The sequence below is a fragment of the Microtus pennsylvanicus genome, chromosome 11 (assembly GCF_037038515.1).
Source record: "Microtus pennsylvanicus isolate mMicPen1 chromosome 11, mMicPen1.hap1, whole genome shotgun sequence".
Lineage (NCBI taxonomy): Eukaryota > Metazoa > Chordata > Mammalia > Rodentia > Cricetidae > Microtus > Microtus pennsylvanicus.
In genome coordinates, this window is record NC_134589.1 from 22,302,698 (window position 1) to 22,372,379 (window position 69,682).

General features: G+C 45.3%; 5 protein-coding genes across 5 annotated transcripts; all 5 read left to right on the plus strand.

Moving 5' to 3' along the window:
• Positions 1 to 1,944: 1,944 nt before the first annotated feature.
• Positions 1,945 to 5,572, plus strand: LOC142831797 (keratin, type I cuticular Ha1). The gene is made up of 7 exons (XM_075942198.1): positions 1,945 to 2,292; positions 2,572 to 2,654; positions 2,983 to 3,139; positions 3,960 to 4,121; positions 4,213 to 4,338; positions 4,514 to 4,734; positions 5,419 to 5,572. The coding sequence occupies exons 1-7, from the start codon at positions 1,945 to 1,947 to the stop codon at positions 5,570 to 5,572; spliced, it is 1,251 nt and encodes a 416-aa protein (XP_075798313.1).
• A 4,625-nt stretch (positions 5,573 to 10,197) lies between these two features.
• Positions 10,198 to 13,872, plus strand: LOC142831798 (keratin, type I cuticular Ha4). The gene is made up of 7 exons (XM_075942199.1): positions 10,198 to 10,545; positions 10,649 to 10,731; positions 11,545 to 11,701; positions 12,539 to 12,700; positions 12,792 to 12,917; positions 13,079 to 13,299; positions 13,788 to 13,872. The coding sequence occupies exons 1-7, from the start codon at positions 10,198 to 10,200 to the stop codon at positions 13,870 to 13,872; spliced, it is 1,182 nt and encodes a 393-aa protein (XP_075798314.1).
• A 9,342-nt stretch (positions 13,873 to 23,214) lies between these two features.
• Positions 23,215 to 30,065, plus strand: LOC142831799 (keratin, type I cuticular Ha3-II). Its single transcript, XM_075942200.1, has 7 exons — positions 23,215 to 23,562; positions 26,455 to 26,537; positions 27,370 to 27,526; positions 28,450 to 28,611; positions 28,703 to 28,828; positions 29,012 to 29,232; positions 29,948 to 30,065. Exons 1-7 carry the CDS (start codon positions 23,215 to 23,217, stop codon positions 30,063 to 30,065), a joined length of 1,215 nt encoding a protein of 404 aa, XP_075798315.1.
• A 9,972-nt stretch (positions 30,066 to 40,037) lies between these two features.
• LOC142831800 (keratin, type I cuticular Ha3-I) lies at positions 40,038 to 44,690 on the plus strand. Its single transcript, XM_075942201.1, has 7 exons — positions 40,038 to 40,385; positions 41,352 to 41,434; positions 41,963 to 42,119; positions 43,600 to 43,761; positions 43,853 to 43,978; positions 44,165 to 44,385; positions 44,573 to 44,690. Exons 1-7 carry the CDS (start codon positions 40,038 to 40,040, stop codon positions 44,688 to 44,690), a joined length of 1,215 nt encoding a protein of 404 aa, XP_075798316.1.
• Positions 44,691 to 64,689: 19,999 nt separating this feature from the next.
• Krtap17-1 (keratin associated protein 17-1) lies at positions 64,690 to 65,046 on the plus strand. The gene has a single exon (XM_075942308.1). It carries the CDS (start codon positions 64,690 to 64,692, stop codon positions 65,044 to 65,046), a length of 357 nt encoding a protein of 118 aa, XP_075798423.1.
• Positions 65,047 to 69,682: the final 4,636 nt, after the last annotated feature.

Consider the following 69,682-nt stretch of genomic DNA (forward strand, 5'->3'; position numbering starts at 1 on the left):
GCTGCAGGCATTCCATCTGTGCTCAGGGCAAGGTTTCCCCGGATGGGGAAGAAGGCAGGTTGAGAAAGTAGCTCTTTTCTGGAAAGCCAATGCTTTGGAGCAGGCGGACAAGCATTGGGACATCAGAGGCTTCTTCTGGTCTTTATCCATTGGTCCTCATCTTTGTATGTAGTCACCTCGCCAGTCTTCCCAAACCCAGACGGAAGGTGACAGAAGCTCCCTGCCGACTGCCAGTGCTGGCCTGGTGTCTTTCTGATGGCAAGTCTGGGTGGTACCTGTCTCCAGACCCGCCTATTTCTCCCACTTCATAGTCTTTGGAAAAAACAAAGGAAATTAGATTTTATTACAAGTCCGAGGCTGCTTTGTAGTGGTCTGGGTCTTTAAAAACATGAACACTTTTTATAATAAGTGGGGGTAATGGTCCTGGAGAGTCCAGACGTTGGACCTTTGGTCGGAGACTCCAGCCACATGAAGAGGACTCCAATAAGGTGTCAGCAAAGCAGAAGCTCTGGCTGCTGGCCAAAGCCACAGGCACTTGAGATGATGCTCTGGAGATGCAGGCAGTATGTGGCAGTGCCTATAATTACATAACTTTTATACTCCCAGTTTGGACCATCTCATCCTCACATCTCTGGTCCCATCCACTGCCACCCATTTTTTGGCTCGTCTCCATCCCTCTCTGCCCCTGCCCTGGCCAAATGTTTCTTGCTAGCATCTAAGCCCTTGGATTCAATGATATAACATAGCTTTCCTTTCGTACTTTTGAACTCTTAGTCCTTAGAACATCTGTATGCAGTAGGACTGGAGCTGGGATGCCCAGGGCAGAATGTTGCATATGCATCCACTGAGTGCAGAGAATGGGCAGAATGTTTGAAAGTTTAACTGGAAATTTAAAAGTGGTTTTTAATGCTAAGTCTGACACGGATATGTTACGTACTATAGAATCAATTTGTTCAAGTTTAAGATAAAGTGATTTCTTGCCTGGGAAGACCCCTTTTGGACTACCTTTTTGCCTTGCTGAGGTTTGAACCCAGGATATTGCATAGAGTAGGCAAGTGCACTATGTACTACTGACCTCTGACCTGTATTCCTAATCACTTTGGATTATCTCTTGACTTTCTTAAATGAGCCATTCCTTCTGTTTTGACTCATGCCCCATATTTGATGAACACATCCATTTTCTTTTCCTAGACAGTTTAAATGAATCTACTGACCCATCAGCTAATATTTTTTCGGACCACTTTCAAAACTGTCTCTTCTTCCAGAAACTTCTCTGTTGTCAAGGTGATTATTAAAGTCCCTACCATTCTCTTAAGTGGTCCTGTAAACCACAAACATCTCTCCAGCCTTCAGAGCTAAGGTTCAGGTCAGCCCAAATCACCACAACTGTCACACATCTTTGGCCTGGAATATGGCACCATGCAGAGAGTTGTCTCTCACCACAAGGAAGAAGAGTTGATGGTTGTAATTGAATGTAGTGTCTTCCTTCAAGCAATCCGTCTGTCTCTCTCTCTCTGGAAACGGCAGGTTAGCTAGGACATGAGGTTGACTATGGACCTTCAGGATCTTGTAACACAAAAGAATGCCACTGGCTGGACCAACCCCCGAGTGACCAGGGCTGGACCATGTGGCTCCTTTGAAGCTCTACCGCAGAACTCTGATTTCATGGGTGTAATGGCTGAAGAAGAGTCCTGACTTAGCAGGAAGCTCAAGTAAAGAATTTTTATGGGATCAGGGACTCCTCTGAGGGAGGCAAATCACAGACTGATGGAGAGGGCGTCTGAAAACCAGCGAAGAAGTACAAAGAAAAAAGATTTTACATACTGTGTCCACACCCTCTGGAGAAGGGTTATAAATTCTCACCAGAGGAAGGGCACCCAGAGCTCTGAAGCTTGGAGAATTCACTCTGTGTCTTCAGCCAGGCACCTCACTCCCTCCAGCACCATGCCGTACAACTGCTGCCTGCCCACCATGAGCTGCCGCACCAGCTGCTCCTCCCGGCCCTGTATACCCAACAGCTGCCATAGCTGCACCCTGCCCGGGGCCTGCAACATCCCCGCCAATATCGGCAACTGCAATTGGTTCTGTGAGGGCTCCTTCAACGGCAACGAGAAGGAGACCATGCAGTTCCTGAATGACCGCCTGGCCAGCTACCTGGAGAAGGTGCGGCAGCTGGAGAGAGAGAATGCAGAGCTGGAATGTCGGATCCAGGAGAGGAACCAGCAGCAGGACCCTCTGGTGTGCCCCGCCTACCAGGCCTACTTCAGGACCATTGAGGAGCTGCAGCAGAAGGTGAGGGGCCATGCTGCCGTGTCTAAATGATGGTACCTTGCTATGGTTCTCAATCTGAGGTAGAGAAGTGTTTCTCATTTCAGACCCATAATGATCTGTCAGGGTCCATAAAGAAATGCTGTAAATGACAGCTGATGTTCATAAGGTCGATTCATCAGCTAGACTGCTGCCACAATGATCCTCGCTTTCCCATTTTCCTTGCTAGTCATTTTAAAACAAGCTGATGGTTTTGTATTTATTTTTCATGCTCACTGATTCATGTGGTCTCTCCTTCCTTAGATCCTGTGTAGCAAGTCTGAGAACGCCAGGTTGGTGGTGCAGATCGATAACGCCAAGCTGGCTGCCGATGACTTCAGGACTAAGTGAGTTGTTTGGCATACACGCTAGTATCCTTTTCTTTGACTTAACCTCCAGTTAAAGAAGGGGATTTCCATAGTTTTTCCGAACAGTAGACAATCTGTTAGTTGTGAATGGTTCTGCAAAAAGATGTTGGGAGCAGAACCAAGAAAAGGAATCACAAAAAAATGAGAAAAGGACGAGGTTGGGTTTTGGTCGAGCATCCGGAACTCTCTGTCCCCTGGGTCTATGCATTGCAGGAAGTAGGAAAGCAACACAAATGGTGTCTAGCAAGAATTATTGTTCTGGATCTTGAGTTTCACCAGTTGCTGCTCTGACCCTGTCCTTTTTCAGGTATGAGACCGAGCTGTCCCTGAGGCAGCTGGTGGAGTCGGACATCAATGGCCTGCGCAGGATCCTGGACGAGCTGACCCTCTGCAAGTCTGACCTGGAGGCTCAGGTGGAGTCCCTGAAGGAGGAGCTGCTGTGCCTCAAGAGGAACCACGAGGAGGTGAGACCAGATGAAGGACCTAACTCAGCCTCAGGCTTTGGGGTCGGGAGAAGCAGAACAAAGGGTACAAAAACGAATCTCAGAATGTTTTTTATGAATTCCTTTCAAAACCATTAAGACCCAATGAGAAAAAACTATAGACGAACTTATCCATATTCTCAGATAGAATATACCTCATGTTAAAAACCCATGTATGATTTTCCAGACATCTCCACTTGCTGGCAATTTGCCACTGAGCTATAGAGTTCCAGACTTGCTATGTTGGTGATCTGATTATTCTTTTGCTAAGATAAATAAGATAAGGTAGGGAAATGTTGCCTCCACTCTTGTGGAACAACGAGTGGCTTCTGCTGGGACATGGCATGACAGGATTCTGTTTCTTTTTTTGGGTACTGGGAATCGAACTCAGATCCTCTGGAAGAGCAGCCAGTGCTCTTAACCGTTAAGCCATCTCTCCAGCGTCTCTGTTTCTTTTTTTGGTAGCAAGAATTATTTAATGTACAACTTGAATCTGTCTAGCCATCTTTTTGCATTCGAGGGTCTCAGTTTCCAATCTGGGAAACTTGTTGGTTAGCATGTTCTTCAACAGCAGCTCAGCAAACCCTTGGGATTTCTTTTTGAAGACAAGTGTCGTGTCAGGGTAATGGTGAGGAGGGAGTTGACCCTATGGAGGTTATTTGCATTGCACTGATATAATAAACTGCTCCACTCCAAGGTTCTTTTTTTTTTTTTTTACAAGGAAATAGACTTAGGGCTTCAACAGGCAGGGTTATCTCTGAGACTCACTGAGAATAGTAACTGGGAATTTACTCATCTGTAGGAAGTCAACACCCTGCGCTGCCAGCTTGGAGACCGCCTCAACGTGGAGGTGGACGCTGCTCCCACTGTGGACCTGAACCGTGTGCTCAATGAGACCAGGTGTCAGTACGAGGCCCTGGTGGAAACCAACCGCAGAGAAGTGGAGGAATGGTTCACCACACAGGTGGGCATCTGAGCTCATGGTCACCCAGGAACTGAGTCCCCCAGGACTCTAACACAGGGTCTGAGCCTGTCTCTGCCTTTGCCTCTCGCAGACCGAGGAGCTGAACAAGCAAGTGGTGTCCAGCTCAGAGCAGCTGCAGTCCTGCCAGGCAGAGATCATCGAGCTGAGACGCACAGTCAACGCCCTGGAGATCGAGCTGCAGGCCCAGCACAACCTGGTGTGTAGTGTCCAGACCTGCTGCTGAGCAGTGTGGAGTTGGGAGGCAGAGGCACTGGGATGCCCTGGGGCCACTCTCTCTTCCTAGCTCTTGAAGGCTGTGACTCCCTTGGAGGGCCATGCAGGGATCTTTAGAGGGGACAGCTGTGTGATAGTCTCTGTCTTCTCCCCCACAGAGAAACTCTCTGGAAAACACCCTGACAGAGAGCGAGGCTCGCTACAGCTCCCAGCTGTCCCAGGTGCAGTGCCTGATCACCAACGTGGAGTCCCAGCTTGGTGAGATCCGGGCTGACCTGGAGCGTCAGAACCAGGAGTACCAGGTGCTGCTGGACATCCGGGCCAGGCTGGAGTGTGAGATCAACACATACAGGGGCCTGCTGGAGAGCGAGGACTGCAAGTGAGTGCACAGATGGACGGGTTTGAGGGGTGCTCAGCGGGGAGTATTGGACTCGGTTGGAACTGTCACAGATTGTCTACCTCGGGAAAGAAAATCATGCCTTCCCACTTGACATGCTCAGACAGAACTCCCGAAACACCACAGCCATCATTAAAAACACCAGGCGTCTTGTTAGCACAGTTGGTGGTGTACAAACTGAAATGGCCCAGTTATCTTTGTATTCTACTGTGATAACATGCAGAATCATGTGAGCTGTCTTCTTACAATACTCCATTGTATAGACAGCCTAAGATAGAATCTATCTTATCTGCTTGTGTAATCACCCTTGGGTAGGCGGGTACAGTATTCTTCCAGGTTTCTATGTAAGGACATCAGGGCTTGGAGAAGGCGGTAACCCACTCAAGGTCAACAGCTAGGAGTGTATAGATTTGGGGTGTCTGTGTAGTACTTGTGATTTCTCTATAGGAGGGGGAATTTTAGTGAGTTAAAGGTTTTGCAGTAGAGGGGAGCTGGGTCTTCTCTGTTCTAGGCTAGGACAAATCCGGACAGGACTTCTTCTCTTGCCAACTCTCTGATATGTGGTCATATATAGATAGGGTTATATGTGGTTACTCTTTGGGACTCTCTGATATGTGGTTATGCATGTGGCTCACCTCACCTTTCTCTTGTGTTCTTCCTCTCTAGGCTACCCTGCAATCCCTGTGCCACAACCAATGCATGCGGCAAGCCCATCGGGCCCTGTGTCTCCAATCCCTGCACTCCGTGCCCACCCCCTGCCCCTTGCACACCTTGTGTCCCACGTCCCCGCTGTGGGCCATGCAACTCCTTTGTACGCTAGAACCTGGGAGATGCCAAAGGGGCAAGGGTACAGAGCTTAGCACTCCAGAGCTCTGACCTGGTTCTGGTTCATTTCACAAAACAGGCATAAAACCACAGAATAGCCAGTGCAACCCTGGAACGACAGACCCAGAAACTGTGCCTTCAGCCACTGTATCCTCTCTAGACCATTGCCTGCCTGCTTTTTCCTTCAGAGGGACCTTACTCTCCCTTGGCTCATCTGGAGGACTCTGAAGTGCCAGCGGCTCTCCCTTGTAATCTCACAATAAATGTTTTCCTGCCAAAAGCAGATGCCTTTCTTATTGCTCTTCGTTTGTCGCCATCTGCTCCCCACCTTAGGACTCTATAAAAAGCCACTTGAAAGTCAAGCTTTATAATGGGCTTGCGTCTTGATGGGCAGATGGCTGGCCTGACACCCCGCACCCATGGGTGAAGTAGAGCAGCCACCAGGAGGGAGTGCATGCTGCTGTCTCCCTTTTATTATTCTATATTTCTCTCAGGGCATAGATTCTCCCAGAGCTGTTGCTATCCAAGCCTGAACTTGAAGGCATGAACTAGGGATGGTAAATCTGGAAAACTCATTTTTTTTCCTCAGCAAGATCCTTGAATCTAGTATTCTATGATTCTGGGTTATTGTAGTTCAGGAAACCTCAGGGGTACACTGTGAAGGAGCCCCCCCGTCGCCCCGGTTTTTCCTGCCGTACCCAGACAGTCTTCCTTTCCTTTATGTGTGTTTTCATTATTGGCCAGGCAGGCCTTCCAGCCACTGACCTGGAGGATCCACCAGTTCTTCATGGGATATTTGTCCTCTCTCATGTCAGTCTAACGAGTTTCTGGTCAACTCCTACTCTGTAGATGCTGGGTGGTGCAGCACGGAGAGACACAAGCAGGCAGCTCCCAACCGCAAGCTACTCACAATTTGTTAAGAGCATAAAGTTAGACCCACAAGGAGTGTTATCACCCTAAGACACAGAACCTTGATTCCTGAGCACCTACTGACCATTGAAAGAGACAAGCTCTGGAGACTGAGGACAGTGGTATGTCTCAAGAAATGGCAGCTTCTTCTTTTTTTTTTTTTAGACAAAAATTTCTTTTTTTTTCTGGAGAAATTAAATTTTATTTTTTATTTATTAATTTATTAAAGATTTCTGCCTCCTCCCCGCCACCGCCTCCCATTTCCCTCCCCCTCCTCCAATCAAGTGCCCCTCCCTCGTCAGCCCGAAGAGCAATCAGGGTTCCCTGCCCCGTGGGAAGTCCAAGGACCACCCATGGCATCTTCTTTTAACTGGAAGGCAAATCCACAGAAATGATAAGTGTGGATTTCATAAAATCCCGGAGGACCCTCAGGATGTTATCAGCCTGCTTTTATGAACCACCGTCTTGTGAACTGACATGATCAAGACACCGTGTCTTCACCACTGCCTGCACCATTTAAAATGCTCTCCTTCACCAGAAGAACACAGGGTTCCAATTTTTTCGTGTGCTTGCCAACGCTTCCTATTTTCTGTTTGTTTGAAGCCACAGTCATCAGAATGGGTGTGAAGTGGTACCTTGTTGTGCTGTCCACTTGTATGAGCCCGGTGACCAAGGGCATCGAGCATCTTTTTAAATGACCATTTGCACATCTTCTTCTGAGACTTGTCAGTTAAAGTTTTTACCATTTTTAAGATTGTTTCTCTTGTTGTTTTTATGTTGTAAGAGTTCATAATAAATTCTAGACCTCATTTCCCACCATATATATGATATGTAGATATTTCCTCCCAGTTTGTGAATTCCTTGGTTTATCCACCCCCTTTCTGGGCCTTGGATCCTGACCTTAGGGCCTCACATATGTTAAGCAAGTACTGGATCACCAAGTTATATTTCCAGACCATGTTTCTTTCCTTGATGGAATTTTTTTTACTTTTTATTTTTAAATTTAATTTATTTTATGTGTGAGAGTGTTCTGCCTGCATGTATGTAAGTATATAAGTGCATCATGTGTGTGCCACGCCCATGGAGGCCGGAAGAAGGCATTAGATTCCCTGGAACTGGAATTACAGAGGGCTATGAGCTGCCATATGGATACTGGGGGCTGAATCTGGGTCCTCTTGACTGCTGAGGCATCTCTCCAGTCCCTTGGCGGAGTATCTGATGCACAGGACTTTCATTTTGGAGGAAGTCTGTTGAATTTTTCTTTTGGTTGCCTGAGATCTTGGTGGCAAATCCAGATTCACAAAGATGTTCCTTTACAGGTTTTATAATTTTAGTTCTGATATTTGAGACTTTAATCCTTTAAGAAATCTTAAAAAGAAATACATTTCTTTACATATTTTGTGCATATATGTGTGCATAAGAGAGTGGTCTTGTGCCAAGCTCGTATGTGGAACTTAGAGGATGATCTGCAGGAGTTGATTCTCCCCTTCCGCCATGTGAGTCCCTGGGACTGAGCTCACGTTGTCAGGTTTGGCAGCAAGTGCCTTTTCCACCGAGTCTTCTCGTCAGTCCCCTTTCAGGTTTTCCATGGTTGGTGTGGAGAAATGCTTCCTGATCTCTTGATCTTAGCGCAACATAAAACTTGAATTTGAGATCGGTTTTGGACTTCTAACTTAGGGGATTCTAAGGAGTGCATTTGAGTCCTTTTAAGGCCTTAACTTTGTGGGAACTCATGGCAGCAGGAACAAGAAGCCAATATAGCTCTTACCTATTGAGGGTTCTCCACGACTTAGGATGTTATCGCAAATGGATGCTTATAACAGTGCTAGAATCAAACCCACTTTACAGATGAGGACACTGAGGTTACATTTGGTTATCAGAATCCGGTTCCACCTATTGTTATAGGCAAGACTAGACCACAGAGTATGGAGAATGGAATGTTTACATCCAGGTTAATGACATTCTTCAAAGCAGCCTCCTATGTACAAGCTCCGTACACGGGTACATTCCAGACTAATTTTTTTGTCAAGCTCCTCTCAAGAGAATAATGGATCATAATTGATATAATTATACAGTTTGTTTGCTTTTAATTATCTAACTTGTCTAATTTACTCCCAACTCCTCTTTGAATAGCTTCACAAGAGTCAAGCCGATCCTCAAGGCTTGTTGTTCACAATAAACTGAGTATTGAAGACAGGAAGCCCTCCCCCCCCCCCAGAAAGCTATGTGGTTTAACTAGATATAGCATCTGCAATAGAGGGGCACTGTGGTTATGAACAAACCTTATAAGATCCACAAGTCATAATATGTTCTTCAGACACATCTTAATGTTTAAAGAAATATGCTCTACAGTTCCCCAAAACCTTTGAAATGGCTTTTAATATTCCCTTGGTGTCCCACTGTCACTAACAGACCTATGGCAAAACAGCAGTTCTCAGTGTTGGGGGTGTTTTGAAAAACCTGGGGGGCACAATTAAAAACTTTTGAGAGTGCAGTCTCCTCTTAAACAGACTGATTTAAGTGACTCAATGCCAGCCGTCAGTTTGGTCCCAGGGGTCTTGTAGAATCCAGACAGGTGAAGCATTTCCAATGGCTCCGATGAAGCCTCCTCAGGAGGACCTGGATGTTGGTCAGAGCTATCAGCTTGACATTCTTGGACATGACTTGTGACTTTCCTGAGCTTCAGTTTCCCCAGGGGTAATGAAGGGACAACAGGTTCATCTTCACCTACTTGACACACTTGTTGAGGAAAACACAGACTGTCATGTTAATGCAAACATTGTCAAATGAAAATTTTCTTTAAAGACTATTAATTTTGGTTATTATTGACCTAACACATGCCTTGACTTCTTAAGGGTAGAAAAGTATAGTGTGTGTGTGTGTCTTCCCGTCAGTGTCAGAGAACCCACCCAATGGCCCCACCTCTTAAAGGTTCCACTGTTCACCAAGAGTACAGCTCTACATTTTATACAGACTGTGGCCTACAGCTGGCCAAACCTCCTTTTAGTACAATCCCCATCCATATGACTGACTGTCTATCCCATCCATCCATCCATCCATCCATCCATCCATCCATCCATCCATCCATCATCTTTCATTTTGCATTCTCATTTTCCAAACACCATCAGACAGCTGTTTCTAGTCTGTCTATCTGGACATTTCCCAAGGTGCAGCCAGTATCCAGGCTGAGTTTCTTCTATAAGGATTGCTTCCCTAAATTCTGAAATGTGTGTAGATTTGAGAGGAGAGGCCGATGGGAAGGCTGTTCACTCACAGTGCCTTTTCCATAGCTATATCAGCAGAACCTCGCGGGAAAGGAATCTCTGACTGCCATGCAACCCCACCTCATGTCCCATGCTCTCCTTCCCTCTGAGTAATGGGGTGAGCCTTTCACGGCGGTGATGAATCTGCCTCCTTTGAAGCCATCTGACCAAACTCTGATTTCATCAACCACTTGTACCCAGCAAGAGGCTGCCGTGACACAAGCTGAATGGAATAATTTTATAGATGAGGGGGGACTCTTTGGAAGCAATCTAAGTAGCTTATTTTGAAGAAAAATTAGGTGAAGCATTAGGAAAGGAAATTACGCTATTTTCCAAGCCCCCGCCCACTTTTAAGGGTATAAAAGGACCATGAAAGAGAGAGAGACTCAAACCTCATCCACATCTACCTCCAGCAGCTCACTGCTCTCCCGTCACCTCTCCCAACACCATGTCCTGTGAATCCTGCCTGCCTGCCCTGAGCTGCCGCACCAGCTGTGCCTCCCGGCCCTGTATACCCAACAGTTGCCATGGCTGCACCCTGCCCGGAGCCTGCAACATCCCTGCCAATATCGGCAACTGCAATTGGTTCTGTGAGGGCTCCTTCAATGGCAACGAGAAGGAGACCATGCAGTTCCTGAATGACCGCCTGGCCAGCTATATGGAGAAGGTGAGGCAGCTGGAGAGAGAGAATGCAGAGCTGGAATGTCGGATCCAGGAGAGGAACCAGCAGCAGGACCCCCTGGTGTGCCCCGCCTACCAGGCCTACTTCAGGACCATTGAGGAGCTGCAGCAGAAGGTGAGAGGGTGGCCTATGTAAGAGCCCATCATCAGTTGCCTTTCTTTGACTGGGGAGGCATGCTCAAGTTCAAGTGGATCTTACATTAGAACCATTGTTTCAGATTCTGTGTGCTAAGTCTGAGAACGCCAGGCTGGCCGTGAAGATCGACAATGCCAAGCTGGCCTCTGATGACTTCAGGACCAAGTATGTTGAACCTTTTGAGTTGGGTGACTTCCAAACCCTGATGGCTCTTTCATGGCGTCTTCATGGCTCTGTGGGTTTAATGTTGCCTGGAAGGGCAGGCGGAAGGGATGAGAAAGACACTTCTTCCCCTTTCCTGCCTCCTTCTCAGTCTGGCTATAAAAGTAAGCTGTAGACAGATATTCAGACTTGAGCCCTGCAGTTGATACGAGTTGACTGCCCTTTATCAGAAGTGCTTGGGACCCGAAGTGGGTTTTGGGTTTTGGCTTTCCTTTTGAGTTGTGGGGTATTTGAACACTCATAAAGAGCTGTCTTAGGGATGGGACCTGAGTCCAAACTCATTGGTTAAGGTGTTTATATACCATAAACACAGACTGAGTCTCATTTTATACCCTGTTTTTAGTGCACCTGCATTTTGTCTGTCAATGGAGTCAGGAAGGGCAGTTTGCACTGTGGTGTTGTGTCCCTCAAAGACTTTCAGATTGTTCTGGTTTTGGATTTTTCTAGTCAGTGATATTCAACCCATATCAATGTTTCTAGTAAGTTCTTTTTATAAAACTCCCAAATCCAGAGACGGGAATGGATCCATTTTGGTGTTTTATTAACCAATAACACCAAGAACAGAGTGAGGACCCCACCTTACAGGTGTCTTCGGGCCCCTTGTGGTGTGAAGTGGGTCCAGACCTCCCGCAGCTGATCCACACATAGCAGGATAGAAACAGGAGGAAAGGCACACAACTGTATACATTCGTGGAGTTTGTGGTCCAGCCACATCCTAAGAAGATACTGGCTGATCCTCCCACTCTGTGTGTGCAGGTACCAGACTGAGCTGTCCCTGAGGCAGCTGGTGGAGTCAGACATCAACAGCCTGCGCAGGATCCTGGACGAGCTGACCCTCTGCAAGTCTGACCTGGAGGCTCAGGTGGAGTCCCTGAGGGAGGAGCTGCTGTGTCTCAAGAAGAACCACGAGGAGGTATGGAGAAGTGTTGTCAAAGCAGGTTTCAGAGCCTTAGACTGAAGTTGTTAGCATTAAGAGAGGGTCCCTGGAATCAGGTACCAGCTGTCAGGCTCCCTGGTGTGGGACCATTCCCCGAAGGACTTTAAGCTAAGATCCTAGGAGGATGGCTCTGTATCTTTATCAAGGAGTACAGTGAGCTATGGATGCCCATGCACATAGGTGAGCATGAGCAGTGAGGATGGATGTCCATCCGCTGAACTCTGACCTCTCCTGGTTACTACTGTTAGGGTCCAAGAACTGATGGTGGAAATGGAGGGTAAAAAAAGATAAAATAAGCCATGGTTCCTCTCTTTAAGAACTCTTAGTCCAATATGATGGGACAACCATGGAGCCCTAGCGATCGAATGCAAGGCCGAGTGAAATAAACACTGTGCGGTGTGTGCATAGTAGGAGGAAGCCAGTCTTATAGGGAGGAGCAGGGGAGCACTTCTAGGGGCAAGGGGAGGATGCTAAAGTGCTGCCATTTGAGGGTATAGGCTGAGCAAAGAGGCACTTAGGTAAGGCATATTTAAGAATGGCTAAGCATGTAGTACCTAATGGGGTGTGGTGGAGACAGGAGGGTTTGCGAGTGCCAAGGACTCAGTCTTAGAAGGATGAGAAGGTGCTTCTGCTTTTGTCTGAGATAGATAATCACATGGGTCCGCTGGAGCTTTGCAGTGATAATCTGCATCTTTGGAGCGATCAGGATGTTGTTTCAGCCCCCATCCCTTTGTAGGCGGGGTTGTACTCGTTTCCCTCTAGCAGGAAGAGAGCAGATCTGCTTTCATGGCTTCTTTCTCTTTCTTCCGCCAGGAAGTCAACACCCTGCGCTGCCAGCTTGGAGACCGCCTCAACGTGGAGGTGGACGCTGCTCCCACTGTGGACCTGAACCGTGTGCTCAATGAGACCAGGTGTCAGTACGAGGCCCTGGTGGAAACCAACCGCAGAGAAGTGGAGGAATGGTTCACCACACAGGTGGGCATCTGAGCTCATGGTCTTCCAGGAACTGAGTCCCCCAGGACTCTAACGCAGGATCTAATCTTGTCTCTGCCTTTGCCTCTTGCAGAGCGAGGAGCTGAACAAGCAAGTGGTGTCCAGCTCAGAGCAGCTGCAGTCCTGCCAGGCAGAGATCATCGAGCTGAGACGCACAGTCAACGCCCTGGAGATCGAGCTGCAGGCCCAGCACAACCTGGTGTGTAGTGTCCAGACCTGCTGTTGAGCAGTGTGGAGTCTGGGATGCCCTTGGAGTCATGCCCTCTTCCTAGCTCTTGAAGGCTGTGGTTCCTTTGCAAGGCCATGCAGGGACCTTTAGAGGGGACAGCTGTGTGACAGCCTTTGTCTTCTCCCCCACAGAGAAACTCTCTGGAAAACACCCTGACAGAGAGCGAGGCTCGCTACAGCTCCCAGCTGTCCCAGGTGCAGTGCCTGATCACCAACGTGGAGTCCCAGCTTGGTGAGATCCGGGCTGACCTGGAGCGTCAGAACCAGGAGTACCAGGTGCTGCTGGACATCCGGTCCCGACTGGAGTGTGAGATCAACACATACAGGAGTCTGCTGGAGAGCGAGGACTGCAAGTGAGTACAGAATGGATTTCTGGGATAGCATGTGTGGTGGACATGTTAGACAGGAGAAACACACTTGGTGGCCATGTTTCAGATGCTCACATAGTGCTTCGAAAGCCCACAGTGGACGCAGTGATTGGCATTAGTCAAGTAAATGCGTGTGAGGAAAGGTGAAGGGCATAGCTTCTGTCTTTGAAAGTTATCAATAGAGAGGAGAGAGGTGTGTCCAGATATTGCCAGTCACAGCCTTACATGTTGAGTAAGGCCAATCTCATTAAGTTCCATGAGAAGGAAGAGTGTGAGATATTTTTTAAAAGCACAAGTTTCCAGTTTGGCCCAAGGTATTGTGGGTAAGAGAAAAGGGCTTGGTCACAGCCACAATTCTAATTCCAACCACTGACAGTTCTTAGGTTGTTTCTATAAGTAAAAGATGCTGTGCGTGATTTAGGGTTCTCTGATTTATTCTTTCCAACCCTATGTTTGCTTCTGTGTCTTCCCAGCCTCCCCTGCAACCCATGCGCCACCACCAACGCTACTGGTACCTCCTGTGGACCTTGTGGCGGCTGTCAAAAGCGTTGCTGTTAACTGAACAACTTAGATCCCCTTAGAAAATGTCAATGAAGCCATTTAGTTAAAACGCAGGAACAGTCTCCAGGTGCCTACTTAGGCAGGACTTCCATCGCCATTAAGAAACATCATCGTGACATCGGTGTTTGCCAGAAACTCACAGGTTTTGCAGAACCAACAAGCAAAGACAGCCATCTTCAACTTCCGGACAAGCTCCTTCAGTTGAAGGTTGAGCCTGTTTGCTGCTGAAGGTGTCAGACCTCTGCAATCTGAGCTCTGGGGCTTACCATAGAGGGCGTTTCCTGTACATGCCTCCATATCCTGCCTTCCTTTCTTCTCTGGTATTCTCTGGAATGCAAGGAGGTAGCTTCATTTACTTCCCAATAAACTTTATTTCTCTGGCATAGTAAAGATGTTTCTCATTCATATTCATACTTTGTAAAATATTCACGACTGTCCCATAAAAATACCTCTCACCAGCAGGGTGAGTAAATGGATCAAATGATTGACCTAGGTATTATGCTCAGAGGGAAACCTTGAGGGACAAGGGAGAGGTGTTCTCTGGATGGGTGACTCTCATTAAATGCTTGCCATACAGAAAGCTTGGCCATGAACACCAAGGTGCTTTTACTGCAGCTTGGGGGCCCTTGGCTATTTTGAGAATCCCCCTAGCCTGCAAACTTCTCAATGTGTCTCTCTAATTAGGATTTTTTTCTTTTTCCTAAACTACCGTACCACTGGAGGTATCTCATCTCATCTCTCTGGAGCCCCTGCCTCACCTTCATTGATTTCACAGTCCATCACAGCTTCCAACACTGCTCTGCTCACGTGTGCCCTGGCTTCCAGCTTTTATCCATCTATATCCCTGTTCCTGGATTATTAGCACCCCAATATGACTCCTGAATTGGCTGATTTCCAAATCTCAGTCTTGTTAGAACACAAACTCTCCAGCTGCCTCCAAATCCATAAACCCAGTCAGATCTCCCCAAAGCTTGCTCTCTAGAACAGAAAGTAAAGAAACCATCAGAGCTGTGGTTCTCTTGCTCCTCCCTCTAGCAGCTACAAGATAATCTTATTGTCCCTTTCAGAATCTGCCTCCACATATGCCAAGTGCTGTACAGATGATGGTACTTAGCGTTGGACTATCCACAATCTCTTAAAAATTTATTCAGGGGTTTTTGTTTAGGGGTTTCCTTTGGAGGCCCCCCTTTCCTTCAGATTCCCTCCCCCCATCATGGTGTCCACAGTGGAGCTCTCGTTCTCTTTTACTTTAAGAGATCTCTCTGGATGACGTTCTTGGAGCTTTTCTATGGACCTTAGGCCGAAGTCTGTCTCTCTTGCTCAAGTTCACTCTGAAGGGTAATTGGTTTAACTTCCTTTCCCTTGAAGCTGCTGTTTTCTGTTTTTCTCATTATTATACCAAGTCTCAGCTCAAGTTCCATGCTTTCGTTTACTTATAAGACAGCTTCAGTTCATGTCGGTCCACCCCATCATGCCTAGCTTGGCTGAGACTTAGTGAGCAACTTTGTTTTGTCATCTACTTGGCTTTCTTTTTTTCTTTTTTAACTTTTTTTTAAATTGATTCTTTGTGCCCCCCTTTTATATATAAATAGACCAAGGGTCTGGACTGGCATGGGCTTGGCACAAATATAATAGCAATAAGTTGGAAAATGCCCTAGCGACCATAGTCACTGTCTCAAAGTCTCCACCAGACCTGGCACCAACTGGGCTGGAGGGATGCACCTTTCGCTGCTGCTGAGAGCTGGGGTGGCAGGCAGGCTCAGAGACCTTCCACAGCTGATTCATGGGCCCCTCAGGTCAAACTCTTGGATGTGCAGAGCTGGGGACTGCCGCTGCCTCCCTGTTGCTGCCTTCTGGACGTCTCCATGAGCACTCGGCAGCTGGCTGTCACTCTTGTGAAACTCTGCTCCAGTCACCGCCTCTCTGTACACCGCTCACAGATGGGCAGCCCAGAGGTCTGGGTGACTCACCTTGGCTTGCCTCAGCTCCAGTGCTGCGATTGCTGATGCCCCTGTTACCACCACCACCTATGCCATCCCCCTCGGCCCCACATCCTCCAGTAGGGAATTTTGGCATAGTTCTCTCTCCAGACTACTTCCTGCTGGTTATTGGGTGAAGTAATTTTTGGGGTTATTCACAGAGACATTTCGGGGGATCTTGGTCCATCAAACCATGTTAGCCTTGAATGATTCCACATACTCTCATCTTCTGTGGAAACAAAATCAGAACCTCTTTTCCAAAGCAACATATCCTTAGTCCTGTATTTTAAAGTCAAGACACCTTTTTTAGTAGTTCCCAGAATCAAATGTCTTTCTCCAGTCAAAAAACCAAAAGAAAACACAATATATGTAATCCAAATTCTCTCTGAACATTCCATCCTTTTGTGGCTTATAATCTGACTGTCTATACTCTGTTTCTTTGAAGACTCAAACACACATAATACATATACCCATTTTTAATCCACCCTCACCATTCCTGAGGGTGATCTCACTGGGTCTCCACTTGTAAAACTACACCAGTTCCATACTGCACTCTATTCACTATGTGCTATGGGAACTAGGCTGAAGATTTAAAAACATATACACACAGACAGAGACAGACAGACAGACAGACAGGGCCATGGGAATATCCTTGAGACAAGAATGCCAAGAATTCCCACTTTAGTGTGTTTAGGGGCAGCTTATATAGTGCTCTGGCTACACCCCAGCTCTTGGGATCTTTCAGCTGCAGTCACCAGAAATCACTCACCTGCCATCAGGATCTTATGCTCAGAGCAGAGGAAAACAAGTTGTTTACAAGAAATTCAGGGTCTGGTGGTCTGCTATCCTCAACATTTGTGTCTTTCACATCATACATCTTAATCACATTCATTTCTCTGTCCCTTGATATCCACTCTCTGCCCTTGTAATCTCCCCCCCTCAAAAAAATAAAATTTAAGAGAGAATAAAGAAAAAGAATGAAATAAAATCAATCTCATTGTGGAAGCTGTAGTGAGACACTGTGAGTTATGCAATGAACCCTTTAATTCATAAATCTTGATGTACAAATGTTCACCACAGAGTCATTGGTCTGGTTCTAGGCCTCTAGTATCTGCTATGCTATTGATGCTGGACCCTCAATGGGATGCCTCTTGGATATCCTGTTGTTGCCTTGTGTTGTGGAAATCCTGCAGCTTTGGGTCTGTAGGACTAGCGCTTTCATGTACTCCAGCAGACCACAGATGGGGTGGATGCTGGGGTGGGTCAACTCATAATCTTGGTTCTGGGCCTGGGTAGTTGCAGGGTTGGTCAGCCTGCCAGATTTTCCCTGTCCTCACCACCAGTGTGAGCTCTCCAGCATTACCTTGGCTAGTTCACCCCTTGTAGCAATGAGAAAGGGGTAGGGCCAGTTCTCCTGCTTTCTCACCCTGAGGGTCACCTGTCTCATACCTGCACCATCAGGGCCCACTCTACTGTGTTGCTCAGGTGAGGTGCAGGGGCTACTTTCCTGGGTTCTGTAGTTAGTGATGGAGCAGGGACAGCTTTCCCACTCTTATGACCTCAGGGCCAGCTCTCCCACATGCCACAGGTGGTGAGGGATGGGGGGGGGAATTTCTCCTTTGCCCACCCCACCATGTGGCAGATGAGAGGTAGGGCCACAAATCCCATGCTCGTGTTCTTGGGGCTAGTTTACTGGCACCCCTGTCAATAGGGTCAGCTCTACTGTGCAGACAAGGTACAGGACCCACTTTCCTGAGTGCTGCAGCTGGTAACTAGGAGGGTCAGTTCCATCCTCTGTTGTAGGCAGTGAGGGGAAAAGGGTAAGGGGGCATCTCTCCCTTGACCATCCTGGGCATGACTGCTCTCCCACTGCTCGTGACTTTGGGGCTGGCTTACCCACACCTCTGCCAACAGGGTCAGCTCTATTGTGCTGCCCAGGTGAGGTGCAGGGCCTGTTCTCCCAAGTGCTTCAGCTGGTGAGGAACAGGGAGAGTTCTCCAGCTCTTTTGACTTTAGAGGTAGCTCTCCCACCTGCCTCAGCTAGTATGTGTATGGGAAGGAGGTCTCTCTCTTTTAGAGCTGCATGGAATAGAAGAAGGAAGACCTTCCAGGTAGCTGCTGAGAGAAATCATGAAATGAGATGGGTGGGGTGGGGAGAGGATGAGTGGAGTTTGGACGCATCCTCTAGCATGTGGAAACTGATTGGAGATAAGGAACAAGGAAGAAAAGACAGGGGGAAATTATAACTATACTGGTTGAACATTGGATTAATCAGGATCTTAGATAATCAACCAATAGGATCTTTATAGAAACTGAATCACTAAGATATCTGTCTGTCTGTCCATCCATCCATCCATCCATCCATCCATCCATCCATCCATCTGTCATTGATCTATCATCTACTTATCTATCTCTATCTATCTATTTATGTATATATCTATGTTCTATTTAAGACATAGATGTATATAAAATTGTTGTGTAGTATTGGCTCATGTCATTAAGGAGATTGAGAAATTGTGTGATCTTGAAGATGATAGCCCACAAAAGGCAATTGTGTAGCTCCATTCTTAGCCCAAAGACCTAAAAACCAAGAGAGTCAACATTATGGGTCCTAGTCAAGGTTTGAAGGCATAAATGTCTGAGACCAGGATTGGACTGGCATCCTAGTCAAGAAGGAAGAGTTAACCCAACATCATTGCACACTTATTTTCATTCTTTGAGCCTTTAGTGATTTAGATGATGCTCATCTACACTGATAAAAATGATCTTCAGTATAATGTTTTTCAGAAACACTCCATAAATCCATTCAGAAGTAGACTTAATTGGCTATATAAAATTAATCATCAAAAACACCTACTATGGGTATAAAGTTTTTCTCTTTTAAAAACTGATTATTTCATTTTAACATGTCTGAAATTTTAGCCTACATGTATGTATGTATAGTAAGTGTGCACCTGCTGTCAATGGCTGTCAGAAGAAGGCACCAAATCCTTTGGAACTGCAGTTACAGATGAGTATGAATTGTCATGTGCATGTTGGGAAAAATTTCAGGTCCTCTTCAAGATCAACAAGTGCTCATAACCACCGAGTCAACTTCCCAGACCCTGGGTCTGAAGTTTTTGAGCCTCCTGAAAGGAAACAATGGTGGTACAGCCATCCTAAAAAGTATGTTTTTAAGCATATTTCTTTTCTTTTTAAATTTAAATAACATTTTCCCCATTTATTTTACATACTAAACAGTTTCCCCTTCCTCCTCCTCTCCCTTCTCTCCTCCCTCCCTTCTTCCCTCCCTCCCTTCTCCCCTCCCTCACTCCCTCCCTCCCTTCTCTTCCTCTTTCCCATCAACCCCCTCCCCATCCACTCCTCCTCCATCTCCACAAATGGCTGGAGTTTTTAGAGAGTTATTTAAATAAGGGTGGTAGCCAGAGCTGTAGGAGTCATAATATAAAGAGTCTTTCTCTGTCCCGCCAGCCAACTCCCAAATAATGACATGGAGACTTCTTATTGATTATGAAAACTTGGACTATAGCTTAGGACTTGCTCCTAATTAGTTCTTATAACTTAAATTAACACATTTATATCTCTCTTCCATCTTGTACCTCTTGTTTCCTCTCCCTGTCTTCTCCTTCCATCCTCTCTGTTTCTGGAAATCCTGCCTAACCTCTTCCTGCCTAGCTATAGTTGGCCATTCAACTCTTTATTAAACTAATCAGAAGGGAAGATGGTAGACTACAAAAGAGCCCTGGGGACCACTGATGGAAGTGACAGAGATGACATAGTGTGCTTCAAAATTCCCCAAATGATGTTCATAGCTTCTTTTTTTTTCAGGTTTTTGAGGACATCCGGGTACAGAAATTGGGGAGGAAAATAGAGGAGCAGCTTAGGTGACATAGAACCAAAAGAAGCCAAGAACTCCACTGAGGGGATGGCCAACAGAATACAGACCGAAGGAGAGGAGAATCATATTGGACATACAAAGAGGGAGTTCACTGGCGACTGTGAAGGGGCATGGTCTGTAGGATGCTGGGGAAGAAGCTGTTGCCTCAGAGCTCCTTCATGCTCACCTCAAATTATCACTTGACACTGAGTGTAATGCAAAAGCTTTACACACTAAGCCCCAAGCTACTTCATCTGCTGGGCTTTGAGAAACTGTGCTAGCATTTGCTCTTTCTCTTGACCTGTAGAGCACTCTACACACCAGATTTTAACCTCTTCTCCTCAGAGTTCCTTAATCTAGCCATCCCAGGTAGACTAAAACCATTGTTAGGGCTGATGAGATGGATCAGCTAGCAAAGTCATTGCCATGTAAGGCTGATGAGTTGATATTCACACAAAGGTAGAAGGAGGGAAATAGCTACTGAAAGTTGTTGTCTGACCTCCACACACACACGTGTGTGTGTGTGTGTGTGTGTGTGTGTGTGCCTACACTCATGGACACATACATGATAACAATAAGTAAGTAAAATCATTAAGTTATGTTGTTTTGGATTGTTGCACCTTCTTCTATTCTAGAGTTAAAACCATAACATGGGTGAACTTGGAACTTCTTGACTTAAACTGGACTGTTTTTGATATGAGAAATCCTCTTGCTTGCCCAGTGTTACCATTCACAACTTCTCACTGCCATTTGTATACATGTAATAAAGAAATTTGTGAGGAACCCCAATGTACCTTTCTGCATTTCCGAAAGAACACATCTTTCATATGTTGTGTCCAGATGAGAATTTCAAACAGGAAATTCTCACCATCATGGATGTGACATTGGGAAAGAGAAGGGAGGTTTCCTCATGACTTTAAAGACAGGAAAGGTGGCTCCAGCAAAAGACTTGCCCTGACTTCACTCCACGGTTAAATACTACTGTTGAGTTTGTGTGTGATCTCTGGCATGGAAATAACCTTGGCTTCTATAATGAATAGTGTCCTTAAACCTCAGATGCCATTGGCTCACATCTTGAAACCAGAAGCCTCAGCCACAGCGTCTGACACAATGATACAGGTAACTATAAAACCTTTCTGGTTGTTAGGATTTCATCTTCCCATCATGTTTATTGAAGGGTCATTGGCCAGGGACAATATCATCATTTATGTAAAGTTGAGAACACACAGCATATAGTAAATGGAACCAACGAGAAGTGCTTGCTTCTAAGAATTCCTAGGAAACAAACTGAAACTTGTTTCTCTTCTTACCAGACCCACACCCTTTCAGCCATTCATTATATAATAGCCACGTCACTACTCAGCAAATGCAGCTACCTCCACCCAGGATGTGTGTCTTTTTCTAACTCTACCATGCATTTTTGAATATAGTAATATTTTCCATGTATTATTCCACTCTGACTGAGGCAGAAGCTATGGAAATAGTTATATATGCTTCATGGACATATTTTCTAGTCTACAACACACTGTTCTTTCTTTTTAGAAAATAGCATTGTCTGGGATCTTTGTCTTTTGAGGCTGGGGGCATAGAAGAAAAGAATGGAAGATGCTTTTAAAAAAATTAAAAATTTTACCTATTTTATGGGTTGTGTGAGCTCATCCAATTGGGCTTTGATCAACTCGGTACTGATTATAAATCAGCACACCTGATCCACATGTCACGGTAGAACCATTTACAAGTAGGGTTAAGTGGGAAGGCAGAGGCTATGAACATGAGGAAGGAATAGCCTTAAAAGAACACCCATTTGCTTAAAACTTGCTTTCTGTCGAGAACCATGCTTGGAGCTAGCTCTTCCTTGGAAATGACTTTCAGAATCGTCCAAGAAAAATACACATTATTGTTTTGTAGTCACAACTTGTTTCTGACCCATTAAAGAAATGACTCGGCATGGATGTCTACTTCACTTAATTGGTTTAGTTTCAAATAATATCTGGCTGGCTCCAATGTGATACAGCCTTAAAATACGTCTTCCATGAGAGTAACGAAAAGAGCAGGGTCCCAGCGCACCTTTGAATGAGGGTGGATCTGAGCATTAACTATGTGATAGGAATTAGCTCCGTGTTTCCAAGAAGTAAAACTTTAAGAATGCCTTTTGTGTTTGGCACACTGATAGATTAGACATACAATCCCAACTGTTCAAAGCTCCATCTAGGAAGGTTCGAAGGCAGAAGATGTGTTTGCCATAATGTGCTGGTGGTCTTGAGACGTCACCTTAGCACGTGACAGATACAGGCACTGAGGGATCACACCCCTTGGAGGACTAGGCTCAGGTGTTTCTGCACTAGATTGACTAGGAGTTGGCTTCTCTCCAACTTCTAGTGGGAGTGATGTGGTCTTGTTAAGTAGACTTTCATTAGAATAGAAATGACTTGGGCTCTTAAAGGAAGAATAGACTTATTTCTCGGTTCATATTGATGGGTGGAAGGGCTGGGGAGAAGCACTGCCAGGCAATGGCTGAGTTTGACTGAATTCTGTCTATCACACATTATTTCATCTTATGGGAAGTGGGAGAGTTCCATGCTGTTGTGAGAATATGGTCACTGGAATTAGGGAAATCTGCTTATGATCTTGGTTCGACCACAGTGGACCTCTAGGATCTTGGGAAGAGTCTGAGGCCACCTTACAAACTCTTACAAGGCTTTATGGTCCCTGGAGGAGTTAATGCATAGGAGCTACCTAACTCACTCAGTGTCTGGTACCAAATGGGCACTCAAGCAAACAGCAGTCAATTACAGCCACATTGTGTGCAAATACTTTAATTCTTCATGCTCAATAGCTGTCCCAAAATGTTAGTTTCCTAGGCGTTCCTATGAGGACACAACAGCACAAATGGACCCCAAGAGACTCCTGTAACTCCCTAGGAAGAGGCTAGCGTTGTCCCCACCCACTTGGATGGCATGGCGGCACTGAGCCAACTTGTATTTTCTGATGTTTGCTTTTGGGATTCTCTACTAACCAGTTTGGTTTCCAAAAAGATGCTCTTCCCCCCAGACACTGCACTAAGCTGAATCAGACACAGCCCTTTCCTAAGCTCAGGAGAAGGAGATCACAAGTGCCCCCAAATCTGAGGGCCAGAAGCTACTGTAACTTAATGCCCAGTAAGTTAAGTGCTGTTGTTGGCAAAGTTGGTTGCTTTGAAGCCAAACCATGAAGCTCGTCTGAACTAACCGGCGTGATTGGTGAGGAGTCCTGACATAGCAGGAAGCCAAAGTAAAAGATTTTATGAGCTCAAGGACTCATGCGAGGTGGCTAAGTAACAAATGGAAAATTGGTAATGAGAGCAAAAGGGAAATACATGTTTTACATGGTCACCACACCCACCACTGACAGGATATAAAGCCCTGGAGAGCACGGGGAGACAGTACCAGAGACAGAACATCAGGTGTAGAAGCCAACTCTCCTAGCTCCGCTCCCTCCAGCACCATGCCGTACAACTGCTGCCTGCCCACCATGAGCTGCCGCACCAGCTGCTCCTCCCGGCCCTGTATACCCAACAGCTGCCATAGCTGCACCCTGCCCGGAGCCTGCAACATCCCTGCCAATATCGGCAACTGCAATTGGTTCTGTGAGGGCTCCTTCAATGGCAACGAGAAGGAGACCATGCAGTTCCTGAATGACCGCCTGGCCAGCTACCTGGAGAAGGTGAGGCAGCTGGAGAGAGAGAATGCAGAGCTGGAAAGTCGGATCCAGGAGAGGAACCAGCAGCAGGACCCTCTGGTGTGCCCTGCCTACCAGTCCTACTTCAGGACCATTGAGGAGCTGCAGCAGAAGGTGAGGGAATGAGCATCATAATGTCAGTTGAATGAATTATTTATTCCAATTGAACATAATGAAGTCAGAACAGAGATAAGGCTGCTTACGGTTAGAAGTGATGTAGAATTCACTGGCCTAAAGAGATATGTCTTTGAAAATCCCTTTTGGAATCACCATAATGGAAGTATTCAGATTCAGTATTAGTGTCAAATTAACCTGAGGTTTTTTTTTTAAACATTGCTTCTTACCCCAAACCAGAAAAATTAGTTTATTTTTATTTTTAACTAATTTTTAAAAATTTCATTTTACAACCCAACCACAGTTCTCCCTCCCACTTCCTTCTCTCCTCCCCCAGTTCACCACCTTTTCAGTCCTCCCAACAAGTAAAGGCTCCCATGGGAAGTCAACAAAGCCTGGCACATTAAGTTGGGTCAGGACAAAGTCCCTCCCCTACATTAATGCCGAGCTTGGCATCCCACCATAGGGAACGGGTTCCAAAAAGCTAGCTCATGCACCTGGGATAGATCCTGGTCCTACTGCAAGGGACCCCTCAGAAAGTCCAAGCTTCAGCATTGTCTTTCACATATGGAGGTCCTAATTTGGTCCCATTGAGGCTCCACTGCTGTTGTTCTAGAGTTCATGAGTTTCCATGAGCTTGGTTCAGCTGTCTCTGTTTGCAGGCAAATGGATGGAGCTAGAAAAACCACCATCCTGAGTGAGGTAACCCAGACTCAGAAAGACAGACACAGTATGTACTCACTCATAAGTGGATACTAGATGTAAAGCAAAGGCCAACCAGAGTATAATCTGCAGCTCCGGAGAAGCTGGGTAACAAGAAGACCCTAAGAGGGACACATGGATCACCCTGGGAAGGGGAACTAGATGAGATCTCCTGGGTAAACTGGAGACAAGGAGGGCAGTAAAGGGGAGGGAATGGGGGATGAGAACATGAGGGGATGTGATGGTCAAGGGGGGAGAGGAGCGGAGTAGGAGGGCAATGAAGGAGATATCTTGACAGAGAGAGCCACTATGGCATTAGGGAGAAACCTAGTGCTAGGGAAATTCCCAAGAATCCACAAGGATGACCCCAGCTAAGACTCCTAGCAATAGTGGAGGGAGAGCCCGAACTGGCCTTCCCCTGTAACCAGATTGGTGAATAGCCCAACTGTCTTCCTAGAGCCTTCACCCAGTAACTGATGGGCCAGATGCAGAGATCCACAGCCAAGCACCAGGCCGGGCCCTGCGGGAATCCAGTCGAAGAGAAAGGGAGGGAATATATGAGCAAAGGCCAAGATCAGGATGGAGAAATCCACAGAGACAGCTCAATAGCTCATTTTCAAAGGTTTATTATGATGCCCCTTTCTTGCTTTCAGACAGATTATATCATTTTAAAACAAACTGTGCACCTGAATTAGTTCTTTGCAACTACTTTAAAAGATAGCTTTGGTAAACCAGAAAAACCACCAGCTCCAGAAGCTCTCTCTCTCTCTCTCTCTCTCTCTCTCTCTCTCTCTCTCTCTCTCTCTCTCTCTCTCTCTCACACACACACACACACACCATTCACTAGAACAGGTATGTAGGCAAATGGCATATGGGGCCATGAAGACAGGAATAGAGGCCACAAAAAGTGGGAATGGGAAGGATCCTCAACCAGTATCAAAGTGGTATTTAAATGACAAGCAGGATTTGTTTTTGTGTGTGTCTATGTGTAGAGCATATGTATTTGCAGGTGCCTATTGATGTGTGTATGAGTGCTCATGTGTGTGCATGCATACATGCATGTGTGCGTGTTGGTGTGTATGTGTGTGTGTAGGGCAGAGGACAACCTAGTGCCATTCACCTCTGTTTTTTTTTTTTCCTGAAACAAGGTCATCTACTGGCCTGGAACTTGTCAAGTAGGCGGGTCAGCAAGCCACAGAATTCTGTCTCTGTCTTCTCAGTGCTGGGCATATCAGTGAGGGCTACTCTGCCATGTTTTTTTTTTTTTTTTTTTTTGAATTTGAGTTCTGGTGATTGAACTCAAATCCTCATTTTGCAAAGCAAGCACTTTACCATTTAAACACTTTCCCAGACCCAAACAAATAGAAGTTTATGTCTGACTGTGCAGGCCATTGGTTTGTGGAGGGAATTGTCTGTCTGCTGTCCTGACATAGTGAATGCCAGAAAGGATTAGTACGACTTGAGTATCATTTATTTATCCACTCATAGTTGGTGAGCATTAGGCAAAGTGCTAGGGTAGGGGTCAGGGGTAAAATGCTGAGAAAGAAAATTTTATTCCAGTAGGAGATCACAGCTTCATAGGGTAGAGAGGTATGGGCAAGAGTGACCACAGCCAAGGTTGTAAGAAGACCTATGGAAAACATATGGTGTACGTGAAAGAAGTGGCCACTTGGAGGAACTGGAAAAAGAGGGGATTTAGGTTCCACAAGGTTTGCTCTCTAGGTGGGGGAAGACATTTCACCTAAAGTAAGTGCACGGTGCCAGCAGTGTGGACAGGGTCAACAGGGTTTTCCAATGGAGGTGGTGTGACTGGGTAACCACCTTGTCCTGATTATCTGCACGTGCCTCATTTTAGCATCCAAGAATGCTTTCATCCTAAGCATACAGGGATCCCTGGTCACCTGACCTGAGGTTTGATTCCCCAGTACACTCAGTTCCTACAGGAACACTAGAAGAAGCCCCGGAAGTCCTGACTCTACCCACCAGCTGTGGGTGAATGAGCAATGACATTCAAATTGCACTCTTGCTCTCTGGTATCCAGGCTAGGCTCTGCCTCAGCACCTTAGGTTGTCACGTGATGGTTCCCTGAAGGAATCACATGCTTGTGTACTGGATGTGACGATCTGAAAGGACACGGAGCAACTGGGTGAGAATAATAACATAACTCATGTCACAATCGATCCTCTGCAGATTCTGTGTGGCAAGTCTGAGAATGCCAGGCTGGTGGTGAAGATTGACAACGCCAAGCTGGCAGCCGACGACTTCAGGACCAAGTAAGACATTTGTAATGACCAGAGCAGCCTAGGGAGAGACTGGGGTTCAAAGCGATGACTCCTTGTCCCAGAGTTGTGCCAGACACAGCTTCTAAGTGCTATTGTGACTTGGGTTAGAGTTAGGTCAAAAGCCAAGGTCTCTTCACTGAGAGCTGAGGGTCTATGTTTTAAGTCTATCTGGAAGAAGTGTATTATCATTACATCCCAAAGGAGTTAGTATGTCATAAAAAAGAGGCAAAAGCTATTTCTTTCAGTGAATTAATCAGTATTTTCAGGTAAAAGTGTAATCATAATAATCTTTTGAATCTTCTATGCAACCTTATATAGGTTCCATAAATGACCTATAGGAGTTGCAATAGTATCTCACAAGTATCATTTTTTAATATTCAGCACCAAACAATAAAGTATTAGTTTTGTTTTCATTTTACAATCAAGACTCAGGGAGATTAAAGAATCCCACCTCTAGACATCTAATGGCAAAACTGGATCTAAGTGACTTTGAATTTCAGGATCCTCAGGGTAGTTGGAAAGGAAGGAAGACAGGTTATAGCAGAATTGGGAAGTGTAGCAACCCAAGAGGATAGAGACGGTAGACTTCCCTGATAGCAACCTGTGGATGGATTCTTAGAAGCAATGCAGGGAACGATGGAAGAAACCACACACAGCGCCTTCTGTGTGGGTCCTGGAAGGAGACAGGTCGCTTCACCACAGCGATGCTTTCCTTTCAGAACATTTAAAATGGAACAAACTCAAAGTCGGGTGGGTTTGACTGGGTTATCCAAACGGAAGCTCTTTCTCATGGATGTCTTCTGACTTTTGACTATGTGTGCAGGTACCAGACTGAGCTGTCCCTGAGGCAGCTGGTGGAGTCGGACATCAATGGCCTGCGCAGGATCCTGGATGAGCTGACTCTCTGCACGTCTGACCTGGAGGCTCAGGTGGAGTCCCTGAAGCAGGAGCTGCTGTGTCTCAAGCAGAACCATGAGGAGGTAAGGAAGTCCCAGTCACTAACATCTCAGTACTGAGGATTCCTCTCAGCAGGGGAAGGTAGGTCTTGGGTTACGAGATTAATGCAATGTTTTTGCCAGTTGAATAAAGGATAGTTTTGAGAGATGATTGGGCAGTGGGGCCCAGGTTGATCTCTTTGACAGGAGGAAGTGTAGTTGGTTGATCTATGTTCACACGGGATCAGATGCATGGGCCAAGACTCACATGAATTCTGTTATTTTCTGAGTGGCTATCAAATCAATGATGAAATAAGGCGTTTGTCCTTTGTGAAGTCCAGGCAAATGGATACCAAGCTAGTAGACGGGTGTGTGTGCAGATGGGTGGATGAGAAGATGGGAGAAAAGAAGAAACTTACGTAAGGGTTGCTTCAGACCTCATAGTTGAATGAGATTTGAGGAAGTCAGCTGCATCAGATCCTTTCCCAAGGGAGAAACAAGTTCTAACAGACAGGATATGACCTTAGAGGGTGCAGAATGGACTACATTTAACAGTTTCTCCATATTTGAGTAGCAACAATTGCAAATTGCTTATCACACAACAAATATATAACCAGAAAAGAATGGCAGAATCTTGGAGTTCCAAGAAATAGTAACAAAACTTACCCAAGAATCTTCATACAGAGATGAGGGAAGGGACTCAGATCGAGTCACCAGGGGTGATTTCCATCCACTGGACTCAGATTTTCTAACTTCGATGCAATGCTTCTTCCACTACAGTTCTTGATACTCTCATAATATTTACGCTAAACTTTCCTTTCCTCTAAAGAGCATTCATGATAAACTTGTTTCTGACAGGCATCCATATTTTTAAAGTCTTTTGCATTAAAGGTGCACTCCCAGCATGCTTCTTAAAGTACAGAAGCCTACTTAGATCTGTGGCCCATCCTTTGCCTTTCCCCCACCAGGAAGTCAACACCCTGCGCTGCCAGCTTGGAGACCGCCTCAACGTGGAGGTGGACGCTGCTCCCACTGTGGACCTGAACCGTGTGCTCAATGAGACCAGGTGTCAGTACGAGGCCCTGGTGGAAACCAACCGCAGAGAAGTGGAGGAATGGTTCACCACACAGGTGGGCATCTGAGCTCATGGTCACCCAGGAACTGAGTCCCCCAGGACTCTAAGGCAGGGTCTAAGCCTGTCTCTGCCTTTGCCTCTTGCAGACCGAGGAGCTGAACAAGCAGGTGGTGTCCAGCTCAGAGCAGCTGCAGTCCTGCCAGGCAGAGATCATCGAGCTGAGACGCACAGTCAACGCCTTGGAGATCGAGCTGCAGGCCCAGCACAACCTGGTGTGTAGTGTCCAGACCTGCTGCTGAGCAGTGTGGAGTCGGGAGGCAGAGTCACTGGGATGCCCTGGGGCCACTCCCTCTCCTTAGCTCTTGAAGGCTGTGACTCCCTTGGAGGGTCATACAGGGACCTTTAGAGGGGACAGCTGTGTGATAGTCTCTGTCTTCTCCCCCCCCCCCCCACAGAGAAACTCTCTGGAAAACACCCTGACAGAGAGCGAGGCTCGCTACAGCTCCCAGCTGTCCCAGGTGCAGTGCCTGATCACCAACGTGGAGTCCCAGCTTGGTGAGATCCGGGCTGACCTGGAGCGTCAGAACCAGGAGTACCAGGTGCTGCTGGACATCCGGGCCAGGCTGGAGTGTGAGATCAACACGTACAGGGGCCTGCTGGAGAGCGAGGACTGCAAGTGAGTTGCTGGAGGATGTATCCACCCCTGTGGGGTACACACAGAATACCTTAGGAGTCATACTGCACTTGGAGGATGCGGGTCAGAAACCAGGGCATCTCTAGAGACTGGTGTATGGTACTTGTTGCCAGTGTGACCCGGACTAATGATACTTTATGTCCTGAAAAATAGTCATGAGGCTGGTGATTCTTTGACTGATGGGTAAAATTCTTTTTATTTTCATAAATGATTTCTGACATGGAAAGGAAATAGGAAACTCCAGCAATCATTGCTTTGATTAAACCAAAATTGTAGGTCTACCATTTCTTTGGATCCTTGTTATAAGCATTCAGGGGAAGGAATTCTATTCACTATAACAATCTTCTTGCATTTGAGCATCTCCAAGGAAGATGACTTAATCATAAGTAGAGCAGGCCAAGTGGCAGCTCAGGCAGTTTTCTATCTGTGAGGTGGACATCACCAATGCCATGTTCTAGGTTTGAGGCAGAGGCTTAGAAGTGAAGTGACTTCCCTGTGTCCCTAGGGTTAAACAGAAGGCCTGACTCCAACGCCAGTGTTTTCTACTCCCTGCTGCCACTGTCTCTGAACTCTGTAGAGGAGAGATCTGAACAAAGCTTACTCTCTAAAAATCAGAGAATGGGCTCCCTGTTTTTAGCCAACCCTGCTTTTGGAAAACTTCCTTTCTCATGCTGACTCTAATGATCTTGTGTCCCAGGCTTCCCTGTAACCCCTGCGCCACCACCAATGCCTGTGACAAGCCCATTGGACCCTGTGTCACAAACCCTTGTGTTACACGCTCCCGATGTGGCCCCTGCAATACATTTGGCTGCTAAACACCCCAAGGCCAGCAGGAGGATTGCGAGAAGATACGAAGACAGAAAGACCATTGATGGATCAGCTCAGCCTTTCTGACCTCACAGCCAGCACTGTACGGATCATAGTCTTGAAGGAGAGCAAAGGCCTGGTGCTGTGGTTTGGTCCTGAGTCCAGGCCTACTGGGCCATCTTCATCTAGGGCCTCTTCATGACCAACCACTTGTGTTCTGGTGGTCTGAGAGACCTGAGCTGTGAAGGGGCCACACAAGGTATTTTGTGGGTCTCTCTGCCTCTTCCGTCTTTTCTTGCAGTCCCCCAAACCTAATAAATTTTCCTCTTGCAAACAGAAGTGAGTTTCACTTGTATTCATCCTTTTCAGAATATTTGTTCTTTGTGTGGTTCTTATAAAGCCACTTGAAAGCATAAGGGGACTTTATGGTTTAACCCCGTCCTGTCCTATCGTTCCTTAGACACAGTGAGTGCCAGCATCTATGCAGGCTGGCATTAAACGGGCAGAACAATTGGGCAAAAAGTCTCATGTGAATGTGATAAACACATCCATTATGGACTGACACCTCCAGAGTTCTTGTTATTTTCTTGTCTAAGTCACTACAAGACAAGGACAGGAGTTTGAATCTACTAAACCACTAAAAGGAATTCTGTTACACAATGGGCTTAAGAAACTGGAATTCCCCATGGATCTCATGCCTGCAAGAGAGAACCTAAAACCAGAGGGGAAACTTTTCTCCCTGGGAAGGGATTTGCAACTTGTCAGAGAGCCTTGCAGGAGAGTGGAGCCAAAACAACGGTGGACCAATGATAGGCAGGATTACACTTTGACCTAGACCACTTCAATATGCTTAACCCAGCTTTCTACTTAAACGACTTCAGAAGCCTGAAGAAGTTCTTGGGGTTCGTTACTGGATCTCTTTATCCCTCTTCCCAATATGGTCACATTGAATGAATCTCTCTCTGTCTCTCTCTCTGTCTCTCTCTCTGTCTCTCTCTGTCTCTCTCTCTGTCTCTCTCTCTCTCTCTCTCAATACAGCTGATTTAATTGGGTTTACTGAAGATGGACAGTTGAAACTGGCTTTTTGGGGCTCTGGGTGTGACCCTAAGTCTGGTAATAATACGAGTAGAATCATGGGATATGTGATCTTCTGCGACTGGCTGCTCTGGTATAATCTAGTGTCATTAGATCAACCCATTCTCCAAAATATAACATGTACTGTGAACATTGAGGTTTTGGATTGTTTTCAGTTTTGAGTTATTAGAGTAGCACTGTCTTAAATCTTTGGGTTCAAGTTTGAGTATGGACATGAGTTTTTTTTCTCTATACTCCCTCTCTCCTTCTCTTCCTTCTTTCTATGTGTATTACTTGTGACACGTGTTCATACAGGTATGGATTTCCGTATGTGCACTTATGGAACCCAGAGGCCAATGCTGTCCGTTTTTCTCTTTGGCTTTCCATTTTAGTTTTGAAGATGAGGTCTCTTGTTGAGCCTAGAGCCCACTGACTTGGATAGACTGGCCAGTGGAACTCTGGAACCCTTCTGTTTAGACTTCCCAGTGCTAGAATTATGGGCACGAGTCATCCTCCAGCTCTTTTATGTGGGTACCGGGGATCTAAACATGGATTCTCACTTAGCAAGCTCTCTACCATGTGAGTCATGTCCTCACCCCCTTTGTTATTGTGGTACAGTCTTATTCCACAGCCTAAGCTGCCTTGGCATTCATCCTGGGCCTTCACTTGTGAGTCTTCACACCTTACTTGGGCATATAGTTCAATTATTTGAGGTATAAATACACAAGAATGAAATTGCTGGGTTATGTTAACTGTATACTTTCACAAACCTAGTAACTGCTAGACTTGTCTCTGGGTCACTGACATTCCCACCGACGGGATACAAGAGTTCCAGCTGCACATCCTCAGGAACACCTGTGTTTTCCCCTTTCGTACAACAACAACAGCCAAAGCCCAGGTCATCCCAGTGCACGTGAAGTAGCATTCATTGTGGTTGTGATTTGCATTTCCTTGATGACTCATGGAGTCGTACTTCTTTTCATGTGTGTGTAGGCTGTTTATAGATCTTTGGGGAAATGTTTACCCAGATCCATTGCCTGGGTTTTAAAGCCCGGCTCACTTGTCTTTTAAGTTGTAAATGAGTTTTAATGTTCTGGACAGAGGGTTCTTATCTAGCAAATAATTTATAAATGTTGCTTTTTCCCTTCAGAAGTTCTTTTTTCACTTTCCCGATGAAAATAAAATATGTTTTGCATAGGAGAGCTTTAAATTTTGAAGTCCAACCTAATTTTGTTTTAAATATTTAAATTATTTTAAATCTTGTGGGTGTGCATGTGTGCGTGCGTGTGTGTGTGGGGGGGCATGAAAGCAGGTGTTCGTGGAAGCTAGAAAGGGTGTCAGATCATCTAGAGCTGGTATTGGTTGTGAGCCTCCCAAAATAGGAGTTGGGAACTGAACTTGGGTCCTCTGGAAGAGCAGGAAGTGCTCCTAACCACTGAGCCATCCTTCCAGTCTCCTAACTTTACTTTTATCACTTGTGATTTTGATGTTTTATATAAAAAACTATTTCTTTCCATTTGTTAGGTTGTTTATTTATTTATTTTTGAGACAGAGTCTCACTGTGTAGCTCTGGCTGTCCTGGAACTCACTCTGAAGACCAGGCTGGCCTCTAACTCATAGAGAACCACCTGCCTCTGCCTCCTGAGTGTTGGGATTAAAGATGTGTGGCCCCACCAACTGGTAAGAAACTATTTCTTAACCCAAGCTATAGAAGATTCATGCCTATTTTTCCCTCAAATTTTCTAGCTTGAGTTCCTACAGTTAGCCTCTGAGACAGGCTCCTTCTGTATGTCCTTGTCAGGACGCGAACTCACCATCCTCTCCCCTCCTCGTCATGAGCGCCAGGATTGTAGGAATGCATAGCCGTGTCAGGCTCTCTGCTCCTTTCTGGTGTAAGCGAAGGCCACACTTGGTTATTTTGCATGTGGCTGCCCAGCTACTTAGACATCACTCATCCAAACCACCGTTCTTTCCTCTCTCAGTTGTGCTGGTACCGTGTTGACGACAGCTTTGTAGTGAGTTGGAAAGTCGGGAAATGTGACGCCTCCAGTACCTTGTTCTTCTTTCTAAAGACTGTTTTGACCATTTGACTCCATTCCCACACGAATACTAGTCAGTTTGTCAATTTCTATGAAAACGCTAGCAGGAACTTCACTCAGCCTTGCGTTAACACTTCAGGTCAGTTACAGGAGCATGGTCTTCGGTCTTGTTCCTTGTGTGACTTGCTGTGACAAAAATACTTCAGAAAGGTAATTTAATAAAGGGATGGCTTTGGCTCACAGCTCCAGGGAAGCAGAGAGTGGTGCACAGCTGTGTTCTACTCCCTGTCTCCTTTTGATTCAGCCTGGGGACCCCAAGTGTGCAATTGCATCACTCATATTTAAGGTAGGTCTTCTCACCACATTTAACTTCGTCTAGAGAATTCTTCACACATGCCTAGAGATTTGTTTCTGTGCTGATATTAAATCTTACCTCGATGACAAGATTAACCTCCACACCGTCTTAGCTTTTTTTTTCTTTTCTTTTTTTTAATCCGTCTTAGCTTTTGAATCCACATGGGGTATCTTAGCCACCACCTTGAGGTGTTAGAGATAAAGGGACTGGATCATTCACTGGCCACCCTATCTGGGTTCTTCCAATGGATAGGACACTGGTGGTGGGTTGTGAAAGGGTCAGGTTGTGAGAGGGCTGCTGAGATGGATTGGGACTGCCACTCAGCTGCCAAGCCCATGATGCTAATGGAGACAGAGCTGTGAAGAATGGGCACAGGTCTTCTTTAGACACTAGAACCTCCAGAAGCTCTTAGGACATTGCTATGAGCATCTTGAATCCATGCACCTCAGTATCATTGTAAGCCTTTTGAAATAAATCTCTAGAGACATTGGTTTTCTTTATCAATTTTGAACAGTTTAACAAATGTCTTCCAGAAGGAGGAAGGCTATCCTTGAGTTCTTCAACCATCACTTCTAAATTCTTTTAAGTAGATCTTGGACCTTTATAGCTTGTCTCTCATTTTGTCTGTAATGTTTTCTGTTTTAAGCCTGTGCTGTATGCTGACAATTTCCTTGTCTGTGATTTCTAGTTCACCTCTCCTCTTTTCATCATTATCTAATCTAACCTGATGCTTAATAAATCAGTTGGGCTTTAAAATTAGTATTAGCCTTTTAGAAAATAAGAACGTTTTATTATTAATTTAAAATTAGATTTGGCCTTAATACACACATACACGTGTGTGTGTGTGTGTGTGTGTGTGTGTGTAGGCCATTATGCACATGTGAAATCAGAGGAAAACTTAGAGGAGTTAATTCTCTCCTTCCACCGTGTGGGTGTCAGGAAGGTGGATTTGGTGGGTAGGTTGGCAACAGACTTCAACCTTTACCTGCTGTGCTGTCTCTCTGACTTCAATAAATGCAATTTTAACAGAGATAGCCATGATATATTTGGATTTATTACAAATAATGCTTAGTCATTAAAGCTAATAATACTTTAGTTCATAAAATAATGACCAAACACATAAAAATAAGAAAGAAGAATGGTGATGTGAAATTGTATATTATTTTTTTAAAATTAATTTTATTGAAAAAAAAGAAGAGGAAAGAAGCAGTTAAATTAATTTTATTGAGCTATACATTTTTTCTGCTTCCCTCCCTTCCACTCCCCTCCTCTTCAACCCTTTCCCATGGTTCCCAAGCTCCCAAATTCTCAGGCTTTCTTTTTCTACTTCCCATGTAGATTAGATCCATGTATGTCTCTCTTAGGGCCCTCACTGTTGTCTAGGTTCTCTGGAATTGTGAATTGTAGGCTAGTTTTCTTTGCTTTATGTCTAAAAGCCACTTAAGAATGAGTACATAGAATGTATATCTTTCTGGGTTTGGGTTACCTCACTTGATATGATGTTTTCTAGATCCATCCATTTGCCTGAAAATTTCAAGATGTCATTATTTTTTTCTGCTGTGTTGAATTTCCATTGTATAATGTACTATATTTTTCTTCTCCATTCTTCAGTTAAGGGGCATATAGGTTGTTTCCACTTTCTGGCTATGACAAACAATGCTGCTATGAACATAGTTGAGCACATGTCCTTGTGGTATGACCGATCATCCTTTGAATATACAGCCAAAAGTTGTATTGCTGGGTTTTGAGGAAGGTTGTTTCCTAATTTTCTGAGAAATTGCCATATTGATATCCAAAGGGGCTGTACCAATTTGCACTCCCACCAACAATGGAGGAGTGTTCCCTTTACCCCACATCCTCTCCAGCATAAGTTGTCATCAGTGTTTTTGATCTTGGCCATTCTTACAGGTGTAAGATGGAATCTCAGAGTTGTTTTGATTTGCATTTTTCTGATGGCTAAGCATGTTGAGCATTTCCCTAAGTGTCTTTCAGCCACTTTAGATTCCTCTGTTGAGAGTTCTCTGTTTAGGTCTGTACTCCATTTTTTATTGGATTATTTGTTCTTTTGATGACCAATTTCTTGAGTTATTTATATATGTTGGAGACCAGCCCAAATATATATGGGGTTGGTAAAGATCTTTTCCAATTCTATAACTTCTGGAGGCATTACAATCCCTGACTTCAAACTCTACTGTAGAGCTACAGTACTGAAAACAGCTTGGTATTGGCATAAGAACAGACAGGAGGACCATTGGAGTCAAATCGAAGACCCAGATATTAATCCACACACCTATGAACCCCTGATTTTTGACAAAGAAGCAAAAAATATCAAATGGAAAAGGAAAGCATATAAATTAAACAAATGGTGCTGGCATAACTGGATATCGACATGTAGAAAAATTGAAATAGATCCATGTCTATCACCATGCACAAAACTCAAGTCCAAAGGGATTAAAGACCTCAACATAAAGCCAACCACACCGAACCTCATAGAATAGAAAGTGGGAAGTACACTTGAATACATTGTCATAGGAAACCACTTCCTAAATAGAACCCCAGTAGCACAGGCACTGAGAGAAACAATAAATGGGACCTCCTGAAACTGAAAAGCTTCTGTAAAGCGAAGGACACTGTCACCAAGGAAATGTATATTCTTTAACTTAGAAGGATACATGTGATGCAAGTATCACATGCACTCACTCTTAAGTGGTTTTTAGACGTAAAGCAAAGAAAATCAGCCCACAAATCACAATCCCAGAGAACTTAGACAACAATGAGGACACTAAGAGAGACATACATAAATCTAATCTACATAGGAAGTAGAAAAAGACAAAGTCTTCTGAGTAAATTGGGAGCACGGGGACATTGGGGGAGGGTTGAAGGGGAGGGGAGAGGCAGGGAGGGAAGCAGGGAAAAATGTAGAGCTCAATAAAAATCAATAAAAAAGAAGGATACATGGAGCTCTCCACCAAACATCCTACAAAATGAACATCGATTTCTAGATACCACCAAAACTATTTGGAGATCCATTTAATTTTAGAAAAGTGGATTTGTCATCTGGTTAAAATGAAAAAAATCCAAACTAAAACCCAGTGTACAGACTCCTAAAATTCTATGAAGGTCTGCAGAGCAAATCTTAATAAAATTACATTTATAAAACACGGTTGACAAATAATTGTGCCTTTATTCACTGAGCCATCTTATTGGCCAGCCAGCTATAATTTTTAAGGTAATATACAGTCAAATTTTGTTATGGCTATCTCTGTTTACCTTTTTGGTGGAGGGGGTTGTGTGTACTGTTGTGGAGTAGGGTCTCATTGCTCAACCAATTACCATTCTAAATTACTCCAAACCAACTAGATAAAGTTCTGAAGCCAATAGGATATTGTTGCATCCAAATTTCTGGGATATAATTATATTGTCAACTTAGAAAGAACATTTTAAATTAAAGAGATACCAAGGAAATCTGATATTGCTCGATTCTATCATTGCATCTTTAATTCATCAATAGTACATAACCACAGAAAATGGATGAGCTTTTGCTGCCCCCTCTCCCTACTGCATTTGACTTCTGGTTCCAGGTTATGTCAGATCAGATTGTGAAATTATCCATCACTTTTGTAGTGTGTTGATGGGCCTGGGAATGCAATGAGGATCAGCGGATTAGGGTGCCAGTGATACGATCACGAAAAATCATTTCTTTATGCTGAGGCTCAGTTTCCCCAGTAGCAAATGAGAGCAGGGCAGAAAAGAAGATCATAAAGACCCTGGCATCTTCTTGTTCAAGATTTCCATTCTCTCTTTGGATCATCTTGGCATTTGGGGTCTACATGAGGAGGTGGAAGAGAATTCAGATGATTTTGAGGTGCAGCTGTAGCTGAACGACTTGGATTTGGCAGGGAGTATCTCTCTCTGAGGTCTACTCTGTCACCTGTTGTGAGGACAGTGAGAAGCCCTTCCTCTGCATGGATAAGGTGTCCCCCTTGACTACCAAATAATGCTCTTCTTAACAGAGCAGAAGTGCTGTCTTATGCACGGGCAGTGCACGCTGATGTGCTTCTTGGATGATTGTTCCTAAATCACAAACTGTTATGAGTCATTGAGTTCAAACAAGCCCGGCATCTCTGAACTGTTTCAAGTGCAATTATCTTTCAAGGCCCAAATACTGTATAAAACTCTGATGGTTGAGACCAAAGCCCACACACTTTGTAATGAAGCGTACAAAGGCAATATGGTGGAAAGACTCTACGAAATGGACATCTTCACTCCGCGTGTTTAAGAACTCAGTTTACTAAAGTTCAGTGTGGCTGTTCCTTTATGAACATAGGTGTTGTACATAGTAGGCATACTTGGAGGGTCCGGACAGCTTTTTGATTCACCCAGCACCTTCTCCATGGTTCTGATTGTGCACTCATGATCTTGTGGATGTATTTGGTGGTTCTCATGCGATGCTTTCTCTCTCTGTCTCTGTCCTTCTCTGTCTCTGTATGAACCAGAGGTTGTCATTGGGTGTCTTCCTCAACTGTTCTCCACTTCAGTGTTTGAAACCAAGTCACTGAACCTTGAACTCACTAACTGGCTAGGCTAGCTGGCCTGAGAGCCTCGGAGATCGTCTGCGTTCATCTTCCCAGTGTTGGGATTGCAGCTGTGCGCCTCTGTGTCCAGCTGCAGATGCAGGTGCTGGGGATCTAAATTCATATCTTTATGCTTGGGTGGTAAGCATGTTCCTGACACCCATCTGTCCAGTCTGTATGGCCTCATCTTTGATAAGCTTTCTTCCTTGTTCATCTGGGATGCTGTAAACTCATCCCCTTCATTGTTTCTCACCCTTTCTCTGTTTCTCTGAAATTTCCAAAGTTCGGCCCTCAGCTATTGTTCTTCTCTCTATACTTTTTTCCATTTGTCCATATTTATAACTCTCACACCTGTGCCCCAATCATTACCATATCTGTGATTATCATCCCTACTGTTCACTCTATCCTTTGACTGCTTTGGCTCTTTTATTGCTGCTTTCCTGGACTGGTATAATAATCTCCTTGCTGGTCTGTCTGCATCTAACCTTTTCCTTCTCTTCCTAAAAATGGCAAACATCTGTGGAAACGGTGTCTCAAAACTTTAATCACACTACAGGGCGTAGATACCAGGATGGTCCAAACCCTTATCTCTTCCACAGAAGACTGGTGGCATATGGCTATAGCATCTATAGACAGCTTTATTTTTCTACCATTTCCCTTCACTGACACCTAGACTTGCTCAAGGTCTTCCGCCATGCTGGATTTCCCTGCTAAGTTATTGTCTATGCACCAAATCCCACCCAGATGTCCCCCTTTTACCTTCTCTGTTTCTTAGAAACCACACCACGCTCCACCCCAGCACAGATCTTTGTCTGTGAACCTCCAATCTTGATGACGCTTGCCCTCCCCAATTTGCAAACCTTGCATATGTTACTCATTTTTCCTGCCTTGGCTTATGGCTTCCTATTTGTATCTTCATCTATTTGACCCCTACTCACTCAATATGTCCATCATGTGGCAAAGTCTTAGAACTGGGGCTCAAAGATGAGTCGAGCCTTATCTTTTCCTTCAGGAGTTCAAACAGAGAGATCTATATAGAGAGACACACAGGTCAGGAAGAGGTTCCAAAGGGAAGTGGGCTGTCTGTATAACAGAAGTGAGAAATGATGAAAAGAATAGAAACTGATCTTAGGTACACAGCCACATAACCCGATCTCCTACCTTCTATACTTTAATTTACCATTGTAGAATGAGGATGTTATCATTTGCCTTGAAGACCCATGTGGAGGGTGCCAAGGTCTAAGATTTGTGAGAAATGCCAGCATTGTCTGGGAACTGTGCAGGCTTCCAACAAGTATGAGTACCTCTGCCAGTACCACTGGTCCGCCTTCCACTTTAGTGCCCTGGCTGAGCCAAGCCATGATCCGAGGCCTAAAAGTAATTTGGTTGGTGGAAGTGTCTAGAATCCATGTCACAAGAAGCTCGGCTGTGTTAGCACCTGGTCCTCTCTTTGAGAACTGTGAACCTGACGTTTGGAAATTGGACCTAGGAAGGATCCTGTTTCTCTGTTTCAGCAAACAGAGCCAGAGGCTCACCGAAGTGTCAGGGCGCTCATGGAGTGGCGACACTGTCTCTCCACCTGCCACAGGTTATTAATGAGGGCCGGGCCTTTCATGAGTCTCGTCCTTTGAAGTCCTACCACGAAGCTCTTACCTCATGATGTACCGCATGGCAGAGGAGTCCTGACTGAGGGAGAAGCCCGAGTAAAGTCTTTTATGAGGTGAGGGAATCTTCTGAGAAGCTTAACAAATGCATGGGGAAGCCTTTGACCATCACTAAATGAGCAAAGCCAAAGGAAAAAAAAAAGGGACTGCCCTATGTGTCCACACCCTCTTTGGAGTGAGTATAAATGCTCACCAGAGGAAGGGGACCCACAGCTCTGAGGCTTGAAGAATCCACTCTGTGTCTTCAGCCAGGCACCTCACTCCCTCCAGCACCATGCCGTACAACTGCTGCCTGCCTGCCCTGAGCTGCCGCACCAGCTGCTCCTCCCGGCCCTGTATACCCAACAGCTGCCATAGCTGCACCCTGCCCGGGGCCTGCAACATCCCTGCCAATATCGGCAACTGCAATTGGTTCTGTGAGGGCTCCTTCAATGGCAACGAGAAGGAGACCATGCAGTTCCTGAATGACCGCCTGGCCAGCTACCTGGAGAAGGTGCGGCAGCTGGAGAGAGAGAATGCAGAGCTGGAATGTCGGATCCAGGAGAGGAACCAGCAGCAGGACCCTCTGGTGTGCCCCGCCTACCAGGCCTACTTCAGGACCATTGAGGAGCTGCAGCAGAAGGTGAGGGCATGGGCGTCATAGTATCCCTAACAGGAAGTTGTCAGAATATTTGAGACACAGAAATGACTTGAGCTCTTGTTATGGTGGGAAAATTTGATACCCATATTTCCAGTTTCTTAAACATCTTTCTGGAGGACTCCTCTGTTTTCAACTGGAAACTGTTAGTTTTGACTCTTGGCATACATTAGATGAGGTGGAGCTATAGAAGTTTAGATAACTTCCCTCTATTACTAAGAGTGGCCTCTGGGTGCTTCTGAGCTTTGAAAATATTCCCTTGAGGTAAGAGAAAAGAACTGAGCCCAAGAAGGAAGCCACCAAGTAGAAAGGACCATGTTTTCCTCCCTTAACTGAGTGTGTGGGGTGCTCTGACCTCTGGTTGCCCTCCTCATCTGGACACCTTATAATCCTGACCCCATTGTTTTGACCTGGACACCCCTGAGTTCCCTTGGTGCATAGTATCCAGTGGAGAACTAGTGTATTTGGCTAAACCTAGAAAGATAGGACACTAGATAGAAATGGTACCAAGCCATCCAGGATGGCCACGAGACTGGAACAACCTCCCTTACCTAGGCCCCTACCCCTGCTGCTTTGTGTTTATCATGTCCATTGGATGGAAAGTTTCTTACACATTGTGATTTTTTTTTTGCTCTTAGAGCTATGCCAACCGAATAGCAGCTGTTTTTCACAAATGTGAATAGATTTTTAAAATCAGCTTCTCATTATTATTTATTAAGAAAGAGAAAGAAGACCATATGCTAACGTTTCTTGGTGTATTTGCATGTCTGTCTTCAGATTTAGTCCCGCAGATAATTTTTGAGTATCTGTTGTACATGAATAACTTTTAATAGATACAGGATATACTATGTTTTTTTTTTTTAAATTCTGATGTTTCCATATTAGCAAATCAACAGGATTTCTGGTATTGAAAAGAACCAAGCTCATTTTATTACCCTTTGTAACTTCTAGATCTTGTGTGGCAAATCAGAGAACGCTAGGCTGGTAGTGCAAATCGACAACGCCAAGCTGGCCTCTGATGACTTCAGGACCAAGTGAGTGGGCGGATGGTGGAAGGGGGCAGGCATTGTTGCTTGTGTCTTCCGTCTCCTTCTTTCCTTCCCCTTAGTTTGTTGTTCACACAGGCAAATACTGACCAAGATTTCCCCTAGGCCTTTCCCTTGGATCCAAACTCCCTCCTCTTCCCCACTGTAGATTGGTGTCTCCACCCCAAACCTCAACTCCACTGAACTGTGTGTCTGGGATAGTTTGGTCTCCTACCGTGCACAGAACTCAATGAGAATGTGGGAGGTGCATTCCTTCTGGAAGCCTCGAAATTTACAAGTTCTTATCTCCTTAGAGTCATTGGCTTTGTAAAAGCAATTGCGGTGCTTTTCCCTTTAGGAACTACCTCTTACTTAAGTGGAAGGAGATGGTTGTAAAAACTAGTATCCTTAATTCCTAGTTAGCCAACAAACCAAACCAAACCAAACCAAACCAAACCAAACCAAACCAAACCAAAGTAGAGTTGAGGCCAGGCATATTTCTACCCAGTCTGTCCCCTAATTCTCCCGTAATTGCAGGTATGAGACCGAGCTATCCCTGAGGCAGCTGGTGGAGTCGGACATCAATGGCCTGCGCAGGATCCTGGATGAGCTGACCCTCTGCAAGTCTGACCTGGAGGCCCAGGTGGAGTCCCTGAAGGAGGAGCTGCTGTGTCTCAAGCAGAACCATGAGCAGGTGAAGTTTCCCAAAGTGAAGTGCACGGTGGAACCGGCTAGGACTTGTTTCTGACTGCCACAGGCTGTGGGAGGGGCTGTGGGTTGAACCTCAATTAGTCCAGAAAGCTGTTCTCTAAACAAAAAAGGTTTTGTAGAGAATGAGTAATCTTTAAAAAAAAAAATCGTGATAGGAGATTAGGATTTTCTGCTAGAGGCAGGAACAAGAATAAAGGAAGTTGGCTAGCTCAGTCAGGACCGAGGAAAGGTCAGAGTCAAGGCAGCTGCTGTAGTCTCTGTCACTCCCAGGTGAGAGTGTCTGTGGATGCCACTAAGATTCTCTGTTTTGTAACTTAGGGCCACCCAACAAGAGGGCTGAGCTAGCCTCAAACCACAGCTCTTCATTCCCATCCAAAACCCTTTCTGCTCTTTGTGTTGCTTGGCAGAAACATGGAGTAAAGTGCTCCCCAGTACACACCAGTCGCTGGCACACAGGAAGCAGATATGTGCAAAGTATAAATCCGGGAACCTGCATGTGGTGACAGCTAACACTCACCAAGAGCTTGTCATGCACCAAATTTGTACATGCACTGAGAGCCTCTGAAGTCATTCTGTTTTTCAAAAAAAGATGAAGAGTTTATAAAGATTCTAGAACAGTAGTTCCCAACCTGTGGGTCATGACCCCTTTGGGGAGGGTGGAAGGATGTTTCACAGGGGTCATTTGTATATCAGATATTTATATTTCAATTCATAACAGTAACAAAATTACAGTTATGAAGTAGCAACAAAAATGATTTTATGGTTGGAGGATCACCACAACATGAGGAACTGTATTAAAGGGTCTCAGCATTAAGACAGTTAGGAACAACTGCTCTAGAAGCTTCTAGAAGTTATATGGGAAAAGTAAAGAAGAGATACAGGTTAAATCTGTTTCATGGCTCTGCAAGGTCGGGACCAAGTTCTGTTGGCTCCATGAAGAGATGAGTAGAAAAATGTATAGATGTTCACTTCCTTCCTGAAAATCCACACTGGCAGGACCAGCACATTGAGAGTTAAGGCTCTTTTATCCAAGGTTGACAGGTTTTGAAGCAAATATTCTATATTTTCTTTAGATTTTGTCTATGGTTAGAAGATTAAAAATTTAAGGATACAGTGAGATATTCTAGCAAGATTTGGGACCTGGGCTTTTATGGAGTAGAATTTAAATGGTTTTCAGCTATGTCTCAGCTCTGACGTGAAATGACCACATCCTTTTAGACAAGAAGTGTTATGTTGAGTATGAAGGGCAGAAAAAGAATCAACCAATCTCTGGCAATAGAGAAAAGGATGCTGGGAAGGAAGGGAATGGAGATTGTGTAACTGACCATAGGGAAAAGGATGTGGGGAAGGAAAGGAACTGAGATTACAGAATGATCACATGCACCAGCAGTCCAACTGCATTCTCTCAAGGAGAGCATCAAGACCCTTTCTGATATTATGAATTTTTCCCTTTCCCCCACCAGGAAGTCAACACCCTGCGCTGCCAGCTTGGAGACCGCCTCAACGTGGAGGTGGACGCTGCTCCCACTGTGGACCTGAACCGTGTGCTCAATGAGACCAGGTGTCAGTACGAGGCCCTGGTGGAAACCAACCGCAGAGAAGTGGAGGAATGGTTCACCACACAGGTGGGCATCTGAGCTCATGGTCACCCAGGAACTGAGTCCCCTAGAACTCTAAGGCAGGGTCTGAGCCCGTCTCTGTATTTGCCTCTTGCAGACCGAGGAGCTGAACAAGCAGGTGGTGTCCAGTTCAGAGCAGCTGCAGTCCTGCCAGGCAGAGATCATCGAGCTGAGACGCACAGTCAACACCTTGGAGATCGAACTTCAGGCCCAACACAACCTGGTGTGTAGTGTCCAGACCTGCTGCTGAGCAGTGTGGAGTCAGGAGGCAGAGGCACTGGGATGCCTTTAGGGCCACTACCTCTTCCTAGCTCTTGAAGGCTGTGACTTCCTTGGAGGGTCATACAGGGACCTTTAGAGGGGACAGCTGTGTGATAGTCTCTATCTTCCCCCCCCCCCCCCCCCACAGAGAAACTCTCTGGAAAACACCCTGACAGAGAGCGAGGCTCGCTACAGCTCCCAGCTGTCCCAGGTGCAGTGCCTGATCACCAACGTGGAGTCCCAGCTTGGAGAGATCCGGGCTGACCTGGAGCGTCAGAACCAGGAGTACCAGGTGCTGCTGGACATCCGGGCCAGGCTGGAGTGTGAGATCAACACGTACAGGGGCCTGCTGGAGAGCGAGGACTGCAAGTGAGTATGGGCTGAAAGGCTCTTCTAGGGGTGAGTTGTTTTCTTGGTTAAAATGAATGTATCCCTTCAAACATCTGCTTGCACACATTCAAAGGCGTGTCTGGATACTATTCTGACTCTTTTCAGTGTCTCCCCATGTGCTTAATGCACCCTGCTCTAACTTGCTCCAATGATTTTCTTTCTCCAGGCTCCCTTGCAATCCCTGCGCCACAACCAACGCATGTGACAAGCCCATTGGGCCCTGCGTCTCTAACCCCTGTGTCACAAGACCTAGGTGTGGGCCTTGCAACAGTTTCGTGCGTTAGAGTTACCATTGCCAGAAGGGGGACAAAGATACCAGTTACAACTTAACTCCAGCTCATCCTAAGATTTCAAAAAGCAACCACACCGGACAAAGGCAGGCTTGTCCCTGGGGTCAGCTGCAGACTGCAGAGCACCTCCTGGTTTGATCCTTGAGCAAAGGAGATGTGAAATCTGTCTTTTAAGGAACCTACAATAGGATCGAAGACTGTCTACCATCACAAGGCTGTGTCTACATACCCAATGTTATACTTTAATGAAACTTCTTGGAATGTGACTTGAAAATATTCCATTGAGTGTGGGTGAGTTGGTTGCCACACTTGTGAAACAGCATAAGTGGACTTAATGTTTTTTTGTCCCACTTTTTGTCTTTGTAGTTGCAATACAAATCCTTTGTTTGTCCTCCCAATAAACTCTATTCTGGCATGGAAATCCCAATTGTCTGTTTTGCTTAACATTAACCAGTGTTTTCCCATTAGATGAAAAGTCCATTCACCCCTCTGCCCTGTGTGTAGCCTGTGGTTTCTGTCACCCATTGACCAGAATCAGCACCAAGAGAATAGAAAGAGGAGGTGGGTCCAGGTCTGGGTGGTGTTAGTGACTTGTGGTCCAGGTTGGTTTCACCGGTAGATAACATCTGTGTTGAGACTTAAAAATAGTGAAGAAACATCCAGAGGGGAAGAACATTCCAGAAAGAGGCACCAGCAAGTCAAGAGAAAGAACAAAGCTGCACCTGTGGAGCATGAAGGGGCCAGCGTGACAGCAGTGATGGGCAGAGTGGGAAGTGGCTGGGGGTGGGCAGGGTTCACTGGTTCTGGGGAGGAACTGATTCTATCTATCTATCTATCTATCTATCTATCTATCTATCTATCTATCTATCTATCTATCCATCCACCCACCCACCCACCCACCCACCCACCCACCCACCCACCCACCCACCCACCTATCTATCTATCTATCTATCTATCTATCTATCTATCTATCTATCTATCTATCTCTCTATCTATCATCTATTTTTGTGTTTTGTGTGTGTGTTGTGTGTGTGTATTCATGCATATGCATATTTTTATGAAAGCCAGAAGTTGATACTGGAATCTTCCTCTGTCAGTGTCCACCTTGTTCGAGACAAGATCTTTCGCTGAACCAAAGCCCACCAATTAACTAGTCTAGTGGGCCAGCAAGTCCCACAGATCCTCCCGCCTCCACCCCTCCCCCAGTGTTAAACTTACAGGCACACACCAGGGCATCTGGCGTTCTGTGTGTGTGCTAGGGACTCTAACTCAGGCCCAGCAAGCTCTTTGCAGCCTGAGCTGTCTTCTCAGCCCCTCATTTTATTTCAGGTAAGAGAAAAACCTCAGGGGTATTAAATGGATGGGTTAGCTGGCGTCACCATGAAAAGATTGTTTTGGTGGCTGAGTGGGAAATAGGTTCCCAGAACAACCAGATGGGAAATTCAGTGTTGGCAATGCCAGCTGCAGGTCAAGTTGTTTTGATTCTAAAAGGGAATCACTGATATTGAGCATCTACTCACATTCCCATCAGTCAACGGAATGTAAGATAAGAGATGCCAGAAGTCACACGAATTGCTCAAACTCCGAGAAGATAGGATCATGATGCAGCATGCCCCTGGTCGTTACGAAACTCATATTAACACCTTGACAATGTCGTGTGCCAGGCAGATGGGTGAGGCTCACCTGGTTCCTATCTGAGCCCATGGCAGGTGTACGGGTGGAGGTACCTATTTCTCTCATTTTTTAAAAACATGCAGGGATAAACACCCATCTGAAACATAAGGATTAAAGAGACTTATAGGGTCCCCACAGACCTGTGTGTAAGAAACTCAATCTTGTGCCTCACAGTGGTTGGAACATTCAGCGTGGACACAAATAACTCCACGTGAAGGCCCAGTAAGGTTGCTGGTGGCCTCTATGTGCTGCAACTAAAAGTTTGGGCTGTAACAAATTTTAATATAAATGTTTGAAAATTGAAAAGTGGATAAAGGTTAAAAGGATGTAAGCCAAACACCTGCAAATTTGGGCTTTCAAAATGATGCTTTAGTTTCTGTCTTTTAACAGGGTCTCTGAGTTAATAGCTCTGTTCCTGATGTGTTACGTGGCCTCTCTGAGCCTTAATTCTCTAGGTTGTAAAAAGGAAAATAACCACCTTTCTGCTTAATTTTTCTCCTCTCTTCTTGCTCCCTGCCACCCCACATACAAATACTTTGTGTGTGAGCTTGCGCGAGTGTGTGTGTGTGTGTGTGAGGGCTTGTGTGAGCATGTGCATGAAAAGGCAAGTTGATGTCCTATTTCTTCTGCAGTCATTTTCTATCTTGCATTTTGAGGCAGGGTCTCTCAGTGGACCTGCAACTCATTAATTATGCTAGGTTGGATGGCCAGGGATCCTTGTATCCCTGTCTTCTCAGTGTTGGGATCACTGGTGAGCACCAAGCATTGTGCATGAGTTCTGGGGACACAAATTCAAGTTCTATGCTTACTCAGCAACTACTACCATTGGCTTTCTCTCTCTAGTTCTACACGGTTAAATTACACACACACACACACACACACACACACACACGCACGCACGCACGCACACAGATTATTGTATGTTGGTGAGCTCTGCGTTTGATTAAGAAGCCCTACCTCAGGAGTCAGAGGGGTCAAGGACATCACGGGAAGGCTCACACAACCAACTAACCTGGGCTAATAGGGACATGCAGAGACGGACAACCAGGAAGCCTGCATGGGACTGACCTAGGCACTTTGCATATATGTTAGAGTTGCGTCTGTTGCTCCTCTTACGGGACTCCTAACAGCAGGGACAGGGGCTGCCTCTGACTTTCTTTTACAGGCTTTTGGGACCCTATTTCTCATGCTGGGTCTCCTTGATCAGCCTTAACACATGTGGGGGTGCTTAGTCTTACTACAACTTGATATGCCATGTTTTATTGACATCCATGGTAGACTTGCTCTTAAATGGCTGGAGAAGAAAAAGGAGGGCTTTGAGGGAAGAGGGAAATGGGAAGGAGGAACTGGGAGGGGAGGATGTGGGGGAAGGCTGCAGCCAGGGTGTAAAATAAATAAATTAAAAAAAGCTCCACCCCAAAAGAGTAAAGTGGAAAAGTGATCAAAAGAATAACACGGAAAAGAGGAAAAGACGCTTCCTGAGACAGCAACCTTGGGCCTTCTCACACATGCATATAACACAGATGCACATGTACCTCTCATGCGCTCACGTGTGAACATACACACGTACATGCATAAACACATGAAAAAAAGGAACAGGAAAAGTGTGTGATAAATGAGTAATGGAGACAGGGGAAAAGAGAGGTGTGTGGTCCATGGCTACAAAACCAGGTGGAGAGGAGGCCAAAGGTCCCATTGGGAGTGGCTCCCAAAGGTTGCGTGGCAAGCGGTAGACCATCCCTACCCAGAGTGAAATCCTTCTGAGAAAGGCGTACTGTGGGGACGAGGGAGGTGATAAAGACGAAAGCTCCAAGATTGCTCTTGGACATAGTCCAGTCCCAATTAGCTCTAACCCCAAGGCAGCGTATCTTGAGTTGAAATGCAGAGGCACAGATGTGGAGTGGAAGAAGGGAGGTCTTGGTTTCGAGACGGGTTGAGAAGCCGTGGTGAGTGTCAACACACATTTGGGCCCAAAGGAAAGGATTTGAGAAAAGTGGATGGGACTTGGATGTAGTTCAGAGTGCAGAATGTTTGCTTAACATGCATGAAGCCAGAGGCTCAGTCCAAGCATTGCAAATGATAGGCTTGATGTGTACGCTGTAATCCCAGCACGCAGGAAAGTGGAGGCAGGAGGATCAGAAGTTCAATGTCCATTCTGGCTATGGAGTTTGAGGCCACCCTGAGCTGTTTGGGACCCTATTTTAAAGAACGAAACAAAATGAAAGCTAAAAAGAAACAAGTAAACAGAAACAAAACCAAAAAGGAAGGAAAATCCATATCTGTTTGATTCCTGTGCACTTAAATCAGTTCAGTTCTCCTCTGAGGTTGATGCTGGAAGAAAGGAAAAAGAAAAGAAAAAACAGAGGAAGGAGGAGGGAACACAGGAGACAAGAATAGAGCAAAAGGTGCTGGGGGAGGAGGAGGAAGAGGCTGAGGAGGGATTGGGGAGGGAGGGCAGGATTTGGAGACGCAGGAAGGATAATGAAAAGAAAGAAAGGAAGAGTAGACTTTTGTCTTGGATAATCTGTGCATTGCTGTTTCGCTTTGCGGATGTTTGCGGCCCTGCCCACCATTGCCTTATTCATCGTCGTCTTTATCTTCCCTTTCAAGTCCTACACTGAGCTCTACCCACAGCCCGGGAACTTTTTTTTTTTTTTTTTTGTCCTGATGAGAAAGAGCCAAGCCCTCCCCCTTGTCACCTTGGCTCTGTGCTCTTTGAAGGTGGAATGGTTTCCCATGTTAACAACCACGACACCAACAGGATTAGGCAAGGAGCTCGATTTTGAAAGAACGTGGTTGACAAGAACGGAGTTGCAGGGATCTTTTGAGTGAAGCTCACTGCAAGGGAAATTAAGAACTTAAGTGATTTGGCCACAGAATGGCTGGATTTGTGCCCAACTTTTTTTTGCTTTTTTTTCAGTTCATCAAATGTGTAAGGGAAGAGGCAGGAAGTTGTGTGTCTCGGGGTTCCACCCAGGACCTAGCTTCATGCCTGTCCTTACTGATCCTCTCTCTAGAGGTCGGGGCTTCTCTAGTTAGACATAGGCTTAACTTAACTGACTGCAACAATAAAACGTGTGCATTAAAGAAACATTTAGGTTCTAACAGAGAGACCAGGTGTGACCAAAGAAATGTTCCCTTTTTTCCTCTAGTGAGCATTAGGCTAAATTAGCTGATAATAAGCAATCTTATGTTAATTGTGCACCCAATTAAACAAATAGATTGAAAAATATCTGCTCATGAATCTACCTAGTTGTAAAAAAATACCTTGGACTTATATATTTATTTATAAAACCATAAAACTACAATGCTTATGAATGTATGTATGTATGTGCTTATCCATCCATCAATCCATCCATCCATCTATCTTCTATCTTATCTATCTATCTATCTATCTATCTATCTATCATCTAGTCTCTGAGAAGAGGAGATTGGAGCAAAAATTTGGTAGAAGTCAGGGATGTCCTCGACATTATCAAAAATATGTATTTTTATTTTATGTGTGTGTTTTGCCTGTGTGCATGCAAGTGTACCTGGTGCGTGCAGTGCCCTTAGAGGTCACCAGAGGGTGGTGGTGGATTTCTTAGGACCAGAGTTAACAAATGGATTTGAGCAACCATGTGGATGCTGGGAAATAAACCCAGGTCCCCCGGAAAAGCAGCCAGAACTCTTAGCCACTGCGCCATCTCTCCATCCCCCCAATGTTAGCTTTTCGTTTTTAAATCTCTTCGGAAAACTCAGGCTGGCAGTAGTTTTACTGCTCTCTCCTTCCACACACTGCTTTCACAGTGTGAAGAGAAAGGCGTACCTGCTCCTGAAGCTTTCGTCTGGAAATTAAACCTTGCCTGCTATTCCCGTTATTAGCTGAAGAAAATCACTTGGTCATACCCGATTTTAAAGCATGCTGAATTTGAACCCGTTCTTGCCACATTTCAGAAAGCCAGAGAGACAGGAGTATTTGGTGATTAGCAGTAATGACCACTGTGTGTGCTTTCCGTGGGGCTTTATTTGCGGGACTTCTCGAGTCAAATGGTGGTGTGTCTCTCCCAAGGGATCAGCATTCATATCTGCTGGTATATTCGGAGACCACCATCTGGGGGCTTCTATGGTCAGGGAGTTTTGCAGACCACTGAGATAGAGAATCAGACAGCTTTCCCCACAGTTCTTTGGTGTAGGAGTTGGCGGGCTGAGTCCAGGCTGTCATTCTACAAGGCTGTGGCCCTTTGCGGACCTAGTTTCTTAATTGCAGAGGTGTCGCTGTCTAGGGTGACTCCAAGACTTTGTGGTTTCTACCTCACAGAAAGGTCATTAACGTTGAAATTCAAGCTCTCCAGGTTCAAAAAATACCCTGCGGGAGAGGCAGTCTCCAAGTTCAGTTTGGCTCTCTGAGCACTTTACTTTTTCCCCTGATAATTGTCAGATACACATGCTATCTTGCTTGCTCTTTGATGCTTTTTAAAAAGATTCAGACTTAACAAAAAGTATATTTAGTTGTTTGTGTCACGTGGGTTATTTCAAGTATCCAAGCTCATCATATAATCTGAAATAACTTCCGCATTTGCCCCCAGCTCCATGTGGTCATTTCAACAAAAATGTAGTGCTCTAAACAAAGATAAAAATTCAGTTTCTCCATGAGTAGATGCATTTCAAGTGTCGTGTGTGTGTGTGTGTGTGACAGAGAGAGAGAGAGAGAGAGAGAGAGAGAGAGAGAGAGAGAGAGAGAGAGAGAGAGGGAGAGTGAGAGAGAGAGAGAGAGAGAGAGAGAGAGAGAGAGAGAGTTAGCCCATGTGTGCAGAAGTTAGAGAACGGCTTGCAGGAATTGGTTCTCTCCTTCTACCTTGTGGGTCCCAGGGACTGAGTACATGTCAGGCTTGGTAGCAAAGTTCCTTTGCCCACCGAGCCACCTCCATAGCCCATTAACAGAACACTTCTATTGGCACAGAATATTCTATAGCAAAGCACTGCTCCCAGATCCAAGATTAAGTGAGCACACTAACATTAGATGAGTGAGTGAGGGTTGCCAGTGCCCATAATTTTCTAATTGATACCTTTGACTCCACTGTAATACAAAAAACAAGTCATATTTAATTGTGAGTTCATTTAATAGAAACCAATTGAATGCTTTGCACACACTGCCAATGTAAATTAGTAAATAAAATGGCCGTGTGTGTGCGTGCACACATGTGTGCATGCATGTGTTTTTGCAACAACCTAAACATTGCTTAAGGATATTTTGTTGTCAAGATCTTCTGTAAGGGAAAGAGACAATTTCTGTAGTGTAGGTAAGTTTGAAAAGAAAGGACGTGGCTGCAGGAGCATTCTGATATGGTCTCAAGCTTTGCATCTTTTAGTTAAAGTACTTGACCTCCAAGAGCCTTAGTTTACTTATATACAAAGCGAGATGGCCTGAGGAGGCACTGTGATTAGATGCTTGCCTAGTATGAAGGATTTACAAAAAGAAATAAAAAACAAAACTTAAGAAAGAACACCACTTTCATGACCAACTACCATGGCCACAACCAGCACCACGATGACCACCACCACCATCATGACCACCATCACCACTATGACCACCACCACCAATACCATGACCACAACAAAACAACACTAATTGTAGATCTTAAACAACACATACACAGGCAACTCCTACCCATGAATTACCCAGTACAGATCCTGGGCTATGGGAGGAGGATGCCTCCTTTATTGAACTAGTTCCTTCGGTACATGATTTAATACACTTCACATATTAAACCAGATGTGTGTGTGTGTGTGTGTGTATTTGTGTGTGTGTGTTTCTTTTTTCCCCTTTATTACCTGGCCTTGGGACCTATCTTGTGTCTCTAAACAAAATGAAACAGCAAACTCCGTTGATGCCAGGTATGTAATGCCAGTAGATGAACGCTAGAGGCCGCCAGAACAGAGGGCATGCTTATCCCTTTTTAACCAAAATTTTAGTAGTTGATGAATTTCATTCTTTGACAATTTCATACATGTATATGTATTATGATAGGGCTCATACCTCTTTCATCACCCTCCTTTCCAGGTTAACCCTTCCTGTCCCTTTCCAGACTTATGTCTTTTGGTTTTGTTTTGTGACCTGTTTAATTTAACCAGAATCATCTGTGTTAGCATCGGGCTTGGAACAATCCATTGGAGCTTGGTGTGTGTGTGTGTGTGTGTGTGTGTGTGACCAGCAGTTAATTACACAGCTGAAGGCAATAACTCTCTTCCCTTCATCTGTCAGTAGCAAATGCTCAGTAGTGAGAGATGGAACCCTTGGGCTCCCTCTTCCTTCCACACTCGACTCTTGACAATCTCATTCCTGTTCTTTTTTAATGTAAAGATTTATTAATTTTATTTTACGTGTATGGGTGAGTTTCCTGCATGTAGGCGTGTGTACCACTTGCAGGTGTGGTGCCCACAGAGGACAGACAAGGGTGTACGATCTGGAACTGGAGTTACTGATGGATGTGAACCTCTGTGTGGACGATGATAACTGAAGCTGGGTCCTCTGCAAGAGCAACCAATGCTCTAAACCACGGAGCCATCTCTCCAGCCCCTAATCTCATTCTTTGCAGACCCAGGGTGGACATGGCCAGCTGCAACTTTGTGATAGCGATTGCTGTAGGCTGCATGCTGAAAAGTGGGTGGCATTTTGCGTGTCTTCTCCTTGTGCTCTGGCTATCACATTTTCCCCACCCTCAACAATGCTTCTTGAGTGTGAGAAAGAAAGGTACGGACATCGTTTTAAAGGCTGAACACTCTTTTGTCTCTAAATCCTCAGTTTCTTGTATAGCCACGAGGCTCTATACTCTCCTCTGGAAAGGGAGGATTCTCTGGTTAAAGCCGACAGTGGGCATACTTACTTCAAAAGTAGCTTTTTAAAATTAGATAACTCATTTTATTCAAGTGTGAATTTCTTCAACTACGAAAATCAAGGTGGTTTTTAAAAATAAAGCAGTGTCTGCCGCACAGCAGAATAAACTCATGTTATGCAACATGATTAGGTATAAAAGTGCAACCATGCAAACTCGAAACAAACTAAACGGTGACTTGGGAGACCAACTTTGAAAACATAGCAGGACAAGAAAGGAAAGATGGGGTTGTCCACAGGATTGAAAACTCTGTACTTAGCCGAGCCTGGAGAGTTGAGTTCCATCTCCATGACGCATGTGGTGAAAGGAGAGAATCAACGCTTGAAGGTTGTCTTATGACTACACATAACACACACACACACACACACACACACACACACACACACACACCATGTGTACACACACATACACACTAAATGCATACATATTTTAAAAGTAATAAAGTGATGTGGCAACCTGGGAAAATAATTATTTAAATACAGTGTCAAAAATCTTTTCCTATCTGTAGCCTGCTACTTTGAATGATGATGGAAAAATGTGTAGTCCAAGATGGACTTAAACTTGTTATCCTCCTGATTTGGGTGGGTGGGGAAGAGGGAGGAGGATCTGGGGGAGGGAAAACCATAATCATAATATATTGTAGGTTAAAATATATTAAAAATAACATAAAGATACATTCGATAGTGAAAATGCAAAATTCAGTGTGAAGCTCCCCAGCTTCAGAATGCCTATTTTAACTGTTCATATATAATAAAACTTATGAAAGTTAAAAAAAATCCATGAATGCAGTTAAATACAAATGAAATGTGTATTTTCTGCTGTGTGAACTATTCCCATGAACAACAAGACCCACAACCCAACAGGAAGATGGCCAATGACATGAAAGGAAGAGACAGTTCACCAGAGAGGAAGCTCAGTATTTAAACACACTCTAGACATGCAAATTAAACTCGCTATCTTTCCTGTATCAGGTCGAAGGTCACATTCCTTGACAAGCACTGTGTAGGTGAGGCATGAAGAGAATGGGGCCCAGTGTAATTTGGTACCTGTACGAAGGGTGATGTGGCGACATCTATGCAAATTTACAAGCGCAAGAACTCACTGACCCAGCAATTTCTCTTCTAAGAGTTTATGGCAGGGAGATATCAAGATATGTGTAAACTGATTTAAACTACAGTTATTTTCCACAAAATGGTTACAATAGGAAAATGTCGGAAATAGTAGGAGTAACCTAAATGTCTTTCAGTAAGGAATTTGTTAATGTAGATTGCTGCCATAGTATAATTCTAAGAAGGATTTCTTTATACAGTGAATGGAATGATCAGAGGAGTTAAGCACTCAGTTCTGCCAAGTCTTGTCTCCTGATAAGGAGAGAAAAGCAATGAAAGGGACTGGAAGGGGTGAGCAGACTGTGCAGTCACCGGCACCTGGGTCTATCCAAGAGCAATGATAGGGATGATAGGGGAGACTTGGAAAACCACAGCTCCAGAGAGGACATCCAGCGACATACCAAACGCAGGAAAAGGAGGAAGGGAGCCTCTGGCAGTCATCCTAAGAGAGGGTGGCACGGCCACACCTAGCCCCAATCTGTCTTCTCCCTAGAGAAGTAGGTTCCCTGTGAGGCTCGAGAGTTTGCTCAGCTCCCTTAACCCAGGCTCTTCTCCAGCGACCCAGCTACGTCCTCCGCCCCTCCACTGTACAGTAGCTAGTGGCACAGGCAGAATCTTGCTCTGGGAGGGAAATAGGCGTCTCAGCATCTCCCACCCTCATGGCGTAGCTCACATACATACACTTGCCTCCTGGAAGAGGCTCCAGCCACACTAAGTTGCCCCCTGTGTTTGCGGAGTTTCCATTCCCTTAGCAGACTTTTGGTCTCTTGGTTTGGGCCACTCTTCCTCTCTAGAGCTTGAAGAAGATCTTAAGAGCATCTATCTTGTTTGGGATGTTCCCCTCTCAGCAGCAGGTGTGACCAGTCTGGGGGGGGGGCACATTTTCCTGTGTCTCTCTCACCACGTGGCCCTTTGTAGTCCGTGCACTAGATCATACAGCAGTCTTTGGGGTGCAGGAAGATAGAGAACTGACCTCCCCTAGCCCTCTTCATAGGGGCCCAGCTCATCTTGTCCTCACCTGGGGTGATGGAGGCACAGAGTCACAGAGTTACTTCTTATCTAGGTGAGGTTTGGGGGCCCTTGTTCCTAATCACCTAAGGTTTATGGGGAATCCACATCTGACCCTACCTATGTCCACTCTAGAACTAGTACCCCCTTTCTCTATTGTTCAGGGTTTATCCATAGACACCTGCCATTACCACTGCTACCTAGGACAAAACTCATCCCTCTTACTTCTTCCTCTGCTGCCCACACTCCCTTTCCCAAGATATTTTTTTGTGGGGGATGGGAAATTGAGTACAGGGGTTTGGCTGCCCACTACCCTAGTCCCAGAAAAAGTGGACCCCCACCTTTATATTGCCATAGAGGACTGAGGAAAGCGTGCTTCATGCTGACTATGGAGAGGATGTAGATGTTACCTTTACCTTCTTACCCATTCTGTTACAGGGGGTAGTCATTTAAATGCCAGGCTTGAATTCTCCATCAGATTTTGTATTTAAAATTACTTGAACTAAAGAATTGTTGTTCTGAGAAAGATATCCCTATGTGTTTTATGAGCACACATACACATGCACAAGCATGCATGCATGCACACACACACAGACACACACGTATGCATGTACTTTATTGTATATTTGCAATGGCCAGTGCTTATCTAACTATATGTGACTGGCCATTGTTCCCTGTGTTCTAACTGCATGTATGCTGTGAGGTATTCACCAGGGAAGACCTCTTGGACACAGTTAAGGCCAATAGAAAGTCTTCATGGACTTTCTGAAAACTATGGACTTCGCTTTTGTTTGGGCAGGAGCCTATGTGTTGGGTTCCAAGGCCTGAATGGTGCTTTTATCATGGCGTCCGTTGTACTAAGGTCTGGGGGCCTGTTACTTGTACCCAGTCATTTCATCACTGCAGCTCTGAGATCGGTGCTATTGTTATCATAGTTTCTAGTTTACAGGTGAGAAAATGGAAGCATAGAGGGGTCAAGTAATTGTGGAAGCAGAGAGGGGTGCTGAGCGGCAGAACGCTGAACGATGGGACAAGGAAGATAGAGAAGACTCTTCACTGAATTCGTTTTTGTATTTTTTCATCCTGGATATTAGTTCATTGCTACTATAGCTGGTCACAAGTCTATAAGAAAAGTTTATTTAACTCACAGTTCATGATGTTCAATGGCATGGTGTCAGCATCAGCACCCAGGAGAGCATGAACAAATGAGAGAAAAAGAACACATTTCCAGACAGTAAACCTTGAGAGAGATCTCAGCTCCAGGTGGAAAATCGAGGGCAATTCACAAGTCAAGCTCAGGCTTTCATAGCTGTGAAGTAAAGGAGGAACATACTACAACCCACAGACCCAGAGAAGCTAAGTAACAAGGCAGGCTCAAGGGGAGGGTGTGCATGAATCTCACTGTGAAGGGGAAATAGAAGGGCATTAGCAGTGGATGGGGATAGGGACCTGGGAGGGGGGATGGGGATGGGAACAGGAGGGATCAGGTAGAGGTAGGATGGAGGGAGAGAGTACTGGGAGAGACAACTGGAATCTTGGGGTATCGTTGGAATGAGCTAGGCATCTAGAGCAATGGGAACTCTCAGGAATCTACTAGGGTGACCCTAGCTAGACTCTTGGTAATAGGGCATACAGAGCCTGAACCGGCCATCTTCTGTAACCAGGCAAGACTTAGAGCGAAGGGATTGGGACCCAGCCACAACCCTCCAACCTATATAAATTTTCCCAGCCTACAAGGTGTGCTGGGAAAAAGATGGCACAGAAATTGTGGGAATGATCAATTAATGACTGGCCCAGCCAGAGCTCCATACCCTGAAAGGGACCTCAGCCCCCCCTTCCCACGCCCAGGATCAGGACCCAGAGTTCGGCTACCCAGAGACCTAGGATAGAACCAAACACAAACGACAAAAAGTCAATGAAATGATTCCTAATGATATTCTGGTATACTCATTGATTGGTGCCTAGCCCAACTGTCATCAGAGAGACTTTAAGCAGCAACTGAGGGAAACAGGAGCAGGTTCCAGGTGGAGCTCTGGGAATCCCGCAGAAGAGGAGGAGGAAGGGTCGTATGGCTCAGTGGTGTCAAGGGTATCACAAGAAAACCTACAGAACCAGCTAACCCTGGCTCATAGGAGCTCACAGATGTTGAAGGAGGGCTGCTTGTTAGTTCCTGTCTGCTCAGTCCCAAAATAACCACACAGAAACTGTATTAATTAAGTCACTGCTTGGCCCATTAGCTCTAGCTTCTTATTAGCTAAATCTTACATATTAATTTAACCCATCTCCATTAATCTGTGTATCACCACCAGGTTGTGGCCTACCAGCAAAGTTTCAGCACGTCTGTCTCCAGCAGGGTTACATGGCTTTTCTCTAACTTCTCCTTCTTTCTCCCAGCATTCAGTTTAGTTTTCCTGCCTACCTAAGTTTGCCCTATCAACAGGCCAAGGCAGTTTCTTTATTCATTAATGGTATTCACAGCATACAGAAGGAAATCTCTCATCAACTCCCCTTTTCTGTTCAAATAAAAAGGAAGGTTTTAACTTTAACATAGTAAAATTATATATATATCATAACTAAGGAAAACTATAACTATCAATTCTTCAGAGACTGAACCGACAACCAGGGAGCCTGCCTGGGACTGACCTAAGCCCTCTGCACATATGTTACAATTATGTAGCTTGGTCTTTGTGTGAGGCTCCTAACAGTGAGAGCAGGGGCTTTCTTTGACTGTGTTGCCTGCTTTCGGAACCCATTTCTCCTACTGTATTGCTTCATCCAGTCTTAGAAGAGGAGCTGCCTAGTCCCACGGCAACTTGATATACCATGACTGGCTGATATCCTTGGGATGCCTGCCTATAGCTGAAGAGAAACAGTGGAGGAGGAGTGGTTGGGGTGGGGGAGAGGGAAGATGGGAGAGGAATGTGGAAGATCAGAGGGAGGGGAAACTTTGGTTGAGATTTGGTTGGGGTGTAAAAACAAACAAATAGATAAGCAAACAAAGAGCTAGCTTTGAGAAGACTCAATCCCCAAGACCAGCATTGCCTTCTGAAGGACAACATTTCAATGACCTAAGGACCCCCTATAGGGTCACCCCTCTTAAAGGTCCTACATTGTCTCACATTACTGTAGTGAGGACTATGCTTCCAACACACAGACTAGGGGAACACACTTATACCTTGCCCAATTGTCATCAGTACCCTGAGATTGCATTACCTGTCATAGAAACAACAAGGAATAGGAGGATGTGTGTGCTGTGAACGTTGTTGTATTATGCCTCACTCTCAAGTGCCAGGCTTGGGGGCAGTGCTGTGGCAGGGACCAGAAAACAGAACATCTGGGGATGAGTACAATTTAGCATTAAGGTGTCCTTCTGGACACTGGTATTATCTTCCAAACAATGTGAGCATTTTCAGATTGAGTGCATAAGGGGTCCAATAAATGTTAGATTATGCCAATTTGATAGTCTAACCCACCTTAGAAATTATAAGCATATGATTTCACAAATGCTCACATTCTGACTTAATATAAGAGAGGCATGAATTTGGAGATCTGTCGTATATAATACCTAACTTAGTCAAATGCCTAGCTTCAAGAAAAAAAGGGGCAGTGATGTAGACCAGTGGTTCTCAACCTGTGGGTAGCTACCCCTTAGGGGGTGTCCAACAACCTTTTTGTAGGGGTTGCATATCAGATATTCTACATATTAAAGATTTACATTATGATCCACAACAGCAGCAAAATTCCAGTTATGAGGTAGCAACAAGAATGATTTTATGGCTGGGGGTCACCACAACCTGAGGAGCTGTACTGAAATAAAGGACTGCAGCATTAGGATGGTGGTCAGATGCTGATGTAGAGCATCTGCCAGGATGTGGCATTAGTATGGAACATCCCACTGTCATCCCAGGGAATCAAATGCTTTGGGGGAAGTCACCACACAAGGTAATTCTGGTGTGAAACCAGCCTAGAAACTCTGGACCCAGCGAAGGCTCAGGGGTTCTTCATGGTCCAAGTTCCTTATCAGGTCAAACACTGGGATCCACGTCAGGTCCAAGTTGTGTGTTTCCCATTCTTGTTCCTCTTTTGCCCTGTCCTGAGTCTGCCTAGCCTTTCTTAGCAATGGCCTCACTTCCAGCTCCTCTTCAAAGGAAAGGTAAAGGAAAGGGAAGGGGCTGTTATTTGGCCCAGATTCTTTTTCTTTGTCCTTTGAATTTATTTATTTATTTATCTTTTTTATTTATTAAAGATTTCTGCCTCCTCCCCATCACGGCCTCCCATTTCCCTCCCTCCTCCCACCAAGTCCTTCTCCCTCGTCAGCCCAAAGAGCAATCAGGGTTCCCTGCCCTGTGGAAAGTCCAAGGACCACCCACCTCCATCCAGGTCTAGTAAGGTGAGCATCCAAACTGCCTAGGCTCCCACAAAGCCAGTACGTGCAGTAGGATCAAAAACCCATTGCCATTGTTCTTGAGTTCTCAGTAGTCCTCACTGTCCACTATGTTCAGCGAGTCCGGTTTTATCCCATGATTTTTCAGACCCGTTGGCCCAGATTCTTGTCTCTACCCCTCTTCCCTTATTCTCCTGAGAGTGTAGACTCCTGGCTCCAGGGCTGCCATTATCATCCCTAGTGGAGACAGGAATGGTCACACATTTCAGAACCTGTACTTGGAGTCTAATCTGTGGATTCTCATCTCTTCTCAAAACATTTGATTCCCTGATATTACACTGGGATGCCCCAAACTAGCCACATCCTGGCAGACGTTCTTCATAATTTCCTCTTTTTTTCCCCTTGAAACTAAGCATTCGATCAAGTTAGGAGTTTAATTCAGTAAGGAAAACTATGAGAAGTCGTAAGACCCCAGGGAAGATTTTATCTGAAGTTGGTTGCCTAAAAGCTGTATAACCACACGAAATCTATATCTGTGTTGGATCTTTCCACTTATTTCACATTGCTATTTTATTTTTTTTTTTTTTGGTTTTTCGAGACAGGGTTTCTCTGTGGTTTTGGAGCCTGTCCTGGAACTAGCTCTTGTAGACCAGGCTGGTCTCGAACTCACAGAGATCCACCTGCCTCTGCCTCCCGAGTGCTGGGATTAAAGGCGTGCGCCACCACCGCCCGGCTGCTATTTTATTTTTATAGATGTATTTATTTTATGTATATGGGTGTTTGGTCTGCATGTATGTCTGTGCACTGCTCATGTATCAGGTGCCCACGGAGGTCAGAAGAGGGTATTGAATCCTCTGGAACTGGAATTGCAGATGGTTGTGAGCTGCCATATGGGTGCTGGGAACTAAAGCTGGGTTCTCTGTCACAACAACCAATGTTACTTATTTACTTACTGATATATTTATCTATTTTACATCCCAGCTGCAGTTTTTCCTCTTTTTTCTCCTTCCATCCCTCCCCTTTCCCACCTCACACCTATTCCTCCATTTCTGTTCAGGAAAGGGCAAGTCTCCCATGGATATACACAACACATGGCGTATCAAGTTGCAGTAAGACTAAGCATCTCCCCATGTATTCAGGCTGGACAAGGTGACCCAGTATGAGGAATAGGGTCCCTAAAGCCAGCAAGAGTCAGCGACAAGTCCTGCTCCTATTGTTAGGAGCCCCACAAGAAGACCAAGCTACACAACTGTCACATAAATGCAAAGGGCATAGGTCAGTCCCATGCAGGCTCCCTGGTTGTCAATTCAGTCTCTGTGAACCCCTATGAGCCCAGGTTAGTTGGTTCTGTGGGTTTTCTTGTGGTTCCCTTGACACTACTGGATCCTAAGATCCTTCCCCCCACCTCTTTCGCAGTATTCTCCAAGCTCCGCCTAACGTTTGGCTGTGGGTTTCTGCATCTGTTCCCTGGATGAAGCCTCACTGATGACAGTAGTTGGGCTAGGCACCAATCAATGAGTATAGCAGAATATTATTAGGAATCATTTCATTGATTTTTTTCCCTCCAGTCGTGTTTGGTTATATTTAAGGTCTCTGGGTCATTCAGTCTGTGGGTCCACATCCCTCAGGCAGTGTTAGGGGTGGTCTTATTCTCTTGGCATGGGTTTTAGGCTAGACTAGTTGATCACTCCCTCAATTTCAAGGCCACCCTTATCCCAGCACACCCCTTAGGCAGGACAGACTGTAGGTTGAAGGTTATATGGCTGGGTTGGTTTCCCACTCCCTTCACTGAAAGTCTTGTCTAGTTACAGGAGATGGTGAGTTCAGACTGAGTGTCTGGGGTCATCCTTGTAGATTCCCAGGAGACTCCTTTGTGCCAGGTTTCCCTGACCCTGGAATGCCTCATCTTCCAGGAGTCTCTTTCAATACTCTCCCCTTCTGCACCCCCAACCTGATTGCTCATGTTCCCATCCCTATCTGCCCACAGTCTGCACACGAAATAGCTTCTATTTCCCCTTCCCAGGGAGATTGGGCACCTGCCCTTGAATCCTCCTTGTTACCTAGCCTCTCTGGGTATGTAGATTGTAGCATAATTGTCCTTTATTTTACAGCTGATATCCAGTCATGAGTGAGGACATGCCGTGTTTTCTTTCTGGGTCTGAGTTACCTCACTCAAGATTGGATCTAAACAGAGAATTCTCAACAGAGGAATCTCAAATGACTGAGAAACATTTAAAGAAATGTTCCCCAGCACTCGGGAGGCAGAGGCAGGCGGATCTCTGTGAGTTCGAGGCCAGCCTGGTCTACAAGAGCTAGTTCCAGGACAGGAACCAAAAAGCTATGGAGAAACCCTGTCTCGAAAAAATCCAAAAAAAAAAAAAAAAAGAAATGTTCAACATTCTTAGCCATCAGAGGAATGCAAATCAAAACGACTCTGAAATTCCATCTTACACCTGTTAGAATAGCTAGGATCAAAACCACAAGTGACAGCTCTTGCTGGAGCAAGGGCAGCATTCCTCCATTGCTGGTGGGGCTTTTGGAATGTTATTTTATTTTATTTATTTATTTTTGTTTTTTTTCGAGACAGGGTTTTTCTGTGGCTTTGGAGCCTGTCCTGGAACTAGCTCTGTAGACCAGGCTGGTCTCGAACTCACAGAGATCCGCCTGCCTCTGCCTCCCGAGTGCTGGGATTAAAGGCGTGCGCCACCATCGCTTGGCTGGAATGTTATTTTAATATGTGTTACGTTTGTTTGTGTTGTGGAATATTTATTTTAATGATGCAAAGATGTGGTGCATTCTTTTATATTGTATTTGTTTAACTCTGTGAAGCTGTGTTACTTTGCCTGTCTAAAACACCTGATTGGTCTAATAAATAGCTGAGCAGCCAATAGCCAGCCAGGAGAAAGGATAGGTAGGGCTGACAGGCAGAGGAAATAAACAGGAGGAGAAATCTGAGAAAAGAGGAAAAGGAGCAAGAAAGGAAGGCGAGGAGGACACCAGAGCCCTGTCCTAGATCATTCCCATTGTAAGTAAGTAAAGAAAGTAAAGAAGTAAAGAAAGGTATATAGATTAGAAAAAGATACAAGCTCAGAGGCAAAAGGTAGATGGGATAATTTAAGTTAAGAAAAGTTGACTAGAAACAAGCCAAGCTAAGACTGGTCGGTCATTCATAAGAAAGAATAAGCCTGTGTGTGATTTATTTGGGAGCTGGGTAGTGGGCCCCCAAAATAGCAAGGAAAAAAAAAGCAGGTGGGAGCATAAACTTGTACAGCTGCTTTGGATATCAATATCTCAGAAAACTAGGAATCATTCTACCACAGACTCTTGGGCATGTACCCAAAGTTTGCTCAATTATACTACAAGGACATATGTTCATAGCAGCTTTATTTGTAATAACCAGAACCTGGAAACAGCCTAGATGTCCATCAACTGAGGTGTGGATAACAAAAATGTGATGCATTTGCACAATGGAGTATTATCCAACAGTTAGAAACAATGACAGCATGAAAGTTTCAGTCTAGTATTCTTAAGTGTTGAGCCATCTCTCCAGACCTTCAATGTTCCCATTTTAATGAAATATTTTGATTTTCAGTGACTCTCCTTCCCCCCTCCCTTGCTCCCTCCCTTCTCCTTTTCTTCCTTCCTCCCCCTTTCCTCCCCTTTTCATCCTCCCTCCTTCTGTTGCTTTCTCTTTTTTCTCTTCCTCATTCTCTCTCCTTATTTCATTTCCACCTCTCCCTTCCCATTTTTCTTCCTTTGCTTCCTTCTCTCTTTTTCCTTCCTTCCTTCCCTCCTTCTTTTCTCTCTTCTTTTAGTCATTCCCACACCCTTCTTTCTCTCTTGCTTCTTCTTTCCTTCCCTTCTTCTCCCTCCTCTCTTCCTCTCCTTCCCTCCCTCTTTATCTCCCTCCCTTCTTTCCTCCTTCCCTACCTCCTTCTTCCCTCCCTCTCTCCTTCCTTCCATTTCCTTTACCCTTTCTCATTTCCCCCTTCCTCCTTCCCTTCCTCCTTCTTCTTCCCTCCCTCTCTCCTTCCTTCCATTTCCTTTTCCCTTTCTCATTTCCCCCTTCCCCTTCCTCCTTCCCTCCTTCCTCATTATCTTTCCGCACTCCATTCCTTTGTTTTCTCTCCTTGCCTCCTTTCCTTCTTCATCTTCATCTTCTATTCCAGAACAGCCTGGGGCTGGGGGTAACAGGTGCTGCCCCGAGCTCTTCCTGCCTGTGTAGAGAAGTGTAAATGTTCAGTTCATCGCAGCCCTAAGAGAATGTGGCTCCCCAGCCTTTTGCAGTTTTATGGCGAGTCTATCTGCATTTCACAAGTCAGTTATTACTCGTGATTGATGCTCACCTGCCAAGCCTAAACAAACGTGCAGCACACAGCCACATACCTCACACAGACACAAATATTTGCTTTTCTCACATGGCTGGGGAGAGAACGCCGTTCTACTGGGGAGGAGCCTCAGCATCAGGCCCTCAGCTGCAGCCTCCGTGTGGGCAAAAGACTCATTCATTCTTAGTTTTCTAGTTCTTTAGGGCCAGCATCCATGGAAACAGGCTGCATGGCCAGTCAGAGCAGTCTCCTTTTTGCCACCGGAGAAGATTCAGGAGAGGAGGCAGAGCAGATTCTTTGGCCAGCTTCTCCTTCCTCTCCCCAACCTGGCTAATGACAGGTCTTTTCCCAGATGTATTTTTACCCTCTGGACAAATAGCAGTTGGGTCGAGTGGGGCTTTTTTATGAGTTGAGGTACTCACGTCTGGAAAATAAACAGGCAGCTAATGAGACGTTCTTATGGAAACCAGCATAAATAATAACAAAGCAAACATCCTGTCCCCCGTGCCAACATCCCTGGGTGAGGAGATATAAAAGCTGCTGTCCAGCTGGCCACTGTCACACCTAGGGGAAGCTCGGCCGCGTTCCTGACCTGCGACCTGACCGGCTGGGACCATGGGGTGCTGCCCGGGAGACTGCTTCAACTGCTGCTCCCAGGAACAAGACTGCTGTGAGGAGTGTTGCTGCCAGCAGGGCTGCTGTGGTTGCTGCGGCTCCTGCTGTGGCTCCTGCTGTGGCTGTGGAGGCTCTGGCTGTGGAGGCTCTGGCTGTGGAGGCTCTGGCTGCGGATCTGGCTGCTGTGGGTCTAGCTGCTGTGGATCTGGCTGTGGGGGCTGCGGAGGCTGCGGAGGCTGCGGAGGTTGTGGAGGCTGCGGGGGATGCGGAGGCAGCTGCTGTGGCTCCGGCTGCTGTGGCTCCGGATGCTGTGGTCCAGTGTGCTGTCAGCCCACACCTGTTTGTGAAACGAAATGAAGACCCTCCCCTCTATACCTGAGGCAGTGTTGGGGACAGCCTTGGCCTATTCAGATGGAGACCTCCTCATTTCCTGACTCCTTCATACCTCCAAGACCTGCCTCTCATGCGCTTTCTGAGAGGAGAGCTTGTCCTGGTGTGTAAGGCACTCAGGACCAAAGAGCCATTTTCTGGCAGAAAATTAAAGCTGAGTTCCAATGAGGTGATGGTCACCAGGTTCAATGTTTGCATGAAGTCAAATGCCTTGCAGCTATGAGACATTCTCTTACTCTTTGGGCCTGTTGGTCCCCACACCAGCGTTCTTCTCCTCTGAAACTTTGTCAACCTTTTAATAAATTCAAGCATGCTGGCTACCCTATCAGTCTTCCTGGCTCTTCCTTCAACCCTCCAAGGGCCCCCCAGGAAGATTTACTCCGACATCCACCTAGAGACCGCACAGTACAGTTTGTACACAGCATAGTATCATTTGCTGATCTCCTGCACCAGTCCTGGGAGACTGGTTAGAACTGTAGATTCTGGAGCCCTCTCTGACATAAGGGATGCTGTAGGGATGTGGCCTGGGGACCTGTGCTTTTTAACACGAACACAGGTGATTATCTACATGGAAGGTGGAGGTTTGGGTAGACTGTAGACAGAAGCCCTTGCATGCAGTATGAGAATGATTTAGGGAGTTTTTAACCAATACCTGGGAGTCACCATTATCTGCGGTACCCATCAGCTCTAGATTCTGGAATGCCCAAAGGCCATGTTTCTAAAAGCAGCAAGGTAAATGCTGATTTCACTGTATTTAATCCAGCTCAGGATGCATACTTACTTTCTGTATTGTGGTTCTAGAATGATTTTTGGGGGATTTCTGGCTTGGCCTGAATCTTGAGGCAAAGTCAGAGGAGGAGGTTTTGGTAAAAGAATCTTGGTGTTTTTTATTTTAATTAATTTACCTTTTTTCAATGCTAGAGATTGAAGTTAGCACTTCATTTTCAAGCTAGGCAAAACCTCGACTACTGGGCTGCATCCCCAGACCCACCTTTCATTTTTTTTTTATTGTGAAACAGGGTCTCACTAAGTTGTCCTGGCTGTCCTTAAACTTGTAATTCTCCTACCTCAGCCTTCCATGTAGCTGGCATTATAGACCCGTCCCAGGTTGGTTGTGAATGTCAGGGATTTGTGCGGCCGGACCATGTGAATGTGTAGAGAGGATGTTTGTGTATTTCAGATTTTCCTCAGCCTCATGTTCTGGTCTTGGCTTCCTCCAAGGGGGCAAGGTTTTATTTATTTTGTTTTTCTGTTCTGGGCCCAACTGCAGTTACTCTACTCAGAGGAAGGGAAGGGCGCATGTACTGCACAAGCCTAGCTGGGAAGTTAAAACTCAAATGGCAGTGGATTCAACCCCTTGTTTAGAGCGATTTTAAGTAACACACGGATTACAGTAAAATCCACTCTTGCACTGAGAGAACGGTATTTATTTTTACTTTTGCAAAGAAAGAAAGGAATGACAGGGTCTCACTAGGTGGTCCTACCTGGCCTGGAACTCCCTATGTAGGTCAGGCTGGCCTTGATCTCAGGTTTGCCTGTTTCTCTCTTCTTAGTACTGGGATTAAAGGTGTACATCACAATTCTTGCACCAAAATCCATATATATGAATATATATATGAGCACAGAGAGGAGAAGGGGCCTGCTGACGGCTCAGGTTTCCTTCCTGACAAGTGTCTTAGGAACCTCCTCTTAAGCATATTCACAAGCACAAATGGGGGGTGCTGCGTCTACTGGGTTGCCTTTAATTTTTTTCTGTCTCATTAAAAAAATTAATTGAATAGCATTTTATTGTAAGGAAAGACAATATTAGAAATTCATCCATTAGTTGAAAGACACTTGAGTCATTTATCATTTTTGGTTGTTGTAAATAAAGATTTCAGGTGCACACATGTAAAAGTTTTCATATAAACATATGTTTTCATTTATTTTGGAAAAATACCCAGCAACCATACTTTTGGGGAAATGGCAATTGAATTTTTAAACATGTAAGAAAATATCAAATTGTTGCAAAGTGGCGGTATCATTTTGTATTCCTACTAGCCATGTCTGAGAGTTCCAGTTGCTCCATGCCCTTGCTAACACTTAACCTTTTTACTGTCAACCAATATATATATATATATATATATATATATATATATATATATATATATATGTGTGTGTGTGTGTGTGTGTGTGTGTGTGTGTGTGTGTGTGTGTGTGTATGTATATCTCCAATTGTGCTTTCAGTTTGGGGTTTTATTATAAAAAGCATTGGGAGCAGTATACTTTGCATTTAGAGGATGTGAGATTTGGCTTTGCCCTGTTCCCACTTCAGACTCTGTTTTTCCAGTTACTTTTTATGTATAACTGGCCTCTTAAAAACGAACTCTTCAGTCCCCAGTACAAACTCACAGCTGCAGAAGGGACATCCTGCCAAGGATGGGACAATGGGACAAAGCCACCAAAAGAGCGAGGGCTTTGTACCGAGTCGCTGTGATTCAGAGCGACTGATCACTCCATTGCTCATGGCCATGCCATCTGGATGCATGAGCAGAGGTAGTGATTTCTTTGAGGTACCAGCAAGGGTTACCCTCCTTTGCTAGACACAGAGGTTCTCATTTGTTCATTCAATAAATAGTAATTGCACACTGCTTATGCATCCGTCTTGACTCTGGGTGCCAGGCATGCGGCACTGAATAGACAAAGGCCTTGCCCTTACGGCACCTGGATGATGCCGAAGGATGAACAGTGCTTTAAAGATTAGTCAAGGAAGAATGGGGCTGCATAGTTAGAAGAGCTGCACTTCACTCACCAGGGGAGGAGACTGAGGAGATGATACCCCAGTATAAAGGACAGTGGCCTCCCTGTCAGTTCTCATCAGAGAGTTTTTCTTTTTTCTTTCTTTTTTTTTTTTTGAGTTATTATCCATCACTCGCTAACCTGAGGAAGGGAAGCAGATGGAGAGGACCTGTGAATGGCAGGGAGTTGATGAGCTCTCCACCTCTCCCTCTACAAGGCTCACAAGTCATGTCTCAAAGGAGATGATCCTTTCTAGTTTCAACCATGGCCACATCGAGATTCTGCTGCCTTTAAACCTCTCCTACTGGTCTAGTACAAAGAGCTGTCAGGTCCAGGTTGTCACCAGGAGGCTTTTGGGTAATTGTCCATCTCCTTATAGTCTCGCTGCTTTTGAACTTGTCCTCTTCCCCCCATCTCCATAGGCAGAGTCTAAATAACAAACCCCTCACTTCCTTGTTTAAACTCTCAAGTACCATTTTATTAAATCCAATTTCGTACTCAAGGTCTTCTATAGCTTAGTGCCTAGGTAACCACGGTGGTCCCATCACTGCCTCTTCCTGTCTCCTGTGCTCTTCATCCCGACTGTTCCAAACTGTATTATCAGGCGATTTTCTGAATGTAACCTGATCTTGTGTATTTGGTTTCCACAAACTGCCTTTTTTTTGCATCCCTTGAGGATTCTATCTGGCCATTTTATTACTTGACAAAGCTTTCCTAACTTCCTAAAACCCATTTGAAGATTCCCCCCAGTATTCCCCAAAACTTCTTGCATATCCCTTTGGTACAGTGCTCCTCACAAGATACCACAAATGCTCATGGGTGTGTAAATGTCTCTTTTTAACCCATACCTCATGACGAAAATTTCTTTCTGTGTCACTCTTGAAATAAATTGGTATTTGCTCTTCCTGGAAGTGACCTGAGGTGACCTGTGAAGATGGCTGGCCACTTTCTCGACCAAGAAAAATCATGCAAATCAAACGGTTTATCTATTTTCATTCCCTTTAAGAACACCCATGAAACAGCCTGGACCATCAAAGGTGTGCATGTCGGAAGTGCCACCAAGTATTGGAGAGATGTCACTTTGAAGAGGCACTGTGGTGGAGCTAGCAGGGGCGCCCAGGCCAAACAGTGGAGCTGGACACCGGGTTGGTGACCAAAAGGAGAGTGCTGACTTCTTGCTGCACATGATTAGAAATGCAGAGAGCATTGCTGAGCTGAAGGGCTTGGAGGCAGATTCTCTAGTCATGAACACATCCAATGAACAAAGCACCCAAGATGTGCTTACGAACTCGTGGCCCAATTAGCCCATACATGAGCTAGCTGCCTCTGCCACATCAAGATGATCTTCATTGAAAAGGAACAAATTGCTCCAAGGCCAGAAGAGGAAAGTGCACAGAAGAAAAGGATCCCAGAAGAAACCGAAGAAACAAAAGTTACGATACAGGAATAAACTCTTCATAAAATAAATGAAAATAAATGTTAAGAAAAGACTATTTTTATACTTCTTTATTTTGTGCATCTGTTGGGGGGAGTATGCCTGGGACATGGAATATGTGTGGGAGTCAGAGGACAATTTTGGGGAGTTGGTTCTCTTCTTCCACCATGTGAGTCCCCAGGACCAAACACAGTTGTAAGCCTTTGTGACAGTCACCTTTACCTACTAAGCCTTCTTACTGATCCCAGTATCTTTCTTCTAGGAGCTCTCAAAATCTGAAAACGGGGTCTTTCCTGTGTAGAACCTGGAATAGCTAGGTACAAAGTATCACCATCCCATGGTGCCTGCCACACACCAGGAATGGGCACAATCACTGGGCCAGCCTCTGCA

Excerpts from the sequence above, each read along its gene's own strand:
- LOC142831797 (XM_075942198.1), top strand. The coding sequence starts at position 1,945 with ATGCCGTACAACTGCTGCCTGCCCACCATGAGCTGCCGCACCAGCTGC. Across the intron at positions 2,655-2,982 it reads GCCGATGACTTCAGGACTAA|GTATGAGACCGAGCTGTCCC; the intron begins GTGAGTTGTTTG and ends GTCCTTTTTCAG. Across the intron at positions 4,339-4,513 it reads TGCAGGCCCAGCACAACCTG|AGAAACTCTCTGGAAAACAC; the intron begins GTGTGTAGTGTC and ends TCTCCCCCACAG.
- LOC142831798 (XM_075942199.1), top strand. The coding sequence starts at position 10,198 with ATGTCCTGTGAATCCTGCCTGCCTGCCCTGAGCTGCCGCACCAGCTGT. Across the intron at positions 10,732-11,544 it reads TCTGATGACTTCAGGACCAA|GTACCAGACTGAGCTGTCCC; the intron begins GTATGTTGAACC and ends CTGTGTGTGCAG. Across the intron at positions 13,300-13,787 it reads CTGGAGAGCGAGGACTGCAA|CCTCCCCTGCAACCCATGCG; the intron begins GTGAGTACAGAA and ends GTGTCTTCCCAG.
- LOC142831799 (XM_075942200.1), top strand. The coding sequence starts at position 23,215 with ATGCCGTACAACTGCTGCCTGCCCACCATGAGCTGCCGCACCAGCTGC. Across the intron at positions 23,563-26,454 it reads TTGAGGAGCTGCAGCAGAAG|ATTCTGTGTGGCAAGTCTGA; the intron begins GTGAGGGAATGA and ends GATCCTCTGCAG. Across the intron at positions 26,538-27,369 it reads GCCGACGACTTCAGGACCAA|GTACCAGACTGAGCTGTCCC; the intron begins GTAAGACATTTG and ends CTATGTGTGCAG.
- LOC142831800 (XM_075942201.1), top strand. The coding sequence starts at position 40,038 with ATGCCGTACAACTGCTGCCTGCCTGCCCTGAGCTGCCGCACCAGCTGC. Across the intron at positions 40,386-41,351 it reads TTGAGGAGCTGCAGCAGAAG|ATCTTGTGTGGCAAATCAGA; the intron begins GTGAGGGCATGG and ends TGTAACTTCTAG. Across the intron at positions 41,435-41,962 it reads TCTGATGACTTCAGGACCAA|GTATGAGACCGAGCTATCCC; the intron begins GTGAGTGGGCGG and ends CCGTAATTGCAG.
- Krtap17-1 (XM_075942308.1), top strand. The coding sequence starts at position 64,690 with ATGGGGTGCTGCCCGGGAGACTGCTTCAACTGCTGCTCCCAGGAACAA.